Raw genomic sequence first — 72,089 nt, forward strand, 5'->3', positions numbered from 1 at the left:
GTCATTTACATATAAGTCAATAACCGGTCAACTATTTCAACTCAAGCTTCCAACATGAAAATTCATTCTTCCAACCTAACTCCGAAATACCTTAAAACCAAAACCGACAATTCACACAAGTCATAATACCTCGTAGGAAGTTATTCAAGAATTCAAATAGTTGAAAGGAACGTAAATGCTCAAAACGACTAGTCGGGTCGTTACAATCTCTCCCACTTAAACATACGTTCATCCTCGAACGTGCCAAGAGTTGTTCTTAACCTTCAAATTTCTATTCCACCTTACCACGCACATACCCGAGGGTGATCTCATGTCACCCTATTCTATATAGGCCTGACCACACAACATAACTGAAAATTATTAATTTAACATTAGCCCAAAAACCTTGGAGCCAAATTTCTAACATCTAGAATTCTTTTCAAGACCCGAATCTCACATCTACACACTGTATAAGCACGAACAAGCTGTATCAAGCCATAGCCATAACCCCAGATATAATCACATTGCATACTACACAACTCACATGCTCGCAACACCATTTCCGATCACAGTAATTATTCCAAACCAACCAAGTGCAAGTATTAAACCTCATATCAAGCCAAACCTCATTCCAAAACCTTCGTACACTGCTAATAATAAAACAAACATGCAAATATTTCATGACCCCTTATCAGAGCAACAAGTCATGGAGCTCTCTCGCCCCAACCAGAACTATAATCACTTTCTAAGCCGACTTTCAATATTATCCTCCCGATTATACCATAATCAAACCTGATAGTAGCCATTCTAGGTCTAATGACCTTATATAATTAAGCAAAACTATCCCACAGACACGACACATCAATATAACTCAAGCCACAACTGCGCAATCTATGTACCTAAATATGGGAGATGTGTAACGACCCGGCTGGTCATTTTGAGAGTAATAGCCCCGATCCCCTATTTACTGCTTCTCCCATATCTATTTCTGCTATTGTGACTTGCCGGGAGGTTTTGTTTTGGTTTTTGGAGTGTTTTGAGACACTTAGTCCCTAAATGGAGGTTTAAGCCTTAGGATTTGGACCGTAGTCGGGACTGTGTGAAGACGACTCCGGAATGGAATTCCGTCGGTTTAGTTAGGTATTTTGGACTTAGGAGCATGTCTGGATTGTATTTTGGAGGTCCGTAACTTATTTAGGCTTGCAATGACGAAAGTCGAATTTTTGGAGAATTGGACCGATAGTGGAAATTTTGATATCGGGGTCGGATTTCGATTCCGGAAGTTGGAATAGGTCCGTAGTGTTGAATATGACTTGTGTGCCAAATTTGAGGTCAGTCGGACGTGGTTTGGTTGATTTCGGCATCGGTTGTCGAATTTGGAAGTTTCAAGTATCTTTAAGTTTGAATTGGAGGGTGATTCGTGATTTTTGCGTTGTTTGATGTGATTTGAGGGCTCGACTAAGTTCGTATAAGTGTTTTAGGATTGGTTGGTATGCTTGGTTGAGGTCCCAGGGGCATCGGGTGTGTTTCAGATGCTTAACGGATGAATTTTGGACTTAGGGAAGTTGCTCAGTTTTGCTCGTTCTAGTGTTTCGCACATGTGGAGGGGAGACCGCATGTGCGGGTTCGCACATGCGGAAGACCATGCGCAGATGCAGCATTTGAAGGCTTGACCAGGGTTTGCAGGTGCGAGGAATTTCCGCATCTGCGATGCCCGCAGGTGCGCCCAAGGATTCGCAGGCGCGAAGGAAGACTGCAGAAGCGGACAGTGTTCCGCATGCGCGCACGCGCAGGTGCGGCCCCCATTGCCGCAGATGCGGACCCAGCCCTCTTAAGTGATTTCCGCACATGCGGGGGATTTTCCGAAGATGCGGCGTCGCAGGTGCGACCCAAGGCCCGCAGGTGCGAAGATCGCTGGGCAAAAAGGTGTAGAATCGAGGGTTGAGGTTCATATTCACAAATTTGATTTTTGAGCTCGGGAGAAGGCGATTTCTTGAGGGATTTTCAGAGAAAGATTTTGGGTAACGATTCCTAACTTGTTTTTGGTTGTATTTCATTAATCTATTGTTGTTTTCTTCATTTAATTAAGGATTTTGAGTGAGAAAGTTGGGGAAATGGGGGAAAAGTTCCCCCAACCGAATTTCTGAGTTTTGAGTAGGATTTAAACATCAGATTTGGATAATTTTTGTACAAGTGATCTCGTGAGTGAATGGGTGTTCATATTTGGTAACTTTTACCTGATTCCGAGACGTGGGCCCGGGGAGACTTTTTGGGCATTTTTCTAATTTCTTGTTGTAGCTTCTATTTCATTAGCTAGATTAGTTACTTGTAGCTATTACGTTATGTAATTGATTTAATTAGATTTGGGCCACTCGGAGTTGGATACTCGTGGCAAGAGCGTGATTTCAGATTTGATTTGAGCTTGGTTCGAGGTAAGTGGCTTGCCTAACCTTGTGTGGGGGAACTCCCCTTAGGATTTGGTACTGTTTTTGATATCTGAGCGCCGTGTACGTGAGGTGATGAGTGCGTACACGGGTTATTGTTGTAAAACTCCGTTTTCATTTAGTAAAATACATGTCTTCCTTAACTGAGCTACACTAGCATATGTAATTATCATGTTTAGTTTAGAACAACATGTGTACGTGTTTTAATTATTTATGTGTACTCTATGCAGCATGCTTAGTGAATTTCCTGCTTCTTTCTTGACTTGTATTTAGTCTAAATCATAAGAATTCGTGATGTAGTTGTATTTCTATTATTTGTGTTGTATATTTACTTTGGGACTAAACGGTATTCCGGTAGATCCACTTGTCTGGCATATTTACTTTGGGACTATGGAACGATATTCCGGTAGATCCCTCTGTCTTGCATATTTACTTGGGACTATGGAACGGTATTCCGGTAGATCTCCCATGGCTTGCATATTTATTTTGGGATTACGGAATGGTATTCTGGTAGATCCCCCCCTGTCTTGCATATTTACTTTGGTACTATGGAACGGTATTCCGGTAGATCCCCCATGCACATTTACGTTTGGGACTACGGGACGGTATCCTGGGAGATCCCATGTTGTTATCACTATGTTCTGAGCGGTTGTCTTTCATTGATTCTATTCCTGTTAGATTTCCCTATTTATTTTTATTGCGATATTTCATTCTGTCTTATTTCATTATATTTATACTAGTAGGGCCCTGACATGATCTCGTCACTACTCAACCGAGGTTAGGCTCGACACTTACTGGGTATCGTTGTGGTGTACTCACGCCCTTTCCTGCACATATTTTTCGTGTGCAGATCCAGGTTCATCTTACCAGCCTCATCACTAGTTGCAGTCGCTGCTACTTATTGGAGACTTCAAGGTACATCTGCTCGCGCCCGCAGATCCTCGGAGTCCCCCTCTATTCGCCTATGTTCATTTTTCCTTCCTTCTATAGAAATGATGTATATAACAGTTAAGAATTCTCAGTAGCTTGTGACTTGCGGGTTTCTGGGTTTTGGGAAAATGTTTTTCGTACTTTTCAGAGGTGATAATTGTATATGCCGAGTGGCATTCAGTTTCCTATTAGATATTTGTTACTGTTAGTAGTTAATGTTCATGCTTTTGTTTCATTTCTGCAAAGTGTTAGGCTTACCTAGTCGTAGAGACTAGGTGCTGTCACGACAGTTTATGGAGGGAGAAATTGGGTCGTGACAAGATGTCTCAAGGAAGAGAATCATATTGCAAGTTCAACAAGCACCACCACAACTGCAATGTTACACCCAACTCCTCAAATTTCGTGAAGTCGTAGGTGCATGTGCACAATTGTAGAGGAAGGAAATTAATGAATCAGATAAAGTATCATAGAAATAAAATTACCATACACAGCACGGATGACTCACGTGCCAATAATATGAATCACCTGGCATGGTCACAGGCCTCCAGTCCCAGCATGTCATACATGAGTAATTAAACAAGTACACTTGTATATGATAATGAAATAAGATTCACATGCTCCTGGACTGGTATAAATAACACACCATAGTGTAAGCATGTGCAAAGTCTACTATCACACTTCAAATCGGCAATTTAACGCAGAAATAGTAACTACCCCGTTTATTCAAGGAAATTAGCCTCTTTGTAACCTCAAATGTAGCCCAGATAGTTTTCAATAAAGGTATGAACATGAGAAACATTGTAACTTTACGCTTAACAGTCAACTCTAGGCATATCATATCCTAAACATTCTTTCGAGTATGAATACATGCCCTGATGCTCGCACATTGGCTCAAACCTCACATATATGCACATTTATAGCACGTAGCTATCACAAATAATTAACGCAACTAGTGCCTCCACTGAGTTTAAAGAAAATACTCATCTCAAATAGGCTGCAACCCGAAACAATATACTTCTGAGAACTCCCAGTCTCCAAATTCATCAAACACATGAATCACCGTAATTGATCTCAACTCCAGCACTAGAATGACTAACCCATCTTCCATTCACGATCTTCCCATAAGGAATACTTTCATAATTCTTCTGTTCCACATAGAAATAATTTGAATATCAGCAGTCTATCAACCAGGTGAGTACTGCAATACCAATGAACATCCGTAAGGCAAAACACAATGCGCCTTTTGAAATGCGCACCCTTCTCAGGGATTACCGAGCAATTATAACATACATCTAATTATCGGAAACTGACCATTCTGTCCAAAATTCGCGATCTTCCTTTCAAGAATGAACTTCCACCTTGTACATATAAATCTTAATCCCGCGCCACACACCACATCTATCATGTCATCATGTGACAAGAACGAGAATCTCATTATCAACTTTGGGTAACCAGCAAATTACATACCCGGTCATTCAGTAACCTTCATCTTGCTTCCTTCGAGGCGAAAGTCATAATACACAACACGTTCCCTACACCGGTAGAATATATCCGGTTCAACCCATGGTTGAAACCATTAAGAACACTTTGAAATCCATTTGCACATAACCAAGCTATCAAAACTAAATCCCTATAACTCCACCAAGCCACACAAGTTGCCAAATCCGAGAGTATTGCCACAAAACACCCGTAAAATATCACCTCATCATAATAACTAAGAGAACCAAGCATACCATTACCATACTGATCCAGCATGTTACCCATTTATCCTATTTTCTCCGAGTTTCTTCTGCATTATCCTCAAGTTGCCATTTCTCCTTGTCAGAACATCACTACTTTACCCAAAGCTCACTACAAGACATCCTAACATAAAACTACACCGCATTAAGGCCCATAAGCCATTGTATTCTTCTTAAGCACCTCCATAAATACCACAACTGTAACACTCACTCTGAAAATACCTTATGCAAATTTAAAATTGTTCCTCTTTCCTTTCTTATACTGAAATGTAGAATCCATTAAAACCCTCTCGAGAGTCATCCACTCTGCTCAAATGTAATTTACTCCGCCCCAAACGGGCCGAAAGAAATGTGCTCATTTAGCATGATCAACACTCAAAGAAGTAACCCTGCCTCAACACGACTAATCGAGTTCATACTTCGTGCGCACTACATCCTTCAAATTAACAACTTAATCATTCCATAATTTTCATATTTTCATAAAGTTCAATGTAACCCGTATCCAGGAATTTACTTACCCGAGTCATCCTCGATCTCTACCTCTGTAAGTCATAACTAACCCACAAGTATGCCTCAAACCAAAACTAAAATTTAATATATATCCACGAAATTGAATTGTCAATAGCAGACTCCAGCACTTGGCTCAAAGCCATAGAACAAAACACTCGATAACCCATAATACCCATACTTCATTACTGCCATAATACTGCAGTTAGTTCAACGAAAATGATTCTCAAGCTTATGCAATACCCACCATAAAATACCTCAATCATCCACTAAGTTAGTATTTATTCTCGCGACAATCAAGTCAAATTTTCTCAACCCGATTCAAATTCAAATCTCAACACATACGCCCCGTTGGTAGAAAAGAAACTCTCTATACACATCATAAGGAACACACCTACATAGATTACTGTGCAGGAGATAACCCACCTGCTTAGTCTCAAATTGGCATCTTGTTATACCCTTTTGTAGCCACAATTACTATGAAATCACTTAATCTTTATGAGTCCAAACTCATTAACCAGACACGAGAATTTAATTTGTCCCAAAATTTAATAATCGTGAAAGATCATTCAAAACATTCACACTCGAGACTGTACGTCACATCAAAACGAAAATCAAGCACCCAATGGCCTTCTTTTAAATTTCAAGGAAACACTTCTTGTCACATTCAAATCGTCTTAACACATCCCGCAGTTACATCATACTCATCACAAAGCCATTTCACCGCTTATCGAGCCACAAATTCCACTGTAGGGTCATTACCGGACATATGAGTCCAATTGTACAGGTTACAACTGAAGCTACCAAGCTCAAGCTACGGTCTAACCATTGCCTCAAGTCCTCTAGACTGGCCCATCACTAAAACACAGAATACTCATCTCGAACCTCGTTCATAGAATCACAAGCCGGCGATGCATAGCTAATACCGAGCGCTCATGTATGCATACAAATACGTGGAAGGAATTCAAAGAGTTATGTTCCAAGCTGAATCAATCCCGCACGATAAGGAAAGAAAGATAGGAAGTATATATCTTAAATGCCCTGTAGCCTCTCGAAGATAAGTATGAATGTCATCATACCGATCCGCAAGACTCTACTAGACATTTGCTCATGACTTGTAGAACCTATGAACCAAGGGCTCTGATACCACCTTGTCACGACCCAAAATCCAACTAGTCGTGATGGCACCTAACCCAACCCGTTAGGTAAGCCAATTACCAACTATCTAACTTCAATAATAATTATTAAAGCAGTTTAAGTGAATAAAGGTCTTAATCTTGTACAATCCCCAAGAACTAGTAGTACAAATTATGAGCTTCTAAGAATAGAGTATACAAAGCGTAAAATGAAATAAATACGTAGTCTGTTTGAATAATACATAAACAGAGCTTTTATAAATCTAAGGCTACCCTGAACAAGAGGCAGCTACAACAGGAACACAGGTACATCTTCAAATCCCGTGACCATCGAGCACAGGAACAATAACAACCAACATCTGCACGCAATGTGCAGAAGTGTAGTATCAGTACATCCGACCCCATGTACTGATTAAGTAGAAAACCTAGCCTTAGGTTAAAAGTAGTGACGAGCTTCTACCAAGGTCGGGTCCAAAACCACTAGTCCACAACAGTCCATAACAACATAAAGCAAATAATACCAGAAGTAATTCAGAGATAAAATGCTCAGCCAAATCATGATTTCAAAAAATATAGTTCTTCCTATCAAGTACATCAGTGAAAAACCCCAAATCATTTATCGAAATGTCCAAAAATATGAATAAGTTTGAAAGCAATAATTTTCCCAAAATCATTTCAATAATAAATGATATGTTTCATTTTCTTTCCAGATAACCTGTGTAAAACAATTGCATCATTATGCCCATCTATCAACATGTGTGAGAAATCATGAATAATGTGATACCGTACAACATGAGGAAAACACATCTCTATGCATATATGTCATGTGTGCATGTCAATGCAATGTATCTTAGAGATTGTACTCATGTACTCATACTCTAAGAGTACTCAATCTCACTGTCTCGCATTCTCTCTCACTATGCTCAGCACACTCAATCACTCAGCGCTATACAATACTTGTTGCGGCGTGCAGCCCAATCCCTGTTTATAGTCGATTGCGCTCACTAGGGGTGTGTACACACTCATGAGGGGCTCCTACAACCCAAGTGCTATAAGCACGGATAACTCACGTGCTATAATATCATATATGGATCTGCACGGACAACTCACATGCTGCACGGACAACTCACGTGCTATAATAATATCTGGATCTGCACGACCAACTCACGTGATGCACGGCCAACTCACGTGCAATAGTATAATATATGTATCCACACGGCCAACTCACGTGTTGCACGGCCAACTCACGTGCAATAGTATAAAATATATAAATCCAACATGGCCTGCTGCGGGCGGGCAGCCCCGATCCACATAATAATCCTCACTATAAGGCCCTCGACCTCAATCAGTCATCAATCTCTCCAGTCTCTCTCTCATGGGCTCACAATAACAGGGCATTCGGCCCAAAACATTTTTATGCATCAAAATAGAGTCATAAAACTGAGTTATGATATACAATGAAATGAATATGATTGAGTATGAATTTTCAATTTAACACAATAATTCACAGCAATATGACCTCTGTGGGTCCCAATAATACTGGCACATAGCCTCAACATGATTTTTAATGTGCTTTTCAGCTCGATTTCTTTAACACATAAAACCGCATGGAAAATTCCAAGATTATTTAACTATAAAATTCCACGGAAACAATTATGTCACAAATTGTATAGTGCACGCCCACACGTCCGTCACCTAGCATGTGCGTCACCTCCCAACAATTCACATAATACATATATTCAGGGTTCATACCCTCAGCTCCAAGATTAGAAGAGTTACTTACCTCAAAACGTAAAATTCTTTACTCTGCTATGCCTTTGCCTCGCAAATCGGCCTCCGAATGCCTCGAATCTAGTCACAAATAATTCGTTTCAGTCAATAAAAATTATTGGAATTAGTTCCATAAGAAAATACTAATTTTTCATAAAAATCCGAAATTTAGCTCAAAAATCTCCCGTGGGACCCATGTCTCAGAACCCAACAAAAGATACAAAATACGAAAGCCCATTCAACCACGAGTCTAATCATACCAATTTTACCAAAATCCGACCTCAACTCAACCCTCAAATCTACAAATCTTATTTCCAATTTCTAAATTCCAATCTCCGATTTACACCTCAAAATCATGTAATCTAGTCGGATTATTCAATGATAATTCAATATTATAGAGTAGAAATGATCATAAGGGACTTACCTCAAGTTTTCCTTGAAAATCAATCAAAAATCGCCTCTCCTCAAGCTCCAATTTGTCAAAAATGGCGAATGGGACGAAGTCCGTGCTTTATAATTCAGCCCAGACAGCCTCGGTTTTGCCTTGATCTTGACCTTCGATCGAGGTCCTCGATCCTGGGTCTCGATCATGGCCCTCAATCCTGGCCTTTGATCATGTCTTCGACCCTGGTCTTCGACACTGGCCTTCGATCATGTCTTCGACCCTGTTCTTCGACCCTGCCTTCGATCGTGGCCTCGACCCTAGGCTCGATCGTGGCTTCGATCCTGATCCTCGACCCTGCCTTCGATTCTGATCCTCAACCCTGCCTTCGATCGTGATCCTCGACCCTGCCTTCGATCGTGGCCCTCGACCCTTGGCTCGATTCTGGGCTCGATATTCTGGTACAAGAAATTTCTAACAGAAGGAAATTGCAGCAGCTGTTGTAGTTCAATTTTTGATCCGTTAACCATCGAAACTCACCCGAGGCCCTCGGGACCTCAACCAAATATACCAACAAGTCCTAAAACATCAAACTAACTTAGTTGAATCCTCAAATCACCTCAAACAATGCTAAAAACATGAATTATGCCCCAATTCCAGCCTATTGAACTTTGAAACTTTTCATTTCTACAAACAACGCCGAAACCTATCAAATCACGTCCGATTGACCTCAAATTTTGAACACAATGCATAAATGATATAACATACCTATAAAATTTTCAGAATCGGATTTCGACCCCTATATCAAAAAGTCAACCCCCCGGTCAAACTTCCCAAAATTCAACTTTCGGCATTTCAAGCCTAATTCCACTACGGACCTCCAAATAATTTTCTGGACACGCTCCTAAGTCCAAAATCACCATACGGGGTTATTGGAATCATCAGAATTAAATTTCGAGGTTGTTTACATATAAGTCAATAATCGGTAAACTATTTTAACTCAAACTTCCAACATGAAAATTCATTCTTCCAACCTAACTCCGAAATACCTTAAAACCAAAATCGACAATTCACACAAGTCACAATATCTCGTAGGAAGTTATTCAAGAATTAAAATAGTTGAAAGGAACGTAAATGCTCAAAACGACCGGTCAGGTCGTTACAATAATATTCTAAATATTTTGCTTTTTATTTTTATATAAATTGATGTAACATTGAATTGGAAACAATTTATGGCACTTGAACATCTAATGAAAATAATTCAATCAAAGAATTGTTTTGGTAAACTTCGATATATAGAAGACTTGAAATAAATCAATCAAAGAAATTTTTGTTAAACTTCGATATATAGAAGAATTGAATGAATTTGTTTTAGGAAACAATGTAACATATATACATCGATTTTCTTTGAGAAATTTGTAAAAGAATCAATTACTCATACTGAAGTAAAAATAAATAAATTAAAGAGAACAATCTCATTTATATTATTAGAACCACCTTATTATCATGTAAAATAAAATATTCATATAAACTTGCCCCTATATTTTTTTATCATTTAAAAGTAGATGTTATAGTTTAAAAGATTATAATTTAATTATATTTTTATTATTTAATATTTTAAGAATTGACCCAATTTATTATGTAATAACTCCCCATACTTGTCACGACCCAAAATTCATTAAAGGTCATGATGGCGCCTGACACCGCTGTCAGGAAAGCCAACAATACATACTTAACTTAATTACCCATATTAGTATTTTTGAAATCAAAATTTCTCTAATGAAATAATAAAGATAAAACTCATAGAGTAAATGATAAATACTTTTAACAACTAAATTTCTAAACAATTCACAACTATTCCCAAAATCCGGTGTCATAAGTGCATGAGTATTTTACTAGGGAGTTAAAATAAAATACAGCATCTGTCCGGAATACAAATTAGACAGAAATATATAAATATCTAAAAGAGACTCTGTTGGCTGCGGATCGTAATACAGAATGCAGCTCACCTATATCCCCACAATTTTTAACCACACCTCTGCGCCCACAAGGCCGCTAGAAATATATGCACCTGTACAATAAAATGTGCAACAAGTATAGTATGAGTACGTAAACAACGTGCACCCAGTAAGTATCAAGCCTAATCTCGAAGTGGTAGAGACGAGATGGTCGACTTTGACACCCACTAAGGGTCAACAATAATAAATGGAATAAATTATAATTATTCAACTCAACATGATTCACAGAGTTAACAATAATTTTATTCAACTATCAGAAATAATAAAAATCCTTAAAATACAATAATTTCCAATCTATTAATTAAATCCTTCAATTTCAATAAAAATTCCAATTTATCAAATAGCTTTACAAGCTGCAATTCAATTTCAATAAATTTCTAATTTATCAAATAGCTTTACAAGCTGCAATTCAATCTTAATAAATTTCCAATTTATCAAATAGCTATACAAGTTGCAATAAACTGTCCAAGTATCGTGTAATTATTATTATTATTAAGCACGATTTCTGCCGAGGTCGTACGGCCCGATCCAGAGTTTCGTGTACAGTGCCGAGGGACGTGCGGCACGATCCATAAATGCATCTATCCTGCCGAGGCGTTCGGCCCGCTCCACAAGAAAGGAGGATATTTTCTTATGTACCTCCGGAAAGAGAGTATATTCATTACAAGATAAATTCGGGAGAATGAACAATTCCTTTTAACAATTAATTAATTTAAACAGAAAATTCAAGCATATGAGATTTTCATCATTTAATATTTTTATCTAACAATTCACAACATATATATATATATATATATATATATATATATATATATATATATATATATATATATATATATATATATCAAATAATTTAATTAAGTAAAGAGTACCATTTACACAAGTAATTCATGCTTTTGAGTCCTAAACTACCCGGACTTTAGCATTAATAGTAGCTATGCACGGACTCTCATCACCTCGTGCGTACGTAGCCCCCACAATTAGCAATAATTATTTAATTTAATCACCTATGGGGTAATTTTTCCCTCACGAGATTAGACAAGACACTTACCTCGTCTTGCTCCAATTTACTCTACTAGTAAGCCTTTTCCTCGATTATCCAACTTCGATTGGCTCGAATCTAACCAAAAATAATTCGATACAATCACTGAAATTTATAGGAATAAATTCTATAAGAAAATACTACTTTTTCAATACAAATCCCGAAATTAATTAAAAATTTGTCCGTTGGACCCACGTCTCGGAATCCGGCAAAAGTTATAAAATTCGATAACCCATTCAATTATGAGTCCAACCATACTAGTTTCACTCAAATTCGACTCTGAATCGATACTGAAATCTCAAAACTTCGTTTCTATGAGATTTCTAAAATCTCCCTAATTTCAATCTCAAAACACTAATTTATGGTGAAAACAATGATATACTTGTATATGTAGACCAAATCCGAGTTAGAATCACCTACCCCAATGTTTTTCCCTTGAAAATCTGTCAAAAGTCGCTTCTGCTCAAGCTCAAGTTCGTCAAAAATGGCAAATGGGACGAATGCCTTCTTTTATAAACTGCCCAGGCAGCCTTCGGAATTGGGCCTCGATCGTGGCTTCGATCGTGGCCCTCGAGCCTGGGCTTCGGTCCTAGCCTCAATCATGGCCTCGAGCCTGGGACTCGATCATGGCATTGAGCTTGTGCCTTCGATCGTGACCCTCGATCTTGGGTCTTGAACCTGACCCTCGAGCCTTACCTTCGATTATGGCCCTCGAGCTGGACATTCGATCGTGGCTTCGATACACAAGCTCGAGCTTGAGCCTCGTCAACCCTGGGCTCGATACATGGGATCGACTTCTGGGCTCGATATCTGGGGTCGATCACAGCCCAGAATGTCCAACAGAGGAGGAAAAATTGCAGCAGCTTTTTAAGTCCAACTTTTGATCCGTTAACGATCCGAAACTCACCCGAGGCCCTCGGAACCTCAACCAAATATACCAACAAGTCCTATAATATCATACGAACTTATTTAAAATCTCAAACCACATAAAACGACGCTAAAATTACGAATCATGCTCCAATTCAAGCTTAATGAAACTTAGAATTTGCAACTTCTACATTCGATGTCGAAACCTATGAAACCAAGTCCGATTGATCTCAAATTTTGCACACAAGTCATAAATGACATAACGGAGCTATAAAAAATTTCGGAACTGGATTCTGACTCCGATATCAAAAAGTCAACTCCCCGATCAAACTTCCAAACTTAAATTCCTATTTTAGCCATTTCAAGTCTAATTTAACTACGGACTTCCAAAAAAAAATCCGAGAATGCTCCTATGTCCAAAATCACCATACGGAGCTGTTGGAATCATCAAAATTCTATTCCGGGGTCGTTTTCTCAAAATATTGACCAAAGTCAAACTTGGCCTTTTAAAGCCAACTTAAGGAACCAAGTGTTCCGATTTCAACCCAAACACTTCCAAATCCCGAACCAACCATCCCCGCAAATCATAAATAATTAAAAGCACATACGAGGAGTTTTATTTTAGGGAATGGGGATCTAAAAGTCAAAATGACCGGTTGGGTCATTACATTCTCTCCCACTTAATTATACGTTTGTCCTCGAACGTGCTAAGGATTGTTCCGAAATTGTCCAAAATCACTTTTTAACACCTCGTGCACTTACTCTTCCTACCACACCCAGTTGAGCATATTAATTCGAGCCAATCTGAAGATTCTCCCCTTTATTAAGGCAAATAAGCCTTAGAGCCAAATTCTAACATCCAGAATTCTCCACCATGCCTGTTTCAAACCTATGAACACCGTATCAATCACTACACGATGTACCCATACAGGATTGCATACCTTTGTTGAATTTAGACCATGCACCGCATTATTCACATGACCATAATAACATCCTCCGATAACAATAGCCAAAATTCCATGAATCTGATGTTCACAACACACCTCATGATACATATAAGTCATGTTCCAACTCTCGAAATGCTTCCATGATGGAAGAAATGTGTAGAAATTCATAACCAACTGTCGAGTCAACAAATTATTGAGTTTCTCCTTCTGACAAGAACCATTGCCTCATTATGAACTAAATAACAATATTTGCTTTTTATTATACTTCATATAATCCGATCGCACTAATCCCGGATCCAATAGTCTCGTCTCACACAGTATAAGCTGCTCAGGCAATAAGACACCTCAGACACGATCAAAAAGCCTCATATGACGCCACAATGAGATAATAAGCTACGGACTCGATTGTGATACATAAGAAAAACGAACTCTCGAAAGGATTACTCAACCCACGTGACTAATTGAACAACTGAAAAGGTGTCATGAACCTTCCTCAGAAAAAACAAAATGGGACACAAACACACAAAATATAATATAGGGGACTGTACTCAACATCACACTGTTGCGGCGTGCAACCCGATCCACACATGGTACCGTTGCGGTGTGCAACCCGATCCAAACAACATACCCATGGCGGCGTGCCACCCGATCCACACAAAAAGAATCTATAAGGAAATACTTACCGAGCTAGAATGCTCATTACTATAAAATTATCCGAATATCGGACACAAGCACGCTAAGTGCATAATACCATCCTTGGAAGGACCGACAGTGCCATACGCAACAAAACTCAAGCACAAGTAAGGTGCGGTATATGATCTGAATCTCGAGAGCTATCCTGCTCACATAACACCATCGCTACGCGGGACCTCAACACATAAGAAATTTATCAAGCCGTTTCATAATTCACACGGCACCATATAGTATTACATGAAATAACCGATGACGAAACGACATCCAACGTCCGAATACTCCTCCATAGGGAGCTTTTATGCTGAAATGAACACATCCGGCCTGATATAGAGCCCGTATTCATATTTAAATTCATCCACAGACCTCAAGCCGATTTTGATCGCACCGTACTAGGCTAATGGCCTTTCAAGGGTCAATAATAACCCGTTTGCCCTTAACACACAAGAACAACCATCATAACCGGAACAAACTTCCACATTCCACAACCAAATGAACAGAGAGCCCTCCAGGCAAAAATTCTCGAATTAGCGATATTGCCACAATCTTCATACTTGGTTGTTAAATATTTAATCATTCAGGTGACTACTTGCCATACTTATACAATTCTCTCGTGGAATACGCTCCCACGACCTTCCACAACAGATAACAAGTCTGCACATCCATACCACCGGCCATACTAATACTGTAAGGAGAATCAAGGATCTGCAATTCAATACACAAGGCCTCTTACACATAAAGCTGATCTCAGGTGACACTGAGGACAATACCAACTTGCTTTAAACCTCTAACTCCTTTTCTGCTCGTCCGAACTTGTGACATCCTTGTCAACACCGAGCCGAAATCTTAAATCCTCAACTTTCGAATCTCATGCTACTTAATGCACTTAATCACGCAAATACGTAGGAGTAAAAGAATTACATCATAACTCCTGAACCACTAATAGGGTAAACACTTCATCATATAGCAACCTTCTACTTAACTCATTTCAAAGGAACCATTGCAACACGTGACTGAAATTCCCATATCCGTAGAAAATACCGGCCTCAAGTAGTGGTCTAAACCACCATAACTCTTTCGGGATCCCTCTACACATAACATGCCATAATACTTGAATTCCTCCAAATTAAATCAATTAAGGCGGTTGTCAAGCCTCGCACGTACCGCCACAAATCACATGCATAACTCTATGCGCTGAAGGAACTGATCATTGCCACCATCATGCCAATTCAACCATTGTTAGCCGACCCGTCTTTTCTCAATTTATTCTCCATTTGCCTTAGAAATAATAATAGCTCCATTCATTACATTACGAACTCAAATCCGCACTCATCCCGAGTGACCTTATTTCACGAGACCACGCTGTTTCAAAACCCACTAATCATCTCATATCCCTCCTTGTGTGCACTTTTACATCTTCAACTGATACACCCATTCTTATATTTCTTTTATGAATCCGAAATTATTTCCTTCTGTTTCTTCCAATGCTACACCGCAGACCGAAGATAACATAGAACACTCCAAACCCTTTTCAAAATCTGCTGCAAAAGCTCGATGCTTAACCATACTACAAGCTCGAAATCCTTAGGCACCACACTGTAATGTTTTGAATCCACTAGGACCCGTATTGAGAGTCACCCATTCCGACCTGGTCCTGAATAAAATCAACTCCAAGGCTCTGCTAGCAGTTGAACACTCTCTCGAAGAAGCACCCAGCCGAATCACCTTCCTCGTACATCGCATCAACACGAAGCATAGACTCTGATTCTTCCCAAAGCCTGAACATGAATCGATAAGGCCAAATATGGCATACATTCCCCCAAATCCTTTGCTCAAATTACCACTGATGTTTTCTTTCCTTAGTTGTAATGACCCACCAACACACCGATAACCAGAAACCTCACAAATAGACAACCATGCAATCCAATTATAGACGGTGGGGCTCTCCCACTTAGATTTAAGCTACAATTAAAAAATTCTGGAATCCATCGAGACACTTTCTTCATTGTTGACATGATCCTGCACACGCAACTCGCCAAATTTTCTCAAAATCCTTCTATTAACCTTTAATAAACACTCCGAACCACTAGCCACATTTACATATTAAATCTCTTACCGGGTAGCCAGTAAAATTCTTCGCAGAAGCTTCGTCAACACCATGCGACCGCTAACCTGCTCACATGAGATAACCCACATGTGGAAATTACATGCCGACATATTCCAACGTCGTTGCACTGGGTGCAATTACTATGAAATCAGTAGATCATCCTGAGTTCAAGATCATTCACCAGTTGCACCAGTCCGTTCACTCCTCGTGGACGTTAACTAAAGGTGTGACAATATATTCCAATCCAAAGTCATGTTGTATCCTTCTTCATATCAAGCAACTCCCTCCTATTGTATCCAATCTCCCTCGATATAGCAGCTAATATTACAACTTTAAGTCCGTAAACCTAGTCACTGTCCATTTTACATCCCAAATCACTCCAAACTTTCCTCAAGACGTGTAATCATCCTACCACGTAACCCATATGCTACCTTGCCACTCTCCCACTTTGGTCAACCATCTCCTTTAAGCAACTACTCAACTTCTGTTTCTTACACTTGGCCTTCTCGGAACCTAACCACTACAAGAGACCTTCCACATGTCCTTCCTTATCCTTCGCTGCCCAGTTGTTGCCTTAACTAAACATCAGTCTTTGTAGCACTCGAACCAATGGGTTGTTACCAGCTTTAAACCTTTCTGAGGATCATCCTTCTCGAGCTATCAATACTAGGAACACTGCTTCGACCCTGAACCGCTACACACTGCGATCTCTAACAACTGCTTCCCCTATACCAATTCCTAACACCCCACCGTAAAGGCGAGTTAAATAAAACTATAACACCGGCAAACCTTAACGCATTTAACAAGGCGATGACACCACATCAAAATTGAGAACTCTACCACGCTCGAAAATATCAAGCTTCGTTACTCCATCAACCTCAAACCTGAACATTCATAGTCCGATTGCCTTTTCTCTGCTGAAAATAAAACATGGAACCTCTGAATCATGTACTGGGAAAAACATTCTTTCAAGTCGTTTACTGCCCTGGCACATAGACAGGCATTCTACCATTAAATAAACACTGTGTGATAACAATGCATGAATCGTCATAACAATCAATGCCAAATCTCAAAGCCTTAGGTAGTATTGATACTGAACTGAAACGATAGAGCGACCTTCCGTAAGGCGACGACAATAGCCCAATTAATTACACAGAGAGAAGTATCTTGCACTACATCTGTAGTACCATTAAAAATTTCCTCGTTCCCCGATTTATAACAAGCGTTTCACGTCGCATAAGATTGAATAGGAAGGAAATGTAGGCATAAGCCTCAAAGGAAATTGAATCGCATGGTGAGGAATCAAAGAGGGAAGTATTCCTAACAACCCTGTAGCCTCTCGAAGGTAAGTACAGATGTCTCCATACCAATCCGCAAGACTCTACTAGACTTGCTCATGACTCGTGAGACCTAAGTGAACCTAGTGCTCTGATACCATATTGTCACGACCCAAAATCCATTAAAGGTCGTGATGGCGCCGGACACCGCTGTCAGGCAAGCCAACAATACATACTTAGCTTAATTACCCATTTTAGTATTTTTGAAATCAAAATTTCTCCAATGAAATAATAAAGATAAAACTCATAGAGTAAATGATAAATACTTTTAGCAACTAAATTTCTAAATAATTCACAACCATTCCCAAAAACCGGTGTCACAAGTGCATGAGTATTTTACTAGGGAGTTAAAATAAAATATAGCATCTGGCCGGAATACAAATTAGACAGGAAAATTATAATAACTCTGAAAGAGACTGTTGGCTGCGGATCGTAATACAGAATGCAGTTCACCTATGTCCCCACAATTTTTAACCACACCTCTGCGCCCACAAGGCCGCTAGAAATATATGCACCTGCACAATAAAATGTGCAGCAAGTGTAGTACGAGTACGTAAACAACGTGCACCCAGTAAGTATCAAGCCTAATCTCGAAGTGGTAGAGACGAGATGGCCGACTTTGACACCCACTAAGGGTCAACAATAATAAATGGAATAGATTATAATTATTCAACTCAACATGATTCTAACACAAATTTTATTCAACTAGCAGAAATAATAAAAATTCTTAAAATGCAATAATTTCCAATCTATTAATTAAATCCTTCAATTTCAATAAAAATTCTAATTTATCAAATAGCTTTACAAGCTGCAATTCAATTTCAATAAATTTTTAATTTATCAAATAGCTTTACAAGCTGCAATTCAATCTCAATAAATTTTCAATTTATCAAATAGCTTTACAAGTTGCAATTCAATCTTAATAAATTTCTAATTTATCAAATAGCTTTACAAGCTGCAACAAACTGTCCAAGTATCGTGTAATTATTATTATTATTAAGCACGATTTCTGCCGAGGTCGTACGGCCCGATCCAGAGTTTCGTGTACAATGTCGAGGGACGTGCGGCAAGATCCATAGATGCATCTATCCTACCGAGGCATTCGGCCCGCTCCACAAGAAAGGAGGACATTTTCTTATATACCTCCGGAAAGAGAGTATATTCATTACAAGATAAATTCGGGAGAATGAACAATTCCTTTTAATAATTAATTAATTTAAACAGAAAATTCAAGCATATGAGATTTCCATCCTTTAATATTTTTATCTAACAATTCACAACATATATATAAATATATCAAATAATTTAATTAAGTAAAGACTACCATTTATACAAGTAATTCATGCTTTTGAGTCCTAAACTACCCGGACTTTAGCATTAATAGTAGCTACGCACGGACTCTCGTCACCTCGTGCGTACGTAACCCCCACAATTAGCAATAATTATTGATTTAATCACCTATGGGGTAATTTCCCCCTCACGAGATTAGACAAGAGACTTACCTCGTCTTGCTCCAATTTACTCCACTAGTAAGCCTTTTCCTCGATTATCCAACTTCGACTGGCTCGAATCTAACCAAAAATAGTTCGATACAATCATTGAAATTTATAGGAATCAATTCTATAAGAAAATACTACTTTTTCAATACAAATCCCGAAATTAATTAAAATTTTGTCTGTGGGACCCATGTCTCGGAATCCGGCAAAAGTTATAAAATCCGATAACCCATTCAATTACGAGTCCAACCATACCAGTTTTACTCAAATCCGACTCTGAATCGATACTGAAATCTCAAAAATTCATTTCTATGAGATTTCTAAAATTTCTCAAATTTCAATCTCAAAACACTAATTTATGGTCAAAACAATTATATACTTGTATATGTAGACCAAATCCAAGTTAGAATCACCTACCCCAATATTTTTCCCTTGAAAATCTGTCAAAAGTCTCCTCTACTCAAGCTCAAGTTCGTCAAAAATGGCAAATGGGACGAATGTCTTCTTTTATAAACTGCCGAGGCAGCCTTCGGAATTGGGCCTCGATCGTGGCCCTCGAGCCTGGGACTCGGTCATGGCCTCGATCATGGCATCGAGCCTGTGCCTTCGATCGTGACCCTCGATCTTGGGTCTTGAACCTGGCCCTCGATCCTTACCTTCGATCATGGCCCTCGAGCTGGACCTTCGATCGTGGCTTCGATACACAAGCTCGAGCATGAGCCTCGTCAACCCTGGGCTTGATACCTGGGCTTGATTTCTGGGCTCGATATCTGGGCTCAATCACAGCCCAGAATGTCCAACAGAAGAGGAAAAAGTGCAGCAGCTTTTTAAGTCCAACTTTTGATCCGTTAACCATCTGAAACTCACCCGAGGCCCTCGGAACCTCAACCAAATATACCAACAAGTCTTAAAACATCATATGAACTTATTTGAAATCTCAAATCACATAAAACGACTCTAGAATCACGAATCATGCTCCAATTTAAACTTAATGAAACTTAGAATTTTCAACTTATACATTCGATGTCGAAACCTATCAAATCAAGTCCGATTGATCTCAAATTTTGCACACAAGTCATAAATGACATAACGAAGCTATGAAAATTTTCGAAACTGGATTCCGACTCCGATATCAAAAAGTCAACTCCCCGATCAAACTTCCAAACTTAAATTCCTATTTTAGCCATTTCAAGCCTAATTTAACTACGGACTTCCAAAAAAAAAAAAAAAATCCGAGCATGCTCCTAAGTCCAAAATCACCATACGGAGCTGTTGGAATCATCAAAATTCTATTCCGGGGTCGTTTTCTCAAAATGTTGACCAAAGTCAAACTTGGTCTTTTAAAGCCAACTTAAGGAACCAAGTGTTCCGATTTCAACCCAAACACTTCCAAATCTCGAACCAACCATCCCCGCAAGTCATAAATCATTAAAAGCACATACAGGGAGTTTTATTTTAGGGAACGGGGTTCTAAAAGTCAAAATGACCGGTTGGATCTTTACAATACTTAGGAACCCATAATATATCATATAATTTAGTTTTAGCTTTATATGAACTAACAAGAATTAACTTTAAAGGAAAGGAAGAATTTTTCAATTTGTTTAAAATGTTATAGATGTTTTTAGAGCATAATACTATTTTTTTCTTAAAGTATGTGCCTTGTTTGTTATAAAGAATTGTAATTAGGAACAACAACTCTTTTTGATAGAAAATTATGGACGTGCTTCTCTTATTCAAGTAGGATTGACGTTGTAGGATCGGTAATATGTGTAGTTTAAATCGAAAAAGAATTTCATTATTAGATAATTTACTATTAGATCCTTAAATTATACAAATATTTAAGGGCATAAAAGTCTACCAATGTTTCGGGGATATTTTAGTCGTTCAACATTTAGTATAAATTATTAGTGCTTTTATAATAATATAAATAAATAGATAGATAGATATAAATATAAATATAAATATAGATGAATGCAAATAACTAGCTAATTAATATCAATAATTAAGGGTATGCTTGGTAGACCAAATCACTTTTTGCCGATCACAATTCTCTAACTTTGAAGTTTGAATCATGACAAATTTAATATCGTACTAGAGTTTAACCTTATTTAAGTACTTCACACTTATCCAACCACTGCCACTAGTTTTAGGCCTAGATAATAGTTCTGCTTGATCCTTTGACTATTTAGAAAGAGAATTTTCTTTTTCTAAATTAAATAATTATTTTTACGGTGAATTCCTTAACAGCTTATTTGGATGGTTATTACCCATTGTATTATTACTTTAAAGACAATAGTTGTTATGATTGTTACTTAAATTTTATTGTATCGTATCGTTAAATCCGTCGTTACATAAGGGCGAAAAGTGTTGTAACGACCGATTTGGTGTGGTCACGTCGTTACTTTTTTTTTCCTCATCTTGCCTTTTTATATTATTAAATAATTCTATTTTATTCTTTATTATATATTTTTATATAATAATTATACCTTGTACCTCACTTTTTCATTGTAATTTTACAATTTTATTTTTCGTATTATTCGTCCATGATATCATAAAACGATAACAAACAATACATTTTATCCAAACATTATATACATCAAACGATACAGTACAATACAATACGATACGATGCATTATGAAACAATATATAACAACCGTCCAAACAAGCCATAAGATAGCTAGTTCGGTCTCTTTTTCTTTTGAAGTACTTGCTTTTATTTATTTATTATATTTAATATATTTCTTTTTCTCTCTCTAGTTATTCTTTGGTTTTTCTAGAAGACTAATCCGGATTTGCACTTGGAAGTTTTACATTGGAGGAGTAAGGAATAAAAACGCTCTCTAACAAAGGAACTTCATGCCAGGACTCAAAACTAAGACCTATGGATAATGATGAATAAATTTTTATCACGTCACCACAACCCTTGTTAAGATCCTTTTTCTCTGGTCAGTGTTATTGGTTTGTTCATAGTAAATGTCTGATGTACAATTTAATCCCGTATTTAAACTTTAACTTAAAAAGAGAATTTGAAGTTCTGATTTAAGGAGTAGTAATGAATTTCAATCGCAAAACTTTAATTTTTTAAAAAGTAAAATCCAGGTTCAAGGACAAATCCAACTTCCAAATAGCCCTTCAATTACTCTATTTTCTTCAAACTTCAACCAGAACACGATATATTATCGTCTTGCTTGCCTTGGAGATGGTCCTGGCCACCCCCGTACGCAACAAGAAGAGCTAATACATTGCATGTCTACCATCTAAATATGAACTGTGACACCTTCCAAAATAAATCAGTATTTAGTAGGCAATTTGATGAATAAACTCTGAAGGATGGAAACCAAGAAGATCGTACAAGAACATATGCTGACAGGTAAAACTTAACTTTTCATTAAACAATAAGGATGAAACCCAAGAAGAGTAAACGAAAACTTGTTAACTCAGCACTTGAACCTTTCATTAAACAATAGACACTCAATGAAATTTTGAGCACAGAACACTGGACAAGTAACTATATTTTCCACAATTTGAAATCATATATTCTTCACCACCTATAATACATCTTTCAAGCTCTTTCCTCAAAAACTTAAAGTAACAGAAAAATGAAGCGAAAAGACTTCTCAACTTCCCAAATTCCCGCAAAAGAAAAAAGAAAAAAGAAAAAGAAAAAGAAAAAGAAAAAGAAAAGAAAAAGAAAAAGAAAAGAGATAATGTTTTAAATCACTTCTTAATGAATGAATCTTAACTCCAGCTGTAGTCTTGCGTCTCATGCATAAGAATCCAAGAGAGGTGCTCTTGGCTCCTCTTCTGATTTGCTATATCTGAAGTATAGGACCAGTTGTATGACACCAAGAATTGCTCCTATCCCATTTGGTACCTGACCACATTCAGAAGAAAATATTCATTCAGCAGATGAAACATAACATCAACAGTGATGACCATCACCACGAAACTCAAACACCATTTTGGAATTTGTAATGACTAGATAGGTCATTTTGAGTTTTAACATTTATTCCGAGACCTCGATTTGCTCCGTTTAGCGTTCCTCGATGTGGGAGCGCAGTCCGTGTCTCATTCCGGAAAGTCTTTATGTAAAAAATTAAAGAAAATGAGAATTTTTGCCTTTAAAATGATTTGAGTTGACTATGGTCAGCATTTTTGTGTAAGCGGACCCGGATCGGTATTTTGACGGTCCCGGTGTGTCCGTATCGTGATGTGGGACTTGGGCGTATGCCCGGAATTGAATTTGAAAGTCCCTAACTTGATTTAATGTAATTTGTTGAAAACTAGTAATTTGAAGATTTAAAGAATCCCGAAGTTTGACCGTAGGTTGCCTTTATAGCTACCGGGTTCGGATTTCGGTTCCGGGACTTGGTATAGGTTCATTTTGCTATTATTGACATGTCTGCAAAATTTGGTTCAAAACGGAGTTGATTTGACATGATTCGGACGCTCGATTGTAAAATTTGCAAGTTCTTAAGTTTCTTTGAAAATTTCATGCATTTTGATGTCCGATACGTAGTTCTAGGTGTTATTTTGGTATTTTGATCGCGCGAGCGAGTTTGTATGATGTTATTACACTTGTGTGCATGTTTGGTTTGGAGCCCGAGGGGCTCGGGCGAGCTTCGGATAGGCTACGGACCATTTTGGACTTAGGAGATTGATGGTTTTCAGTTGCGATCGCGATCGCGAAGGGGAAGTTGGGTTGGGGGCGGATTTCTTCTACGCGAACGCGTGGATGAGGTCGCGAGCGCGAAGCAGTGGTGGGATTACCCTTCGCGAACGCGACCCAAACTACGCGAACGCGATGGGTTAATGGGTCTGGGAGGGGATCTGTTTGATGTTCTACGCGAACGCGAACCTTGGATCGCGAACGTGAAGGCCAGGTGGAAAGGGCCATCACGAACACGTACGGCGTCTCGCGAACGCAAAGGCCACTGGGCCGCTATGCTTCGCGATCGTGTCAGGTGCCTCTCGAATGCGAATAAGACCTGACGCCAGTGATTTAAAACTTTTAAAAGTCGGGATTTATCTCATTTCTCACCATTTTTAAGTTTGAGCTCGACCTAGAGGCGATTTTGAAGAGGTTTTTCATCCCAACTTCATAGGTTAGTAGATTTTAACTTGTTTCCTTCCATTTCCATAAACATCCATTGATTTTAATCTTTAATCTATACTTTTTCATGGTAGAAATTAGGGGTTTAGGTAGAAATTGGAGATTTTGAGAAACTGAAATTTAGACCTCAAATTGAGGTCAGATTTCGAAACTAATCACATAATCGGGCTCAGGGGTGAATGGGAATCGGGTTTTGGTTCGAATCTCGGGTTTTGACCCAGCGGATCCGGGGTTAACTTTTGTTGACTTTTCCAAAACATTAAAGATTAAATCTTTTTCACTCGTGAGTAGTTTCTAAAGCTTATTTTGAATTGTTTGAACTATATTTGGTTAGATTTGATTGATTTGGAGGCTAATTCTAGAGGCAACGCCCTAGTTGAGCTTTGATTTGATTGCGGAGCAAGGTAAGTGTCGTGGTTAACCTTAACTTGAGGGATTGGGGCTTGTTAGTCTATTTGCTACGTGTATTATGTGTGAGAATAACGTATATGTGAGGTGTCGAGTACTTATACGTTGTTATTGGGTTAAAGCATGTAGGTGAAACTTGTTTCTTGGTATTTTATTGTTTTGTTAATACTGATATCCATGCTTAGGTTAGATTATTACTTCTTTGATTATTCGTTTTATGATTATTGCTTATTTCATTGTTATTGAATATTTTTGAAAGTTGAAGTTTAGTATCATGTCACCATATTTGAAGTTAAATTTATTCTCTGCATTATTTATTACTCGAATTCATTCATTTATTACATGGCGGGGAAGAGAGTAAAAGCACGAAGGGTGATGCCGTGCCATTTCATTTACATTGTCATTTTCACATGGCGAGGAAGAGAGTAAAAGCAGTAAGGGTGATGCCGTGCCATTTCATTCATTATTAATACTACATGGGTGAGGATGAGAGTAAAAGCACGAAGGGCAATGCTGTGCCATTATATTCATATTATTGCATGATGAGAACGAGAGTAAAAGCACGAAGGATGATGCCGTACCATTTTCATATCATTGGTTTGACTGATTTTACCGCTATTGATAATTTACTTGGTTATTTCGTGATTTCATACCTATCGTAGAAGTTATATTTTCCCCTTTTAGCATGTTCCCACCCAGTTTGTACGTTATCATTCTCTGTTATGATTGCTGCTTTATATACACTTGTACATGTTTATTTACGTAGGTGTCCTGTCATAGCCTCGTCACTATCTCGTCGAGGTTAGGCTCGACATTTACAGAGTACATTGGGTCGGTTGTACTCACACTATATTTATGCACTTCTTATGCAGATACTGGTATTAGTCCTAGCGGTGTGTGAGGTGCGTTAGCTCGGACCATTGCATACGGAGACTCGAGGTAGATGTGCTGACGTCCGCAGACCTTGAAGTCCCCTTCCTTTTCCCACTTTTACCGCTCATTTTTTTCGAAACAGTTAGTATTTATTTCATACTTTGTTTGTAGACTTCTAGTTGCTCGTGTACTCGTGACTCCGAATTTCTGGGAGTAATATTATCATGTGATTTATATCGTTACTGTGTTAGACTGGATTTCTATTTCTCGTTGTATTCTACCATTGTGTTTTAACTGTTAAAATCGGTTATTTAATTATTTCACATCGGCTTGCCTAGCAAGTAGATGTTAGGCGTCATCACGATCCCGAGGTTGGGATTCCGGGTCGTGACAGAATTGGTGCAATCTTTCAAGGGGTTTTTCTTGCTTTCTGGCGTTCCTTGTTTTTTGGAGGGTGCATGAAGAGGTGTACGGTCTGAAGCGAACCCTGGCTCCCTTCGTCCAAGTCCCCCGATGTGAAAAGGTAAAATAATAGATAGCAATAATGGCAACTAGCCTTGCACCAGCACCAACCCATTGGCCAAGGTAGTAGGAAGTAAAAGCAGCTGAGCAGAAAGCTAACAGACCATTGAGCATTTTCTAGAATGCATACAACATTAATTTAGCCAATTTTCAGCGTTCGTGGTTTTTCAATTAAAAATAGTTACTAGAATAATTTTTCACCTTTCATGAATAGGTGGTTGGCAAAAACTTTCAAACTCATTGATGTCTGGGTATAATTATATATTTTTAGTGCATTAATTACCTTACATTTTAGTATTCGAATGCTAAATTGTACTATGTTTGTACTTAATTGAGTTTATTTTATGTGTAGGTACTTTGGAGGTGAAATTGGGAGCAAAGTAGAGATTTTATTTGTATTTTATACATTACAAGAATGGATTCATGATTATTTATTTATTGGATATATAATGATTAAAGTTTAATATTACAAAAGAAGACAAAAGAAACAATTGCAAAGAAATGAAAAGTTTAGTAGAAGAATGAGAAACGAAGCAGATTGAAAAGTTAGGCAGCATTGAAAGAACGCCCAAGAAAACGTGAAACTTACTGGATTTAGCGTCGGGGCCAGCGCCTAGCGCTGCCCTGGACGCTCGATGCGGGGACTAGTCCTATTTTATCCGGGACTTGGTTATTTCGGCCCTACACACTCCCAACTCGTATAAAAGGGGTCCTAAACCTATTTTGGAGGGGAGGATGTTTTTGAGAGGAAAACACAAGCACAGAGCCGTCGTGGAGGCCGGGAATTCATCAAGTTCCATCTTTCTCCCACCAAACTTAGTAATTTTTATGTTTCTTTGTATGATTTGTCACTTGGCTACCATGTCTATGTGGAGCTAAACTTCACGTTCTAGGGTTGTGGTTTTTTCATGACTATTGTTATTCGGATATTGATTTTGCCTTCTTGATTTGTCATATTAGTTTATTTATTCAATCTTACGCTTAATTATTTAATTGCTTGATCACCAATTGAATACTATCTGCGAATCTAGAATTGAACTCGAAAGTGAAAATTCTAGATTGCATATAGGATTGAGTAGAGCAAGTTCTTGAACTCGGACATCGGGGAACAAATTCGTGGTTAGGATAGACATATACCTAATTGCCTTGCTTGATTGATTTACAGGAATTATAAATGCGTTCTTGTTGATTCTAACTCCATAGACATATAGGCGTTAGGTTAGCTTGAATAGGCGAGTAAGAACTCGACAGATTCTTATGAGCAATATTAACTCTGTCAACCAATAAGCTAGATAAATTAGTCGGTCAATTCAATTGAAGAATACAATAGGATTGTTAGATAGCCCATAACCCTAGATCGTTTTCATTACATTGATATCATAAAAATCTGCTCTTTCTCTGTTCAAAGTTCATTATTTATATTTTTTTATTTAATTAGTTTAGAATCAAATATTTTTAGGTTTAATTCTTGTTTAGATAATTAGGATAGTCTAATTTAGTTAATAGTTAATCACAAGTCCTCGTGGATTCGACATCCGACTTTTAGTCACTTTATTACTTGACGACCGCGTATACTTGTGTGTGCGTTTGGCCGCAACACTTATACTTCCTCTAATTTATCTCCAGAAACAACAAGAATAATTTCAAAGTGATAAAATTTTAACGATGCTGTCATCTTTGAATCAAAGCCATGCTACATATTAGTTGACATAAATAGGACTGGAAAGGAAGTTAAAGAGATGGAAATCCGCCTGAAGAACGGACGGTTTACTTACAGAGATGAATGGATCATTCTTGAACATTCCATAGGCAAAGAAAGAGAGGCTCATGAGAAAAGTTGCAAGCGATAGATAAAACGGCATGTACTCCACGCTCTTTGTCTTGATCACCAAATTCTGCCCAAAAAATTGTTTCTTAAACCAATCAGTCCGAGGAATGGCGTCTTTACCGTCTTAGGTTATAGTACTTTCTTCATGAAAACTTACAATAATGAATAGTGGAGAAGCAAACATGGAAATGAGAGAAATGACTGATAAATATCCAACAAAAGTTTGCCGACTGGGAGGCTCAAACATATATATGCTGATGGCTACAATAGCAGCAAATACAGCAAAAACGCCAAGCAACAACCCCAACATTTTCAACTGCATTGAACATGAAACGATTATAAGCAAAAGATCCGTTTAAATTAGAAACTTTAGCAGACTTCAATATGTAAGAACCAAGAATGACCTTCTTTGACCGCTCTGCATGTATGATGAAGATGGTGATATATACTAGCTGGAACACTGCTCCAATTGAATTGACAGTGAAAACCAATATAATACCAGGAGATACAATTGGTGTTCCATACCAGAGGCATATTAAGCAATTAATGAGTGCATAGATATAAGGTAATCCAGAAAACTGTTCTGTAGACTTGCTTCTGATGATTCTTCTGAATGTTGGTCTGAAAATTAAAGGAGGGATACCATCAACATCAATGCAACATATTAATCGCTTGTAATACATTGTCACAGTTCAAAGATTCAAGATGCTTACATTGGTGACACGAATAAGACAAACGCGAAGAGGTTACCTGCATTACACATAAACCAAATATTTGGTTAGAAAGTGTAAACTTTTTCCAATTTAGCTGATGCTTTAGGGGAAATTCTAGTGATATGATTGTCAGATTGACTAAAATCTTCATTGTCGGAAAGATTTAGTCGATCGGATAAAAAGATAAGGAATGAGAAGGACAAGAGAGGAAATGATTAGTAAGGAGAGAGTAAGCTGATCTATTCTTCTTTCCTTTCCTTTCTGTCCCTTTTCTATCAGTTACAAGATCTTTCTTCTGACCAATCAACCTGAGCAGGGCTTCAAAAGGTAAATATTACTTAGAAGATAAAGATTTTGGTCCCTTCTCAGAGCCACTTTTGGGAACTTTTGAAGTCATGCTTCTAAAACTAATAAAGCCTTTAGGAGAAATTAGTCTGACTTTTAGTAACTAATCGGATATTCATTAATATGATGCCACTCCAATTTAGTTATTGGTATAGATGCTATCCTCAAATGACAAAACAGATGGACTTAAATGATATCTTTGAATCTAATAGTAAGATTTTCCTAGCATTTATTCATCTTTAGAGTCCATATCCAGAAATTGATGGCAAATTTTTACATTCAAAAAGAGAAAAGAACAAAAAACAACCTTTCCACCCAATTAATACAACCTCCCTCTCCCCTAAAAGAAACAACCAAAAAAAGAAAGGAATAAAGAAAAGGAACCAACTTTCTAAACAAACAATCCTCATTATACACAAAAAGATAAATTAAGTTTAAACAGATATTCTCAAATGATGTGCCAAAAACTTGTCAAACTAGAAGAAAAAGATGGAACCTTTACAAGTGAATAATGACCAAAAAGAAAGAAGAAGAAAGTTCAAGATTCTGGAGAGCTTTAGTAATGAGATCCAATTCTTCTTGTCCACAAAAGTTTCTTCTCTTTAAATAAAGAAAAAGGGTTGTAAAGAACACTAAAGCAGCAGATCAGTAACGGGAACAAGAAAAGTAAATGGTTGGAATTGGGGTGAGGAAGAAGATTACCTGCAATCCCAGCTGCAAAACTGCAGATTGAATAAGCTGAGTACAATTCACCTACTAGTAACATTCTCTCTTTGTTCAATCAGCTCAAAAAAGATTTTTCTTTTTTAATATATGACAGAAGAAAATCTCAATTTATGTTTCTCTTCCTAGTTGGAAAAAAAGAAAAGAATAGTACGGAGAGATTAGGATATATACTACTACTGTAGTTCTGTGATACTACTAGCTTTTGTCAAGTTGGAAATGGTTATGAATGTAATGCCAAATAAGATATATATAGTATACTCCTAGCTGTCTTCCAATGGTGGGACCAGCAGCAGAATAGGAGTATAATTTTTGCACATGCCTATGTTTTATTTCCCCCACTGCGCCAGAAAAAGAAAATAAGAGAACTCTTTTTAATTATAACAAAAATGTTGTTTGATGCTAAAAAGAAACAAAATGTTGATGATTTACAACAAAAAATAGTATAATGTACCCTTGCGGGTGGCCGAGTTGGTTGAGCAGTAACTTCCCAAATGGGAGGTTTGAAACCCACTTGCATATTTTTTCGATCGAGTCCGTCACACAAACTTGTTTATTACAATTTATTTTATACATGAGCGAGGTTTACCTTATGTATACTCAAAGAAGAGCGGTTGTGGGGTCTTTAGTAACAAAAAAAAAAATATTATACTATGTGGCCTGCACCCATTATTGGACTTCACCAATAATATGCTGATATTTTTTAGTGAATACTAATTAGGTGTGGCCGAGACTCTGTCTACATCTTCAAATTTGCACATGAATCATTTAGTGAAAAAGAAGAAACATGAATGGGTCCTGTTTTGCTATAGTACACATATATAAATCATGCCTATCTCACTGGCCCATTATCAATTCAATTAGATTTTGTTCTTATTCTGTCAAATGGTCTATGATTAAAAAAAAAATGGCAGTAAAAAGAAACATTTTTTAACTATTTTAGGGTTCAACCTTAATTTGAAAGATGTTGTGGTCGAATCTCACTGGACTTGGTAACACAAAATTGTAAATAAGTCAAAAATACTACTGTTAGAAACTAAAAATGTAAAAAACCTATCCAATTTTGTGAAAAGCTATTCAAATTAGTTAGCAATAGAGGAAAAGGAGTCAACTGTCAACGGGTTTGTAACCAAATAACATCCTCTTTAAGTAAAGATAAGATTAAACAAAAGGGAAATGAAGAAGGAACAATTTATCATGTTTTACTTAAAATATACTTCACATATTCAAGCTTAGGATATTCCATATCCCTTTCGCGGGTGCTATTTGGACCAGCAACTTTTGTCCAAATTAAAATGTATTGTTCGTTTGTTACGACAGATAAGGAATAATTAATCCCGAAACTAAATTTAAGAAAAATTTATCCCATATTTGATTGGTAAAAAACTACGATATAATTAATCCCGAGATTAGTTATCTCGAGATTGTATTATTTTTTTATCCCAATGAAAAGTTGAAATAACTAATTGCGAGATAACCAATCCCCGAATAATTATTTTTGCTATAATTTTTTTCCAACCAAGAACCCTAAAAAGTTGAGCACGTGGTTGCTACGGCTAACATTTCTATAATTTCCATGAAATCATTATTATATTATTTACTTGGAGTACTGCTTAAAGTGCTTTAAACATGAGTTATCCCTAGTGTCAATGTCAGTATCACACGTTTTTTTCTTTCTTTTGGAGTGGAAGGGGGAGAGGTAGAATTTTGGGAGAATATTCTTTTGATTTAATATGAAATATCAAATGACAGGAAAAAAATGATCAAACTTTTTATGGCCGGCTTACTTGGACTAAATACGGGACTAACATTTAGAAAAGTCATTAGCCTTTCCCGGTAGTATGTAGCAATTTTGTGGTGGAAAAAAATATGCTCAGCTGCTTCAATGCTAGTTTCACATATATGTCACTAATTACTATTGATGATACGACATTTATTAAGTAAATCGAATGTTTTTATTTTATCAAGGTGTTGAGCTAGCACGTTGACATCGACGTCATTGATGTGCTCATTGTGAGCATTACGCCAGTGATTTTATGGTGTTTTTCGCACAACTGACACTAGCTCCGTGAAATATTTTTTTATATTATACATTTGCAGATCCATATCTTACACATTTGGGTTCACAAAAATCTGGGACCACAAAGTTAGTTGTGCTAGACAAAAAATATGCCTAGTGTGAGGCGCAAAGTAAAAATTCTCTCTCTAGAATTTTGCTCTCAAAATTTTGCCGTCACTATAGCAGTGAATAGTGTGCGAACAGCCGCTATAGTGCAAAACAGTACGGTGAACAGTGCCAAACAATGGCGCGAACAGTGATTTCGCTACTGTTTCGCTGCTGCAGTGTAGTGAATAGTAGCATCGCTTCACTGTTCATCCAATGAAACAGTGATTCAATACTGTTTATCATGGAAAGCTGTGAGTTTGAGCTTCAATGGCCGCGATGGCCGGCGACCAGCCATCTTTTCCGTCTGGTGTGCCCTCCTCCAACATCGCCCAACCACAAACAACACCAATTATCAATCCACAAACTCTAGATTACTCAAAGATTTTGACACCCAACTCAACCAATCCTCCTGCGATGACTGCTGCCCAAGCTTCAGTGCAGTCCATCGCCCAATCATCTATGACAACAAACAACAATCCACAATCCATGGATTATTCAAAACTTTTAAAACCTACTGCCATTAATGCCCCTATACAAACCTTCGCTACTCTACCATTAAAACCAGTTGAGTTCCTTCACGGAAAACCAGTTGTGAAGTGGAAGAAACAAGAAGTGAAGCAATCTATCGTACAACAAGGACTTCAACTTGCAGTTCTTGGGAAATTTTCATATGGGAAGCCTGTTATTAGTGAATTACGTAAAGTGATTCCAATTCAATGTGAGATTAAGGCCATTATTCAGTTGGTTTAATTGAAGATAATCATGTATTGATTAGGTTGTCTTTATTGGAGGACTATGTTCATCTTCTTTCAAAGCCAGCTTTTTATTTAAAAGCTCAGTCAGACATGTGGCAGATGCATTGTACAAAATGGAATCCATGGTAGACACCTGATGAAGAGACTCACATTGCCACAGCTTGGAAGCTTTTTAGAACTGCCTCCTAATTTCTTTGGGAAGGAATGTGTATTTTTCTTAGCTCGTGTAGTTGGTAATCCACTACATGTAGACCTAGCCACTCAAAATAGGACTAGACCTAGTTGTGCTAAGGTGAAGGTGGAAGTTAACTTGTTAAGTAAGTTCCATCATCGTATTAAGATTGTGGAAGAAGCTGATGAATCTGGACCAAAAGAGTTCAAGTAGATCAGGATTAAGTATGACTATATGCCAAAATATTGCAAGCCTTGCAAAAAACAGGGGCATAGTGAGGTAGAATGCTGGGTAATTCATTCTGAATTACACAAGAGATTTGAAAAAGGTGTTGAGGAACAAAGCAAGGAGAAGACAGTTGTGGTGAGCTCTGATGCAATTGGGACTGCTGCAAATTCAACAAAGGTCCTAACTAGTGGAAAGGTGGTTGGTAAGCCTACTACTAATTATGCCAAGCAGGAATGGATGCAAGCAAGGGAGAACAAATACCAACGAGATAATAGGGGTCACATTGTTGACAACAAACAAGGAAAGGAAGCTGACAAGGGTAGAGGGAAGGCCAAAGTTGAGGAAGTTGCAACCAAGAACAAGTTTAATGCACTAGAGGTTGAGAAGTTCATCAGCATACTCTACAAATTACTGAAGGCAAAGGTGAGGATCATAGCAATGGTAAGAAGAAGGAACATGGGGAAAAGCAAGCTAAGAAGGGCCAGGAGAAGGAAAAGGAAGTCAATACTCAACATGTACATAAGCGTGTGAATAAGGAAACAGTCGAGAAGGTGGTGGAAAATGAGCATAATGGTAACTCTATTCCTTTTGGGATCCAGTCTTCAGTCCCTAAAGATGATCAAGAATTAGCTAAGGCTAATTCTAGTGTTCCTAGTGATCAACGTACTGATGAAAGGGCTAATAAGGAATCCACAATCGACTGGGTTCATAGAAGGTTTGGGTCTAGCAATGAGGAGCTAAAACAACTCAATGTGACCACAAACCAATCTTGTCATGAGATTCCATCTCAAATATTTAAATATTCTAGGCAGATTGAGGATCTTGATGAGGTAAACTCTACAAAGGTCTTATGGAGTGAAGCAGTTGAGGTTAAGGAAGATCAGTTGGGCACAACAAAGACAATAGAAGACAAGGTGAAGAAGGACAACAAGCCTAGTTCACATGGCGATAGGCTGGCGACGCCAGGCCTAAAGCCAGGCCCCCAAGGCGTTAGGCTGGTGACGCCAGGCTCACCAGGCGTTAGGCTGGCGACGCCAGGCCTAAAGCTAGGTTCACCTGATAAGGCAGCTATAGTAAACCCCAAACTGTAGTGCAACTAGAGAGATTTTGGCCTATGTAGATAGTGTTCCGGTATATGCATCGGAGAACAAACTTCATGGAGATGTTAATGTGAAGATTAGGGATGATATAATGGGTTCAGACCAAATTTCAGGCAATGGGAAGGGTGGTGATCTCACTAGAACAATGTATTTAGAGCAGACTGCTACAGTAACTCCTGGGCTAGGTAGTGTCTATGAGCTACAATTCAAGTTTCAGGGAATATGAATGGGCTGATGAGCGGGCAATTATTCCAAGAGCATCTGAGGAAATAAAGGAAGTGCCTATGGAATCTGGCACTGATCAAATTATGCAGCTACATCTTAGTGTTCCACTTAAGACTCCTCTACAACATTTACATAATTTAGTTACACACAATGTGATACTAATTGATGAAGACTTATTGAGAAAAAATCCAATGGTGGATGAAGGAGATGATGAATCAACTGCACAAAACGTCAAACAAGTGGCTAGGGAAGGGGATTTATCACCCACAACTAGTGCTAAAGGAGGTAATAAAACTAAGAAGAATCAGAGTAAAGATCCACCACAACCTTCAAGAATAATGTCCAGAAGGGCAGCTTCTCTATCTAAATAATGATGATCAAAACATTAATATGGAACATAAGGTCTGTGAATACACAACATGCCTTTCCTAGGGTGATCAACATGAATAGGGAGCATAATTTTTGTGTAGTTACATTGATGGAGCCTTTTCAAAAGAAGGGATTCATTGATAGATATAGAAGAAGGTTGAATATGGAGACTATTTATGCATATTAATGGGCAAATATGGTTATTCTTCGATGCAGTGATGGAATGGGAATTAGTGGATGATACTGAGCAATAGGTGACTGTGAGAGTGTTTCACCATGACCTAGGACAGCACATGATGATGACATTTGTTTATGCAAAATATTCAGCAATAGAGAGGTTGGAATTGTGGGATCACTTGTATTACTTAGCAAGTGATATGGAATTACCATGGTTGGTAGGAGGGGATTTCAATGTGGTATTGCATGAAGATGAGAAAAATAGGGTGACTTCCAGTACACCCTCCTGAATATGAGGATTTTGCACTTTGTATAAACTCTTGTGGTTTGCTTGAGCAAGGGTACAAAGGAAGTCCATTTACATGGTGGAATGGGAGCTCCAATGCTGAGTGTATATTCAAGAAATTGGATAGGATTTTTGTGAATTTTCCATTTCAGAACATGTTGCCAACTATTGAAGTTGAGCATCTAATCAAAACTGGATCAGATCATGCACCATTTCTAATGACATGTGGGGTGCAGACAACCAATTTTGTCAAGCCTTTCAGGTTCTTGAACTTTTGGACAAAGCATGCTACATTTATGGATGTGGTGAGGCAGAATTGGGAAGCTGATTTCATAGGGGATCTGTTTTTTATGTTCAAGCAGAATATCAAGAGGGTAAAGGCAGCACTTTCAAAATGGAGTAGGGAAACATTTGGTGATATTTTCAAGCAATTGGCTATTTTGGAGGACATTGTTAAGATAAAAGAGATGTTGTTTGAAGAAGAGCCTACAACTGAGAATATGATTGTTCTTCAAAAGGCTCAATCTGAATTGAAGAAATACTTGAGTATTGAGGAGCAGTATTGGAAGCAAAAAGCTGGGATGACTTGGTTTGCTGAAAGAGATAGGAATACAAGTTTCTTTCACAATCATGTCAATGGAAAAAGAAAGAAATTGCAACTGGAGAGGATCAAAAGTGGCAGTGGGGTATGGATTGAAGACCAGGAGCAATTGGCTACAACTGCAGTGGACTTCTATCAAAAACAGTTCACAAATGAAGGTGATGCTTCTGAATTTTCCTTGCTCAATAATGTGCCTTCGATGGTCACTATGGATCAGAATTTGGAACTTAGCAGATTGCCAACAATTTAAGAAGTAAGGGCAACAGTTTTTTAGCTCAGTGGGGAGAGTGCTAGTGGTCCTGATGGATTCACTGGCCTGTTTTATCAAACATGCTGGGATGTTGTTAGTGTTGATATACACATCATGGTGCTACACTTCTATGGAGGAGCTGCATTGCCTAAATCCATCACTCACACCAATCTAGTGTTGCTACCCAAGAAACCTAGAGTTGAGACCTTCTCTGACTTAAAACCTATTAGTTTAAGCAACTTCATTAACAAGGTCTTGTCTAGGGTGTTACATGACATATTGGAGAGTTTTCTGCCATCTCTAATATCCCCTAATCAATCCGGATTTGTAAAGGGTAGGAGTATATTTGAGAACATTTTATTGACTCAGGAAATTGTCACTGACATAAGGTTAAGGGGAAAGCCAGCTAATGTGGTGATCAAGCTTGATATGGCTAAGGCCTATGATAGGGTTTCATGAAAGTACTTATTGCATGTGCTAAGGAAGATGGGGTTTTTTAGCACTTCATCAACATGGTATGGAACTTGATATCAAATAACTGGTATTCAGTATTGGTAAATGGGCAGTCCTCAGGGTTCTTTAAGTATATAAGGGATGTGAAACAAGGGGATCCCCTATCTCCAGCATTGTTCATTCTGTCAGCTGAGGTACTTTCCAGGTCTTTGAATAAGCTCTTTGAAGACAAGTCATTTGTGGGATTTGGAATACATAAGTGGTCTGATCCTTTAAACCACTTGGCATATGCTGATGATACGATAATCTTTGCATCTGCTCATCCTCCCTCCTTGAGAAAGATTATGGCAGCGTTGGGGAACTATGAGAAGATATCAGGTCAGATGATCAACAAAGATAAGAGTTCATACTACATGCATTCAAAGGTTGCTAATGGATTGTTTCAGGCAATTGAAGCTATTATAGGATTTGCAAGAGGTAAATTCCCCTTCACATATATAGGGTGTCCTATTTTTTACACTAGAAAGAGGAAGGACTCTTATGAGGATCTTATCAAGAAGGTGAAGGCTAAATTGCATTCATGGAAAGGAAAGCTGCTGTCATTTGGAGGAAAGGCAACACTCATCTCTAGTATGTTGCAAAGTATGCCAGCTCACATGTTATCAGTCCTTGATCCACCAAACAACATCCTTGGGCATCTATATAAGACTTTTGCTAGGTTCTTTTGGAGCACAAAGGAAGAAGGGAGAAGCAGACACTGGGCTTCATGGCAAAATCTTTGCCTTCCTAAAGAGGAATGGGGCCTAGGTTTTAGGTCCTTGCATGATGTCTCAAGGGCATTGTTTGCTAAACTATGGTGGAGGTTTAGGACCACGAAATCTTTGTGGTCTAGTTTCATGTGGAATAAGTATTGCAAGAAGGAGCTACCAACAATGGTGCATTTTAGGGGAGGGTCTCATGTTTGGAGACAAATAGTGAATGCTAGGGAAGAAGTAGAACATGAGATCGTATGGGAATTGAAGAGTGGAACCACTAATATTTGGCATGAAAATTGGACTGGATTGAGTGTACTTTATCATGTATTACCTGAAGACTTTCCAATCAATAAAGATCTTCAGAAGGTGGCAGAACTGCGGCAAGGGGAAGCATGGGATGATCAACTGCTAGATCAAGCTTTCAATGAGGAAATTGCAGAACATATAAGGCTAAATGTGCATTATGAAGGCAGTGAGAGATATTGGGATAGGCCATACTGGATGCCAACTCCTTCAGGCAAGTTCAGTGTTAGCAGTGCTTGGCAAATATTAAGACATAGGGCTGATCCTAAACATGAATTCAAGTTAATGTGGATTAAAGGTTTGCCATTTAAGATATCCTTATTTTTGTGGAGATTGTGGAGGCAGAAAATAGTCACTGATGACATGTGGAAGAGGCAAGGGAAAATGGTGATGTCTAGGTGTTGGTGTTGTCAGCAGTCCCAAGAGGAATCCATTGAGCATATGTTTGTCACAAGTCCTACTGCCTCTAAGGTATGGAACTTGTTTATGGGGGCTGCTGGAATTATTGTACAATTAATTCAATTGAAGTAGATTATAAAGCATTGGTGGTATGCTCAGTATTGTCTAAAATTAAAGCCACTATTTCAAGCAGTACCAACTATCATCACTTGGGAGCTTTGGAAGAGAAGAAATGCAGGTAAACATGGGGGGTTAGTGTCCACAAATAGGGTGATTCATGAGACAAATAGGACATTGCATCAACTGGCAAGGGTGAGGTATGCTTGGATGCCTAATATTCCATTGTTATGGCCAGACGTGATTCAATACTTTGAAGGATATAAACCTATATTGATCACTACAAGAGTAACGTGACATCTTCCTTGTCATGGTTGGTACAAATGTAATAATGATGGAGCCTCAAAGGGCAATCCTGGACCTAGCTCCCTAGGCTTTTGTGTGAGGGATGATGAATGTGATGTGGTGTATGCTAGGGCAGTGGACCTGAGAGTGACAACTAATGTGGTAGCTGAAGCTAAGGCTATTCTTCAAGGGTTGGAATACTGTGTGGAGCATGATCTTCACCCTTTCATATTGGAGGCTGATTCATTGGTGATAGAATGGGAATGGGATCCTCCTTGGGTAATTACACAGGATGTGAAGAAAATTATAGAGATGAAGGACAACTTCAATGTGATCTTTCAACATGTGTTCAGAGAAGGCAACTCAGTGGCAGATTTTATAGCTAACATTGTGTTTTCTTTTGCAGGTACATCTGAGTTTCATTCATTATCTGAACTGCCTAGTGCAGAGAGGAGGTTGATCAATCTAGAAATATCTCAATCACCTAACCTTAGGGTTAGGATAGCAAAGAGAAGAACCCTAGACTAATGGCTTCACAGGATTGGACTATGCACAAACCTGCATGTTTCTTTGTCTCATTCGGTATGCTATTAAGGTGCTTCCCAATGGTATTAGCATGGTCTCATGCTCATTCTGTGGTGCTTTGATAGTGTACAGAAAAATGCGATAAGCAGGTGTGGGATGGTACAATTTATCCTACTTCTGATATGTCCAAATACTAAGAAAAACGATGAATCCATCATATGGTATTTCTGGAGATTGTTGAATCATTTCTCAGTGGTATTAGCATGCTTTCATGCTCAATCTGAGGATGGTTTAGCAATATTTAGAATGATGTCTATATTAAAGGTTCTAGTAGGGAAGGATCTGAGCTTACAAGATCACAAAAAGGCATAGTTTTAAAGCCTGCTTAAAGCCAACTCATTTCTGGCTATTGCCTTGCAAAGCCAGCCTAAAGCCAGCTCATGCCGGGCTTCTGCCTTACAAAATCTGCTAAAGCCAGCTCAAGCCTGGCCTTTGCCTTGCAAAACCTGTTAAAGCCAACCCAAGCCTGGCTTTTACCTTGCAAAGCTTGCTTAAAGCTAACTCATTTCTGGCTATTGCTGTGCAAAGCCGGCCTAAAGCCAGCTCATGCCTGGTTTTTGCCTTGCAAAGCCTGCCTAAAGCCAGCTCAAGCCTAGCTTTTGCCTTGCAAAGCCTGCTTAAAGCCAGTCCAAGCCTGGCTTTTGCCTTGCAAAGCCTGCCCAAAGCTAGGCTCCTCTTTTACACATTAATCTTGATGAGTGAGCACATGATTAATACTTGGACAAAATCAGTTCACTGCATATGGAGATCATATAGTAGCTACAATTGGAAGACTATGCTGGCTTCAACTCTGTGGTGGAGATGTTTGGAATTCATTTTAGCCTATGGACAATATACCCTGGTGCCTAGTGAGAGCTTGATAGGTGCTGCTTGGTATTTGCCAATGGCAATTGGATTCACATACACTCACAGGAGAAGGAAGCATTCAGCTTATTATGTTGTAATAGCTAGTTCATTAGATTTTAGCTTATCTATCTTTTTAATAGCTAGTAGCTTCATGCAACTTCTATTTTGGTTTGGACATCTTGTAAGCTTTGGACCAATTTTGGAATTTTATTTATATATTTTGCCTAGTGGTATAGTTGCTTTTAAAAAAAAGAAAGTAAAAAGGGATTTTTATACAAATAGCCGGCCATATTCATTGTTTACTTTTTTTAGCCATATACATAAATTATACATTGATTATACACAACTATACATATATAATACATAAATTATACATATATTATACCTCCACCGGCTATTTTTAGTTTAAGTGGTTGGATGAATGGCTATTTAGGTTAATTCTTCAAGTAAAAACTTCCGCATTCACGGGATAGTACTTTAGTTGAAAGGTAGAATTGATCATGAATAAAATATACTCCATCAGGTCCGTTTTAATTGATTTTTAGCCTTTTTCACACATATTAAGGAATAAATATTTTATCATTAATTAATAGTAAAATTAATCATATTAACCTTAGTTTGTTCATTGAAAATACAACAAATACTTTTAGGCTCTTTGGGGCAACTTTGGAAAAAAAAAAAAAAATTCTTCATGATATCTGAAAAAATCAAATATCGTGGACCACAGAAAAAGTCCGAAAAATCAATTAAAGTGGATCTCAAGGAGTAAATTTTAAGCGTTCGAACATTAAAATTATTTCAAAGTTAGAAAGTTTTTGGAGAAAAAAGTTGTTTGATTGAAATTTTTCTCGTGATGCCTTTTGAATGAAGTGTCTTAAAGGCACCTTTTTAGCAACAAGGTCTTCTCATACTCACAAAACAATCCAAAGTTTAAAGAAGTTTTTGCAAGAAGAGATTTTCCTGAATTGTCCAAAAGTGAAAGTATCTTCCAATTTTGGCATTAATGATTATTGTGAATATACTTTAGTTGAAAGAAAAGTGAAAACATTGTTACGTGTTCAATTCCCGACTTTCCATATATATTCCCGAAATTGAAAAATCACCTTCCCCTCCTTAAGAGTGGAAAATCCTTGACCCGAAGAAGGAGGAAAAGAAAAATAGCAGAAAAAAAAGAGAGAAAACTGAAAAGTACTATTTTCCAATTAGATACCACAAAAACTGCAAAATTCCATAGACGCCCCAATTACTGCACTCTCAAAAAACACTTCCCGCCATTCCTCTTTCTCCCTCGTTTCTAAATTCCACCCCTATCTATCAAATGGGTGCTCAGAAATTAGGGCTAACAGCAATTCCAGCTCAAACCCATTTCTCAAAATTGCAAATATTCTTTAATTGAGTACGCCAACAGAATAATGGGTATACAAGGGCTTTTGCCCCTCTTGAAATCAATAATGTTACCCATAAACATTAAAGAATTGAAGGGTTGCAGTGTAGCTGCTGATACATATTCTTGGCTTCACAAGGGTGCTTTCTCTTGCAGCAAAGAGCTCTGCAAAGGCATCCCCACTACCAAGTATTCATCTTTCTTTCTCCTTAATATTTCATTTCCCGCTGATCTTTTTTTATTTTTGTGTTATTTTTATTTTTCGGTCAAAGAATTTTTTTTCTTTTTTCTTTTTCTTTTGTTCTTGATTTGTCTTGTAATTTGTGCTACTAAATATTCAATGGGGGAGGGATTATGTGTTTTTTTTTTTTTGGTACGTTTTTGTTTCTGTTATTTCATTCTTCTGAAGTTTTGTGATTTGATGTTCATGATGGGGTCCTTGGTATGTCTTTTTTCGTGGTATGTGTTTTGTATTTTTCTCTTTCTCTTGATCTTTCTCTTGCAATTATGTGAAATGTGGAAAAAGTAAATGAATTTTTTAACTAAATTTTGATTTAGCTGATGATTAATGCAAAGGGACTATAAATCTCAATCCATGTGTATATACCAATTCTTGAACAGGACATATTTGCTTTGCTTTCTGTATTCACGATAGCAATGAGATTTAACAGGATAGTTGCTATGGATTTTATAATACCTTCATTTCTTGGTTTGACCGTTTTAGTTTGCTAACTAGTATTCATATAGAACAATGGCCCGACAAGCTTTATGTGCTTTTAGAAGGAAACAACATTGTGCTTGTCTATTTTGGGCAGATTAATTGTTAAGATCACATTAGTAAAATACTCTACTCCCAATATATTATACATTTCACATTAAGATTAGAATTAGTTGAGATCAGAAGTGTGAACTACCTTTGGAGAAGTAAACAAAGTTTCATCTCTCACTAATACAGTCAACATTGCGTTGGAAGTCTTAGAAAGTTCTTTCTTCGAAGATGAAACTCTAATGAATGGCTGAAAAGACTGAAGTGTAAATAGTTCAGTTTAGCCTAATGCAAACTCTGACAATGTTTCCGCTGTATTTTCTTTTAGGCATATTGATTATTGCATGCACAGAGTAAATCTATTACGCCATTATGGTGTCAAACCTATTCTTGTGTTTGATGGAGGTCCCTTACCAATGAAGAATGACCAGGAGAACAAGCGGGCAAGGTACTTATAACCTCCTAACTTTTACGTCTACGTTGTAAGTTCCTTTTAATTTTTTAAATGAACTAATTAGAATTTTTGATATATTGCATCTAGTTTATCCATGAAAATTGCAAAAAGGAAAAGGATAATTAGCTCATATCAACTCCAACCATGCCCTTAAAGCTAAATGTCTATTTAATCTTTTTACTTGGCTCAATCAGGCTTTGCGATCATTTTCTGGACCGTGGCTGCTCCTTAGTTTTAACATAGGTTTTTTGTTGATGTTCATGAGCAGTCACACTCTATTTACTTGTACTCTCTTTTGTTTTGCATCTTCTAGATGCCTTTAATGAAAGTGTCTTACTTCATTAAAAAAAACGTACCAATGAGTTATTTCCATGCTTTGCATTTACTACTTTTTACTCCGTTAGCATCAGATTCGTTATTGTATCCCAAAGCACTTCCTTTGTTGGCTTTGTATAGCTGTAGATTTCTTACCCCATACCTCCGCAGTACTTCGGTTTCATTGCAACATCCCATATAATAATGGAACTTGGGTTGATCACCATTCCCTTCCTCCTAACTTTGTCCAGTTGTTTGACTACTTTACCTGTAATTGGGAATAGTTACCCTATTGAAGGTTACTGCTCCTTCCATGTTGCCAACATCTAATCAAATCTTTCAATCACCTTTACCGCACCTCTCTTGCCTTGATGTCCAGCCCTTAAAGGTAGTAAGGAATACCTTAATTTGCATTCCTCAATCATGGCAAGCTCTTTAGTGTTGCTAACTTCATCCCCATATTTTCCTGCAGGTCTAGGAAAGAAAACCTTTCTCGTGCGATAGAGCATGAAGCTAATGGAAACATGACTGCTGCTTATGAGTGCTATCAAAAGGCGGTTGATATATCACCTTCAGTGGCTCACGATCTCATACAGGTACTAAAATCCATCATGATTTCACTACGGTTAACAAGTCAACCTTTTGTTTCTCATAATCTAATATATGCATTTGAAGGTCCTAAAGCGAGAAAATGTATGTTACATAGTGGCTCCTTATGAAGCAGATGCTCAAATGACCTTTCTGGCCATCAACAAACAGGTTGATGCAGTTATAACCGAGGATTCGGATTTAATAGCATTTGGTTGTCCTAGGGTAAGCTTTTGGCTGTTTTAATGGCGAACTTTTGTTAAAAAAAGTTTTCCTTTTATTTGTTACAATTTTTTTGTACTTCATCGTGGAAGTCCTGCTAATTTCTTGTTGAATCCAGATCATTTACAAAATGGATAAGTTTGGGCAAGGTCTTGAGTTTCGGTGCTCTAAGCTGGATCAGAATAAGGAACTAAATTTAACAGGTTTCACAAAGCAGATGCTTCTAGAGATGTGTATCTTGAGCGGTTGTGACTATTTGCAGTCCTTGCCTGGAATGGGCCTAAAAAAAGCTCATGCACTTATAAAAAAGTTCAAGAGCTATGACAAGGTGAATATTATTGGAGCATTAAAAATGTTGACTTCCCTAGAAAAAATTGTACTTAGTAATTTGCCAAAGTCTGATCCTGCTTCCTCAGTTTGCGTATCTTATCTATTGGCTTGCATTTGGTATTGAGCATTTACGTAAGCATGATAATTGGATACTAATTTGCTTATTTACAGGTCATTAAGCACTTGAGGTACAATACTGCTGCAGTTTCTCCTCTGTATGAAGAGTCTTTCAAGAAAGCAATTATGACCTTCCTGCATCAACGAGTTTATGATCCCATTACTGAAGATCTGGTTCATTTGTCTGAGCTCTCTGTCTGTGGTAGTCAAGATCTAGATTTCCTAGGCCCATATCCTTCCAAATTTAGTCATGATGCAACTTAGATGCATGTAACAATCTATTTCCTTTTTTTTATGAGTCATTCCTTAACTAGGAGAACGCTGATACAAACAGAAGTTGCTCAAGGAATAGCAAAAGGCAATGTTGATCCTTTCACTATGATGCCATTTCAGGTATTTAGTCCTATTTCATTTATTAAAATTTCTTGCTTTCAATTCTCATGATTTAGAAGACCAATAACTTTTGGTTGCCATACCTACAGTCCCCTTCAGATTTACGCACTACTGCATTTATGCTCTAGCTTCAGTGATATTCATGTTTCTATTAAACTGAAGTTTGAAGGGAACTCTAGGCAGCCTATGGTTTACCATCTTGGTAAAATACTACTTCTGCCCTACTTTCATTGACCTATTTTATTTTTTTGTCCCTTCCAAAAAATTGACCTCTTTCTAATATGACACTTTCTTCTCCAACTAATCTTGCCTAATAAATGGATACTACGTTGTATCATTTAAAGCTGTTGCAACAACCTTCCAACCAATTCTCTACCCTATTGTATTTTGGAGTGTACTTTTAAGCCCTTCTCCACCAAACTCAGTATAAGATTCGCTTGAAAATTACTCTTGAACTCTGTGAAAGTCGATGCAGGTCAATTAAAATGGGACAGAGGGAGTAATTGAACATAGGGCCATAATCTGAGGGATATATGGACGTTATCTCTTGTTCTTGTGACGATATGCATGACGGCATGAAACTTATTGGTTTTTCTTCATATATGGCATCTTTCCTCTGCTGCGCTTCTTGTTGTGTGTCTTCCTCTTTTATGATTATCTCCATTTAAATGCAAATGAAAAAAAATTCTTTTTAATTTTATGAAAATTGGATGAAGATAGTGTGCTGCTCTGTAACTTCCGACAACTGTTTCTTTCCTTTTCTTCTCCCTAAGTATATTTCATATCAAGTTTATAATACTTCTAAGTTGTGGAATTTCAATTCACCAGAAAGAATGCAATGCTGCTGAACTGGTGCATAGCAGGACTTATGAACTGAATGACTTCAAAGTGGAAGGTGAAAGGAGGAAGCTTGATTTGCCTGCACAAAAAAATCTCCTAACCAACTACTTCTGTATCCTATTGTACAAGTACTTAGCTTTACACTGTTACTGTCATTGGAAGCTCAAAGCATCATTAAGGGTGATTTTTTCTTTTTCTTTATGTTTACGACAAAGCAGTTATTTAGCAACGTACCTTGTATATTTAGGAGGAAAGCAGCCTAAAGGTAGCTGAACATACATCATTTATCTTCCTCCTGTTTATGATGTAAAATGGCATTTCGTAAATATATCCCTTTTTTTCTTTTTCCTGAATACATTAGGACTATATATCAGGTCTGACTGGTTGGCGACGTGTATGTCAGTGTAGGGATAAGTACGAGACTTAGATAACCTCTGATTTTAGAATATTACTTCCCAATATTAGAATCAAAAAGGCCAGTATAGAGCTGGTTGAGTATAGAGGGTTCATATAGTTGAATCCAACTAGTTTAGGATTGAGGTATAGTAATTTTAGTTTGATTTCTCCCAGCTATTGCTGAGAACTTACATCCAGACATTTGAATCTGGCATTGGAGGCTTAGATTTTTGTAGGATTCAATGCTTTGCAGATTCTAGATTTGTATGATACCCCTGAAACTTTAAGTTTAGCGCAGCTGTAAAACTTTTGAAGCATTGCGGTGTCCTAGATATTCTTTGAAAGTCAAAGAATTTCATTCATACGACCAATGTGGTATGAATATTAAAAGGTGCTGTATTACATGTATGCCTCTGGCCTCCCAAGAATCTAGCTAATTGTATATACAAAGAGGAATTCCTCTTTACACCAGCATAACAAATAAAATAAAATAGAAGGGAGCTCTTAACATCCTTATAAAAAAATAACAATGAATCCTCTCATCCACTAAAAATCATTCTATTCTCTCTACACTAGTCAACACACAAAAAGGTGATCTTCCCATAGTTCTTCCTTCATATTGTTTTGGGACCCCGAAGGACAATAGCACATGATTCAAAACTTGGTGGATGATGGGCCCACCCCTTTACCAACTTACGAATTCCTTTCACCTAGCATCTTCACTCTCCAGGTTGTCATAGCATCTGCCACTGTTTTAGGAACTACCTAGTGAAACTTGAATATAGAGCATATTATGCCATATAAATCCTAAGCAAAAAGAACAAACAAAAGAATGTTGCTGTAAACACTTTCTTTAGGTGGATGATGATATTCTTTTGAGAGCTTCTAAATAATGACCTTCGAACACAAATGTCAGCAATGCACTATATTGAGGAGCAAAGATGCCCAAGGTAGTTGAACATAGATCATTTCTCTTCCTCCTGTTTATGGCGTAAATCTGCATTTTGTAAAATCTTTTCCCGATACTTTGTTTGATAGGTCCCTGTGCTCCTTAACTATTTATAGGCACTGCTTCTCTTGAAGCAAAGCAGAAATTTAGGGCACCGAGAACTAGCCCTGTTCATCCAAATTCAGAGATTGGAGTGTCAAACCCTTGGGCAGACAGTAAGAAAGCTGATTCTCCTAAATTCGTGAGCTTGCCAATGTCCTCGCCTGATCTTCTGGGTGTATCTTCTGCTCCGGTGAGGAAAGACAGTTTTGCAGTTAATACTCTGAGAATAACATTGTTGTATCATATTGGAATTCTGATTGCATCTGTCTGAATAGTAGAATTTTCTTCTCTTTAGGTAGATGATATTCTCTTGAAAGCTTCCAGGTGTTTGGAGTCAAAAAGTCAAGGTAAATATACAGATTTTTTTTAGAACATCAATAACAATAAGTGCAGTTAAACACTCTTTCCGTATATCCTCTGAGCAGGACGACTGGAAGAGGAAGAAAATGCAAATTATATAGGACTACAACCTGTTCCGCTACAGCATCCAATATGTAAACCCTGCATGACATCGAGTAAGGAGCGTGCTTTAGATTTGAGCGAGAGCACAATAGAAGCTGAAAAAGGAAAAGTGATAGTGAGGAGCTCCTATTTTATGAAGAATAAGAAAAAGGAAGATAATCAGGATGATAAGAGTGAGATAAATGGGGCTGCCAATGATAGATCTCATAGAAGTATTCAGGAGAATGATTGTGATTCTATGTCAGATGCAAGGGATGAAACAGTAGCAGCAGTAGTTAAAAATACCATTGTGCGGAGTTCTTATTTTCAGCATAAGCCATCAGCAGGAAATGGTTGGTACATTAATAGTTTTAATCTTTTTATTAAGGATGATGCTCCTGATGACACAATAAATTCATTTTTGGTTCCTTTAGGTGATACTGAACAGAGCAAAGAGAACAAAAGAGTAATAGTAAGGAGTTCTTATTTTCAGCACAAGCGATCAGCAGGAACAAAAGAGAATGAAAATTGTCAGGACAACTCGCATGTTCCTGCTGAGCTGCAACATACCAGTCCCAAGGCTTCTTCAGGAAATGACTGCTGTGAAGTGAGATTAAAGAAAAGAAAGGTTACCTTCATTGACACTGCTCAAACCGTAAGTTCCTTTTCCAGTGATGTGTCTCTTCCTTTCATCTTCACTTTGTTTTGATGCAAAATTTAGTCAAACTTGCAGCTTGTTACACCAAATATGTCTTTCTTTAATAGGAAAGTGAGAGCGCTGAATATTTAGAGGCTGAAATATCTGCCGATCAAGGTATGTACAAGGCGAAAGGCAATATTTTGAACTCACTGGAGATGTGAAAATTATTTTCCTCGAATAATTGTTTCTCTCCTCAATTTGATACTCCTAATTTTTGTTGATACTGCTGGAGCTGTGCACTTACTTTTTCGTAACAGCTAATGTATCTGGGGATGCTAACCAAATACTACTGTATATAATTGAAAAGCGGAAATAAAAGATCAATTAACAAGTTAGCGGTAAGAGTTTATTTTCTTCTATGTACAGTGTTGTAGATATGAAGGTTGTGGTTAACTATACTGCAATTCATCAATACTAGGGAAGGTTGGAACTTTGCAATTGAAAAAAGCAGAATCACACATGTCATTTGGTATTAGAACATGTGTTTTAGTGATGGTTACTGATATAAGTTTTATATATGGCACTAGTGCAATTCCCCTATTAGAAATATCAAAGGTTTTGTTCCTCTTTTTGGCACTTAGAAAGCTGGATTCTGTCTTGCTCATGGCTGAAAAGAGGAAAAACTCATTTGATGTTGTTGGCAAATACTGGTGATCAGAGTTCCATGAATTAAAGAATAGGAAAAAAGATGGTTTTGCTTGCTGATAGACAGTTAGTGAAAGAGGCTAAGTCGAAAAAAATTAGACTATGAGGAATTCCACCTAAAAGGAAGGAATGATCTGGGGGAGGAGGTTTCAGTCCGTACAGGCAAGCAATGTGGTGCTTAATTGAGAGGCTTGACAGGAATAAGGTCTTTTTCTTACTTACTACAAATTGGTAGAGTTTGTGGTAAGATTATAGTACTGAATTTGTCTTAGGAGAGATTGAGGAGGTTAAAGGAATTCAGACGTTCAAGTATTTTTGTTTAGTTGCAAGCAACATTAGATGAGATCTGTCCTCCAAAGTTCATCTTTATCCAATTTACCAATATCTGTGTCCTTCGGATGTTAGGAAATGACTAGGGATCTCAAGGGCATGTCAAAGGACTCTCATTGTAAAAAGGTTCTCTTTATTTTCTTGTCGTAAACTTTTAGGTTGAAGTCCCATCTTTCATATTCATGTCTTTGTCTCTTCACTCTTGTCAAATTGTCTACAGTTTTAACCCTTTTACAGTCAGGGTGAAAGTTTTTGTTTAACTTTGTTATGCTGTGCTTCTTAAACCTTTTGAATTCCTTTCAGATCCTTCAGAAAACTATTACTCCTTATCTTTCTTAGTCTGAGTAGTCACAGATCCTAAGCTTTAGCTTTGGCTTCTTTGTTTTGGAATAAAAAGGGGTTCTCAGCAACCAAAGCAGCAAAAACTGGAATGCGATACTCTTTTCTTACCAAAAAGAATGACGTCTTTCACTTTACAAGGTCAAATTGATCAAATTTTCCATCCTTTTTCTGACATCGATTAACTTGTCATTTAGAAATATAAGTTTAATGTTTCAGAGTATGATAAAAAAAGAACAATAACCACAACTTTTACAAATAAAATAGGTAATAAAAATAAAAATAGAAATAGGAGGAGACCTTTTCTCCTTCCTGATGTACTCTTTTTTTTTTTTTTGGTAACTAAAGATTTCATTAATTACCAGAGTAATTACAATGAAGAGCCATATCCAGACTACATCTCAGTCTGCTACCTAAGTATGGACTATTACAGAACCAAACAAAATAACTATAAAGCTACCAGAACTAATCTAAATGGTAAGCTGCTGGACCTGAGCTTTAATTCTAGTAGAAGCCCTGATGTTACATATGTATGCTATCTCCCTAACTAGCTGAATGTGACCCTTTGCTATTTACTCAAATCTCCTCTGATTCCTCTCAATCCACATGGTATGCACCCATTCAGTATAAGCCAGTTTGAAGATCTGAGCTCTTTTTGATTTGCCTTTTGCTTCTTTGATGATCCACTTCTCCAATTGCTCCCATCGCGAGGTCCTGAAATTATGGACTTGCAACCATTTTAACACATCGCAAGGTCCTGATGTACTCTTTCTGTACCAACTTGGTACTATTTAATAATAATCCTTTACTTTTTCATCTCAATTTTTTTCAGTAAACTGTTGTTTAAGAAACATTTCATTTTTGACGTTGTAGCTTGGTTAAACCGAAATTGTAAGAGTCTAGGAGTACATGTTGGACACCTTATCAAAAAAAAAGGAGTACATGTTGGACTTAACCCTAATGACATGCAACAATCTGGAAGTTGTTACAGAATTCTATATCCTCATGATTTGTTGCCTGGAATTGCCATAAGAATGCAAATGTATTTCTTTGGCAGTAATTAAAGATCCTTCTTTTTTTTGTTCTCGCCAATGAACTTTTCGCCGGTAAACATTTGATTTGTGCTTGCAATTAGGACAGTATAGTTGAGATGTGCTATATTGGACATATTTCTTGAGGACGGTGCTTCAATTTTCCATGACTTGACTCTTCAAGTCATTTGGATGATCCGATGATTTTCTTAGCTTCTCAAGCGATTGTAGTTCTGTTCCATGCGATAATTTGAACACTTAATATATTTTCTTATCTTTTCTTATTCTTTACCATTTCTTACAATGAAAAGGTTTTGTCATACAATTATGAAGAATCTCCTTCATCCACATGCTTTTGTTGGTTACCTTTACTGAGATCTCTTTACAGGAGAGACATCATAACATCTTTGTATTTCAGGCAACTTCATCTCCGACCTGGATGATTCCACTAACGAAACAAAGGACGGAGAAGGGAAATTTGGTTCCAACATCTCTCATTTAGGACGTTATTCTCAAATAGCAGAGAAATCAATAGAAAGTTTTGTTTCAGTCATATCATCGTTTAGATTCACCTCAAATGGTTCTCGAGCCAGTGGACTCCGAGCCCCTTTAAAAGATATTAAGAATACAAGCACCAACAGGTAAGCAATATTTTAGACATCTGAGTTTAGGTTTAGCTTAAAAAATTGTCTGCTTTTTGTTGCCATCTCTGAATTTACTTTTTGACTGAAGGTCCGCTAGTAACCTGGATCTAAGCAAGTTCGTATACAAGCCAACAAATCAGAAGCGATCATTAGCACGTCGTAAAGTTTAAAACTTGCAACTATACTGCCTGCATTTGCATATACTGAATTCAGCAGCTCTCAGATTGATAAATATAAATTTCAGTCAGCACCAGCTCCTGCTAAATTTCCATTTTTATTGGTGAGTGGACATTCTTGGCTAAATTCACAGTTTCTTTTTGCCTCTTAAGTTTTCTAGATAACTAATACTCTGTCAGTTTCTTTGATTCAGGGTCAGCTCTGATTGGGAACTATTGTGGAGAAGCCATTGTTTTTGCTTTTTTGGCTGCCCAAAATCTGAAGGTTCTCATCACATTCCTTGTAATTTTACTGAGAAATATTGTAGAGAAGCTATACTTTAATTCATTCCATGAGGGTTCATATTTGCTTTTCTTGTTATATCTGAATTGCAACATATTTGTGTCTTGTAATTGACTTCAACCTTCACAGAATGAATAATGTAGGATTAGATGATTTAAGAGTGCGAGATTTGATTGATCTTCAAAATAATCATGTTTGGGAAATCTAATGTACACCTGATTATAATTTCACCATACCTCCGAATAAGGTTATAGTATGTTTTACTGATACAGGTTACGTATTTTAGAACGAGTATTGGTGTAGTGGCAATGAATGCCTTTGTTTTATGAGCAATCTTTTGAAACCATGCAAAAGAGAATTTTCTAACTGAAACTTATTTGCTCAAGTTTTTCTCCAGATATCTTTGTAAGGGCTTTCTCAAACTTTGCTTTTGAAGAGATAGTTTTAGGGTGTATTTATTTTTCTTTAAAAAAGAAACACTTTCAAAACACTGCAAATCCTTAAAAATAAAACTATAACTATTCAAAGACGTTTTCTTTCTGTAAACTAATTTTGCTCCAAAGTTATTCAAACAGTTTCGTATGGGTTGGGTACAGTGAATGGTTCCACTGTGAAGTCCAATCAAGGATGTCTTAAGAGACAACTTTTCTTCCAACATTTATCAATAGACCCCATGAACTAATCATACACTAATATTCTTAGTATAAACAACAAATTTCTTTCATCGTAGGTCCTATGTTTGGTCCAATTCTTTGCTATTTTTAAAGAAATATTCCTTTCATGTGGATAACTTTCACCTGTCAAGTGTTTTCCCATCACCACTGCTTCGAAAATGATATTCCAAGAGGTTCACTCATGTTTATGTATGTATTATAATATAAAATGCTAGAGGAGAATCTAAAATTTAAAATTTATGAGTTCTCGTAACGATTTCAAGTTAATATACTGTAATATTAAATTTACAATCAAATATTTAGTGAATAATACATATATATATAATTTGGATAATATTATTGGGTTCACGTGAACTCATAGCTTACTAAATAATAATGGTATATGCCACGACACAAGTTAGGTATAAGTTGATTAACATTTCTTAATTTAGTGAATGGAACCTTGATTGTGCCTTAGTTATTTTCAGCTATAAAGATGTCATTCTCATCTTCCTAACCTAAAGTGAATCATAATACTTCCTCTTATAAACTCACAATTGTATGGAATAGCACAAACAACGCACAGCCCTTAACCATACGCAATTCTCTTTTTTTCTTACCTTCTACTGTTTCATGTCACTATCAAAATTAACAAACACTTAAATTAAGACTTATCTTCAAGGTTTTAAGAAGTAGAAGGAAATTTCTACCTGAAAGATTCTGCATCGCTTTTTTGGGAAACAGAAAAAAAGATTAATTAAATAAGAGAAAAGGAAGATGGCTAACTGTGAAGTATATTTATTGAAATGAAATCTGAAAAATTATTGCTCTTCTTCTAATAGTAAAAGCTTAGAATCTCTCTCTTTGAATTTTCTTTTCCGAATTTCTAGTGGCCAAAAAGTAAAATAAACAAAGAGAAAATGCGGACATTTTGCACATTTTATCTAACTTCCTACCTATATATGAACTATTCATGAAATTAGTTCGGCAATATTACTTGGTTTAGTTAGTTCTTTTTTGAACTTCATCTTCAGACCTCAAGGCTTCAAGTAGCAAACTAACCTCGCATAGTCACGTGTTTTCTATTTGCTTAGGTAATTCCTGTAAATATTCTGTCCACATTGGACAATCTATTTTTGATATCATTTATCAATAGTTTAGTTTCCGAAACTGCAGCGGATTAGATCGATTCATTTTTTGTCATGACAAAAGAAATATTTCATTTGAAATTTTAGAAAGTAAAATAAGATATCATTTTGAAATCATCAATAGCAGATCTATGTGGGAGCAAGGAATTCAACAGAATCCCCTTTGCTGAAAAATGTATTGTGTCTTTTTTTTTTTTAACATTATAAACCATGTTCTAAAAATATTTAAATTGAACCACCTTAAATTAGTTGGTGAAGAAGTATAGCATACTGGTAGAGAGGGTTCAAATTACTACCAAGAATTATGGTTGGTTGGATAAGATTTTTTTCACCTTTAACAAGAGTTATGAGTTCAAACTCTTAAAATGAAAAAAATGGAGCTGCTCCCCTTTTAAACGGCCTTACTCGGTTCGAATCCAGATTAATAGGGATGGAAAACCGAAAAAAGAAGAAGAAAAGGTTTCAAACTATACTTGAGGACATGTATGCAAGTCAACTGGACAATCTTCATTCTTATACTTTATTAAAAAAAGAAAAAAAAAGAAAAGAAAGACACAAGTCTCTCAAATTAAATGAAAATAAAACCCTATTTTCTGCCTGACCTTTTAAAGCATAAATAATTATATAGCTAGAATGGTATTAAATCGACTTGTTTTGAGGCTGCCTTCGGCAATTGCTGATGTTTTATTGCCTTTGCTTTTCACGAACCTATCTTTGCCTTAAATTTTGAATTCGCTCTCCAGAATATGTAAGACATAAAAAAAATAAGTTGCTCTCAAACTACAATAAATTAAACTGTGGAATATTACATGTCAAACGAACTGAAATCTATAAAGAATTGAGTTATCCATAGAAAGATGCCAAGTAGCAGAACATGCATTTTCTTCCTAACAACCACTCAATTTTAAGTCTAAACTTCTTGCGGATGAATTCTTATCTTTAATTAGATTTGATTGTGTCATCACAACTATTATAAAATTTCTTTTAAAATGTATTACAATATTCTTTTGAAAGGAAAATCTGGACACTTGTCAAATTTTATTTTATTAAAATGATAACAATTCTTTTTCTTCTTCAATTGGAAGTTTCGAGCACAGAAAATTCCAATAAGGGAACCAACTGTCTCCGAGCAATACTTATAATGGAAATGGAACTCTCCTTATATTAATTGTGCTACTAGGTCTATATATATATATATATATATATATATATATATATATATATATATTTAAGTATAATTCACAAAAAAACATTTTAAATTAAATGAGAACATAAAAAACAAGAAAAATAAGTGATGACCTAAGGAGAATATCTGGCTGTGATTTAGACCACGTCATAGCGTATGTGAAATAGACGTGTCTGTATTTTTCAGGCAAAGTTAGCTCATCATTGTGCATGTGGCAAAATAAGTTCCCTGTCAATTTCTGTTTTTACTGCCATTTATTTTTGGTTTGATGAATCATCAATCAGAATTATTTTTCCTTTTAAATTCTTACAATTATTAAAATTTACAGGATATATACTACACTAATCTATTGTCATTAGGAGACAGATTAGTGATAAGGATTAAGGATTACAACTCCAACAGTTACGTAAGGGATTTGGATTTAACAATTTCCTAGTTTAACCCAATCAGGTTTTCTTCGTCAAACCTTTTAGGATTACTTCTTTCATAATAACTCCAGGCATAAAAACGAAAAAGAGAAAAACAAATTGTTCCATAGTCCCTTTAACTGCAATAATTGATTGTCATTTTTAAGTAATATGTTGTAAAATAAAATAAGATAAATTTCAGAAACTTCTGTTGATGTCTGATGTGTGGCTATAATTCCATAGTTTCGTACATTATGTGCATTGCATTTTACATATTTTATGATAAATTATACTTTATTTGCGTATAATGGAGTCTATTTTATGTGTAGGTGAATTGGAGATGAAAGTAGAGCAAAATGGATACTTAAACGTTGAAAGTGTGCTCGAGAACAGTGAAAAGGAGAGACTTGGTGAGGCTAGCCAAAGGCCAGGCTGAACCAGGCTTTAGCCTGGCGAGGCCAGCCAAAGGCTAGGCTGAACCAGGCTTTAGCCTGGCGAGGCCAACCAAATTCCAGGCGTTAGGCCGGCGACGCCAGGCCCGAGGCCAAGTCCAATCCGAGTTTTGAAGACTTAATTCGTTCCGGGTTTGACTAGGACTCGGCTCACACGTTTAGGGTTTCTTCTACACATATAAATAGACCTGAAAACACCACTTGGAGGACTTTGGGCAGGTAGAGGCAAGAAGAGCTGGTAGAATCACCCCTTGGGAGTGAGAATCATCAATTTCTACATCTTTTCATCTTTACTCTATATTTTAATTATGCAAAATATTTGGGATATTGTTACTATGATTATGAATAGCTAATTTGTTATCTAGGGTTTTGATGAAACCTATTGGAAGATGATTTTCTTGTTACGTTAATATAGATTTGCCGTAGTATTTTCTCTATTTGTTCAACTATATTATTCTTATGGTTGATTGAAGGGCCCTCAATTAGCTGTGCCTATTTAGTATGTATTACTCGGGAAAGAGTGCATATTTAGGTAGTTGTTGAACAACATCACTCCTAAACGTATATGAGGGATCAATACGGAGGTTTAAAGGTGGGATTAGGGATAACGAAATCTTGGTGCGATCTGAGTGAGCTGTACTTAATCCCAACTAGCTTAATTCAGGAGAATATGTCTAGTAAATTATGATAATTACTCGGGAGAGAGTTACGATATTTAGAGTGCTCATGATCGGTAGAGAAGACTTAGGCAAATTTATAGGAAACGTAGCGGAAAGGATTCCGACAATTGGGGAAATCATAACTCTAGACTTCCTTAGTCTTGTCTATAATTTCATCCATGTTAGTTGATAATTTTACTGCTTTATAATATTTTCTAGTTAATTAGTAGAAATAAAAATCAAATCTTTATAACTAGAAAATTATTTGAACTTCTGTTTCTTTACAATATTGAACAGGTGTAGCTAAGCCTTAGTTCTCTATGGGATTCGACTCCGGACTTATAAACCGGATTATATTTTCAAAGACTGCTTAGTCCTTTTTATAAGGCATAGTTGGGCGTGATTAAATTTTGGCGCCGTTGCCGGGGAACTAACGGTTTAGTTGTAGGTGTTTATATTAAAAAGAAATACATTGCTAGGTTGATAAAGAAACACTTATAGCTGTAGGTGTATATATTGCTAGGTTGCAAGTTTGAACTTTTATTTTTGCTTTCTTGTATTTGATTTTTTTTAATTTTTGTTTTACTTGTTAATATTAAAAATATGGCATCTTGGAATTATGTGAGTTTTGATGTTGGTAATTCTACTTTTGATCCTTCTTATGCATATAGTGGAGGAAATCACCCTGGGCAAAATTGTCAAAATATTTCTGAGAGCGAGTTATGTGCACCAACTCAATCTTATGTGTGTGATATGTGTGGTGGTCAAAATGGTCAGTTTTATGGTTGTGCTTATATTTTTTATGTTCCCCCAACCCCTTACTTTGATGGTTCTTCTTTTTCTTGTGAAGTTAACAGGAACAAAGAACCCAGGGATGATGACTTGAAAGAGATCAAGAATATACAAAAGTGCCTTGTGGAACAATATGATATGTTAAAGTGCCTTGTGGAACAAAATAGTAAAAGACAACTGCAGATAGAAAGGCAAGAGGAAACTATTCACAACTTGAAAGTTCAAGTGAATCAACTGGTTGAAGATCTTAATGCTCAACAAGCCAATATTGTGAATAGTATCCAAGAAGAGCGTGAATTAGATGTAAAAATTGAGGTACTAGTGGAAAAGGCCAGAGTGAACACCAACAATCAATCGAACTAGATTTTGAGGATGCCGATGTTGTAGAAGATATACTAGAGTCAACCAAGGACATTGATGATACATATTTAGTTGACTCTAGTGTCATTAGTGTTGAGGATGTTGACAATCCCAATGTTTATGTAGTTGAACGCATTGGTCCACACTCCAAGCATTTTTCCACATTGTGTTTGGATGATGATATAGAAATAGAGTCATCCGAGCCACTTGAGGAGTCAGGGAATGAGGATCAAAGCGCCTACATTCTGAAATGCTTCTTGCGAGAAAGTCGCGAATACACATCCCATATAAAGGCCAAGAAGCGCGGAATACTACATTGTTTTATTGGGCCAGTCAGATTCGTTCCACCTCCCGGCCAGGAGCATGATCATAGAGCAGAATCAAAACTTGGGGTCCAATTCATAAGTTCAAAGTGGAGGCGAAAAGTGGTGCCGCGACGTTAAATCAAGTGCTTGTTGGGAGGAAACTCAACTTTACTGCTTTATTTATTTTTATTTTTTATTATTTTTGTAGTGTCGATTTTTGCTTTTCTAGGAGCATGGAAAGCAAAACTATTGGAAGGATGCAACAGCAAACCAGATGGTTGGAACTAAGTGTGAGGTGCCCGCATGAAGGACCAAGCCTGTGAGAAGTCTGAGTACCCCATGAGTTGCTAGTGCTTCGGCCTTTGGCCTACCAGGGAGTTTCTTTTACCCTCTTATTAGTTATGGTGTGCATTGGGGACAATGCGCAATTTTAAGTGTGGGGTGAGGAGTTTAAATATGGGGTGAGGAGATTGTCTGGTTGACTTTCTATGCTACTTTGTGTTAGTTTAATTGAATAATTTTTATATAAAAAAAAAGATTGGACTTTTTCCGATGATGGATCTATTAGACAATTTTCTTGAGGGATTTAAGTCGAAAGGAAAAAGACAAAAAGATTTTCTTTGTAGGTAGTGTAGTAATTCCCCCTTGGTTTTTCTTTACTCTAGACCTCCTTAGTCTTGTATAGAATTTCATCCATGTTAGTTGATAATTTTACTGCTTTATAATATTTGCTAGTTAATTAGTAGAAATAAAAATCAAATATTTATAACTAGAAAATTATTTGAACTTGTATTTCTTTACAATATTGAACAACTGTAGCTAAGCCTTAGTTCTCTGTGGGATTCGATTCCGGACTTGTAAACCGGATTATATTTGTAATGACCGCTTAGTTCTTTTTATAAGGCATAGTTGGGCGTGATCAATGTCAAAGGGATAGGCGAATCCCTTTGACAACCATTCAATATATTCAATTACTATTACGTAGTTTAACACGAATTTGAATCAGTTAAATTAGTGAAATTTCAATGTTGAAAAAAAATTGTTTGGAACTTTTTACCATAACAACGTCCAACGGGAATTATTTTAGCTTCAAAAGTATATTATGCGACTAACACCCAAACAGAAAAATAATGTATAGCAAATCGGAAAAGAGCAAGAGGATATCAGATTTAGATATTTGTGCTGAAATTTAGGATTGACACCTAATGCAGCTAGAGAATGACAATAGAACAATCCCAAAATTCAGCATCTTTTCAAAGACCAATCAGATTTTGTGATCCAAATCATATTGCTTTTGACTTCTATTTAATAAGTAATTTAGTAAATACAAATTGTGACTATTAATTATCTTGTCTTGTTTTGCAAGAAACTACACTAATTAAAAAGTTCTATATTATGCTACTTGATCAATAACTAATTAGTAGTGGTGCAAACTAGATATCTATCTGGCAAAACACCTCCATTCCTTTTCTTTACCCTTAGGCCTTAACCTGGCTATGTATTACATATTTTATGTCAGGCTGTCACATGTAGAAATTAATATTCTTCCTATGAACCTAATTATCTACTACTGTACTGTTGCTTAACACTTGGATAAACTTTTTATGACTTTGTTCATGAAAACATGTTGGCCTTCTGCTATCCTGACATGGATCAAGTCAAGATTATTAAAAGGAAAACGTACGCCTTCAAGATTAAGAAATACTAGTAGTAATTGAAAACATGTCGAATTCGATTTTCTGTGTCCAAAGCAATTTATTGGGTAACGGATTACAGTCACTAACATGAAAATGTGATCATCTGAGTAATTTCTCCGACTGAAATGGGTTACGGTATTTATGTGGAGTTTCTCCATTTCAAACAATAGAACCCAACACTTATAGCATTACTGTCGTAATTAGTATAAGTTTTTTTCCTTTACAACATTAGTGTGTATATAAGGTAAAATATTTTATAAGGAATTCGTATTAAAGTTCCTCCCCCCTCTTTCATAACGGTGTTACACAAGCTTTTTAGTTGGACTTTTATTAAAAGAAAAACAATATTTAAATTTTACACCATGTACAAATTAAACAACTCAGAACCAATCAAACAAAGCAAACTTCTTGATAGTATGTAATATCGTTTAGTTTTCTTTATATATCTTCAAGCTACTAATACAACCTCACACTAAAATTATTTAAAATACATGTATGTACTATTGAGAATCTATTCGATATTATTAATTGTTCTAAAAGAAACAAAAGTTCTGTCACAATTTAAGACCAGCTGTTTGTGCTGGGCTTTGTCTGAGGTTCAAACAAAAAACTCAAAGGAAACATAAACAGTGTGCAATCACTGGCATAACATAATTTCCAACAACAGTATCTTAACAGAAACCTACTCACAACTAACAACCTGGATTTACACAATTCATCATACATCAATTATTTTCCACACCAAACACAATTCCGTTCGAAGTAAATTGAATTAATCAAAATTTGAACTTTCATTTCCTTTCTTTCTTTGAGGAAATGATGAATTCTTTTCGAATTTCATACAATATTTGTTTGTCTAATATTACAATGATGAGAAATGGAATTGGAATTCCACAAATGGGAAGTACAAAAGAAAAAAAAGAAGGAAAAATATCTTTTTTCTCTTTTTATTTTTTTTGTTGACTTTTAATTTCCTGTGCTTCTAATGTGAAAAGACTCAACTCTAAAGTTACGTTTCCAGAAAACCAGTCATCCTAAGAATTGAATTCCTTACTTGACTCAAATCTCTTCCCTTAAGAGTCCTTCCATATCCAGTACAAACGGAAAATGACGTCATTTTTCCGGCTATTCTCCGACCAGTTATCACGTGAGGCGGCACCATTTCTTCGTCATCTCTGTACTCATCTTCAAAAAAATCCGACTTTTTCTCCAAATACTTGAACCATGATTTTCCGTCGGGAATGTTAACAGGGACGGAATTGGAATTCCGCTTCAGTTTCTTTATTCTAGATACCTTATTATTACGACGAACTTGGAAGTCATACTCTTCTTCATCATCAGCTAATTCTCGAACCTCTTCACGTCCTGCATTTTCCTGAAAAATCACTTCATATTCTTGAAATTCTTCAGCCATTGAGATAAATGGAAATGGAAATGGATTTGTATTTTGGGGGAAAAGGAATTAGGAAAAATGGAAGGAGAAGAAGAGGAATTTATAGGGAATTGGGGAGAAGTGATTGAATGATTGATCTGAAACGTAGTGAGTACACTTTTGATTGGGTTTTCGTCATATGGCGTCATTGAGTGTGGTCCCAGCTTTCTCTCTCTAAAAGCTGAAACAATGGCAGCGCTTTCTTTCTCTCTCTATATCTGTTACTTGCAACTCACGGCTTTGTTTGTGTGTATCTATAGGTTTGTGTATGTGTATGTGTATGTGTATGTGCATGGATTTAATAGATCTGAATTTACTCTTAATTTGAGGTTTAATGAATCTTGTCAGTACTAGATTTTCACAATTTATATTGTTTTAATTTGGACAGTTTAAACATTTTTTCTCGTAGGAATAGTTCATAATGTATTCTTACACTACGTGAACGAGTCAAATTCATGATTGTATCCTATTTCAGCACACAGATTATAAATGCGTCCATAGAAAATTAATTACGGTGATCTTCTCCATTTTAAGTTAGTTGAATCACTGAATAGTGAATACAGCTCCTCGTTCAAAATGTTATCTAAAATTAATTTGTTTTTAATATATTTGATCTTTTAGAAAAATATGAAATCATTTATTATTAATTTCAAATCTATTCCTTGTTCTAATTAGGTGAGTGTTGACTAAACTTGAACTAAAAGGATATATGATGGTTTAGAATATTATTTTGATCAAGTTATTAAATGTCTTTAATTTCTTAAAGAGTGTGTAAAACTTTTAAGAGATGCTCCCTCGTGTCCTTTTATTTATCGTTTAAGATTTTGACATACTCTTTAAAAAAAATTATTCACTTGCATTAATAATAAGAGATATTTAACTAAATTATTCGTATCTCCTTTTTGAAAATTTAAGAGTGGAATTGAAAGAAGATAGTAATTAATGCCTTTTTTATTTTTTGTTAAAGTGACAACAATTGGGACCATTTGTTTTTTATTGAAATGACAGATAAAAATAATTGGAGAAAAATTGGAGCCAGAGGTTGTACTTCTTTCCTAGGTCAAAATAAAATTCGTTCTTTGCTGTAGGATAGAAAATTTATTGCCGCACATTATTGAATTGCTAACAGGACATTAGTATATACTCCATAGTTAATGTTGAGATGCTAAGACCAATAATCTTATCGAACTATGGATTTGTGTACAATGGTGCCTTATTTTTGCTATTGTTTGATATGGAGTGCAGGTTCGAGTAATTGATATGGTCATTGATGTAAATGTACTTTTATTATTTCGAAAATCATCTCATTAAATCGATATTGGTTAATTAAGTGGGGGCATTTGATAACAAAAATGAAAAGAAAACTAAAGAAACAAGAAAAGATTGATTTTTATTCATAAGGAACTAATTATGGATTCAATTCCTCAAATATACGTTAGTTATGTTTCTAAATAATGTTTAAATTGATTTAAAAGGTTTTGTCGTTTCGACGAATTAAAGGCAGTTTATTTAATATTCGAAACTTCAAGAGTGAAATTTCAAGGATATAATGGAAGTAACATTTTATACGTAGAAAAAAAAAGAACATTTTATACTCTCAAAAAATATTTAGCAACCAGATGACTTTCGGCTAATAATAATTCAACAAATAACAAGGTCTGTTGTTAATGCAAAAATCCTTTGGGATATATCTTACACGTACATGTCAATTACCAGTATGACATGGATAAATTGGTAGGACCTCTCCTCTCACGGCTAAGCTGTGAATGTAGGTAAGAGGATAAGTTTGGGAAATATTTAAAAATAAATGGTTAGAGAATTTATTAGGCAGAGGTTAGATGAAAATCCATGACTTGAATTTTTTTGGTAGGAGCTTAGCTCATGCACGTGTGTTTACGGTACTTTTCCTTTTATATCATTTTATTATTATATTTTATTTAATGTGAATTATCCCTTCCATTCATTATGTTAACCTGTTTAAAAGACAAATTTAGTTTTCCTGAAAATGGAACTTTTAGATTATTACTACAATTAATTGCAGGTTTATAATTCCAAAAGTTTGGTTTAGGTAAATTTTGAATTCTTCTCTTGAAAATTTATAGGGTAATTAATTATATAACCGATCAGATTCACTGCTTATTTTTTCTAACTGGTATATATATATCGGCAGCCTATTTTTAGACGGCTATTTGTGTTAATTTTTGAGAATTGACACTGACTTTAATTTAAACAAACCAGTCAAGATATATGTAGTTGACTAGGGGCGGCCCTACCCTAAAGCAGGTAAAACAATCGCTTTTGGCCCATTTTTTATTACACCTATTATATTATATATTCTCTACGTTTCAATTTAGATGATGTTGTTTGACTCGTCACGTAGTTTAAAAAAAAAGACTTTTAAAACTTGTGTCATAAAAGTTTAAGGGGTAAAAGGATTTACAACTAGTATGATTTCTGCCAAGAAAATTGCATCTGAAATAAAAATCAAACCCGAACTTTGTACGTAACGTGTGATAAATAGAAAAAAATAATTTGACGTGAATATTGATATTGAAATCTCTTGAAGAGTCTTTCAGAGTTAATTACTATTTATACATAGTAGACAAGACTATTTTTTCACTTTAAAATAGATTTGAACAATTCGAAGCATATAAAAATATTTTTTGTTTTCTATTTAGCGTAAAAACTGAGATCACTAGATAATGAAAATTTAAAAAAAATACTGCCTTAATCTTGAGTGTTCCTTAAAGCATAATAATCGATCCGATATTGATACTTTAGATTTATTTTTTGAATTAAAAGTGTTAAGAAAAATAGTACAATTAGAAAATAATAGTTTTGAAGGGGAGCCTTGTCGTAACTGGTAAAGTTGATGCCATGTGACTAGGAGGTCACGGGTTCGAGCCGTGAAAACAGCCTCTTGCAAAAATGCGGGTTAAGGTTGCATACAATAGATCCTTGTGGTCCGGCCCTTCCCCGGACCCCACGCATAGCTGGAGCTTAGTGCACTCGGCTGCCCTTTTAGTAAATAATAGATTAATTGATATACTCAATCAAATAAAAAGATTTGATTCTTTTCCAAATGCCTATATTGCTTATAGAATAATGTTAATAACTCCTGTTACTGTTGCTTCAGCAGAAATAAGTTTTTAGAAATTAAAATTGATAAAATCTTAACTAAGCTCAATAATATTTGAAGAGAGGTTAAATAAATTAACTATATTGTCAATTGAGAAAGAATTATTAGAAAAAAATTGATTATAAAAAAAATTATTAATAACTTCGCATCTAAAAAAAAAAACTAAAAAAATGGACATCAAATTAAAAAATAATAATTTAAAAAAAAGTTAATTCCCCTCATAAAATTTGGCTTTAGGCCACAAAATCCGTCGGGCCGCCCCTGAGTTGACCTTCTCGTGTACCTCCACGGAGACAACCAAGTGGCCAATGAAACGCCGTTTAATTAAAGAAAATTTTACCTCTTATAGCAAAGGTTTACACCCTATTTATTATAACTCAAAATGCTTTTAAAATATTATTTTCTATAACTATCTTTTATTTTTTATAGCAAAATAGGTATTTATAGTATAAACTACCATTAATGCATTAAATACGATATGTACCATTTATTTCTTTCATTTATTCTCTCCCAAAGTCACAACAAAATATTTCTTCTCTTTCTCTCTCCACGATCTCTCTCTCTCTCTCATAGTCACAACAAGATTGTATTCGCGATTTTTGAAGCACGATTCTCTCTCTCACTTTCAACATTTTTGCTCCAAAAATTCGTGGTAAGTGTTAAAGTTTTGAGATTTTTGGTCCGTTCAAGCTTCTTCTTTTTCTCTTCACTTTTTTTTTTAAAATCTTCACCATTGTTAGATTTTCAGCAGAAAACTTCAAAATTCCTCTTTAATGGCTTATTCAACAACTTTGAAACAAGAGGGCCACTGCAACTTTCTTTTACGCCAGATGGATTCCTCTACACGGATACTGCAAATATTTTTTACGCCGGAGAAGATTCGAGGGTCAAGGTTTTTGTTCGTATCCATTTTTAGTTTTAATACAATATATACAATATTTTGCTTGGCCAGAAAACGCCATCTCCGACGAACTTTCTTCTCTTCTTTGCTATATAGTCACATACAATGATACAAATACATTATTTTATGTATAAATTCACTCAAATACATTATATTTTTGAATAAATATATTTTTTTGCTTGTATTTATGTATTTTGAAGGTTTGTATTTTTTCAATACAGCTGAATACATCTGTATTCATGCATGAATACATGATATAAATATTGAAATATACAGAATACAAATAATAAAATAGAACAAAATATAAACAGTGAATACATTTAATTTTAAAATACAGTGAAATACAGTAAAATACATTGAATACAAATAGAAATACAGTGAATACAACCAATGAAATATACTGAATACATCAATAATAACATGTATTAGGAATAACTAAAATATTGTTCATACAAATATATTTGAATACACTGTATATAAATTAGTGAATATAATAAATACAAATATTGAATCTAATGAATGCAACGGTAAAAAAAAAAATTAAAACACACTAAATACAAAAGTTATATACAATTGAAATATCATTCTAATTAATTGGGTTGATAATGAGGTATGTTAGAATTGATTTTGTTGAGTTATATTAGGAGTGTATCACGTTAATTGATATTATTTTCGTTATTAGACAGCTGAACATACCTATTTTTAAGGTGATTGTCGTTACTGTATTCATGAATACATGTGAATGCATGCCCGTACAGCTGGACTGTCATGATTTTAGGCCATTTTTGCTATTGTATTCATGAATACAACATCGCGAATACATGTGAGTACATGCGCGTATAGCTGGATTGCCCTGATTTTAGGTGCTTTTTGCTGCTGTATTCATGAATACATGGCACGAATACATACGAATACATGCGCGTACAACTGGACTGTCTTGATTTTTAGGCGCTTTTTGCTGCTGTATACACTACCGTAACAACTTAATAGTAGCTATGAGAAGTAATGATATATATGATAGTTATAAGAACTTAATAGCCACTAAACAATAGTGGTTTCTCCAAATTACGCCTAATTAAAATAAACTGTGAATATTTTAATTTAATAGCCTGGTGAGGCTTTTGGCGCAGCTGTCGGACAAATAAGATGAGAACCGCCAGCAAATTGTTTAAACAATATTAATATTACTCACTTAAAGTAAGCCTTGGAACTAACAAGTATATAGTGCACTTTTGGATTCAAAAATAAATTCAAGAACTAAAATTTTGAGATTCGTAGGACCAAAGCGGTATAATATTTTGAATGTGCGAATCAAACTATTACAACAATAACTCGTTACGTACGTTTCTAATATTTCTTGTGTAATTCCGTACAAAAAAAAGCATATTTTTTCCTACACATAAACACAAAGTCACAGACATCATAATTTTCTGATAATTCAATTTCAGATTACGTGTTGGGTAAAGTGAAATCCCATTTGGTAGCTAGGTTCTAAGAATCTTGATCCAAGTCTTAATTTTGAATTTTCTTTATCCAACGCTCTAAATATTACATTTAATTCTACTGTACATATTACATTTATCCAACGCTCTCAGCCCCCTTCCCATATTATTTCGTCCACGAATTAACTTTTATATATTTCCACTAAATAGTGCTAATTGCTTTTGATATGGCAAGTTTATTCCTAGTTATGGAGAGTTTAGAAGTGTCTAATTGTATTGGTAATGTATATTACTTATCTTAAATCTTTTAAAATGTAAATATATATATATATCAATTTGTATAGCGAGGTATTTCACTCTCCTCACTCATACTGCATTTCAGGCAAAAATAAAAGAAAAGAAAAAAGGTTTATACGTTGCAAATAATTCCAAAAGAAGCCGTGTGAAAGTAAGAGATTGATAGTTTGATACCACAGACAAAAGTTGTGTCCCTTTGAAAATGTCCGTTAAAAAAAAGGCAAAAAAAAAAAAAGACAAAACTTTATTAAACACTTGAAGAAGAGCGGAATCTAAAATTTAAAATAGAAAAAAGATGCGCAAATCAATAGATGTGATCCGTCGATTTGAGGCTACCAAGAAGCTCGGCGCATCCAACGGCTCAGGCTCCGCCTGGAAGAGGTCGACTTATCGAAGGCCCTCTTTGCGGTTTGTTTGGATAGTTGTTACCTATTAATCTATTATCGAAGGCCCACTTTATGACTTATCAATATCGTTACTTTTCAAATATAATATTATTTTAATTATTACTTAAATTTTATTATATGCGTATCATTAAATGTATCGTTATTATAACGAAAAATGATATTTTATATAACGACTGATTTGGTGTGACCGTATCATCACGACATTACCTTTTTTTTCCTCTTATCTTGTCCTTCCTGATTATTAAATAATTTTATTTTATCATTTAGCCTACCTTTTTATATAATAATTCTGCCACACCTTTTTTTTGTAGTATTGCAAGTTTATTCTTTATATTCTTGGTGCTAACATCATGAAATAATGGTAAACAATACAATCTATCCAAATATTGTATTAATTAAAAAAATACTGTACAACATAATGCAATACAAAATATTTTGAAATGAAACAATATGTAACAACCCTCCAAACAAGCCGTTAAGTAGGCATTTGGACAATCTTAATTTGCTTGACGTCCAAAGAAAAGTATTTAAAGTAGGGAAAACCGCTAACTTTTTCCTTATTAAATGATAAATGAGAAAGATTGCAGGAGCTCATACTTGAAAGAGGAAGACCAGAAAGAGTAAAAGAATTTGAGACGAATTGAAACAGGAACAATAGAAGATAAGCAAGAAGAATCGAACATCGATGGTATCTATGTAAAGCATTTTTTATTTGAAGGTGTTGCAACACACGGGTCCCTAAGAAATGATACAGAATTACTAAATTACCCATAAAGCAATATATATATATATATATATATATATTTACGATAATGCCCTTCATCGTACCAAAGGACTTATTATATATTCGAAATGGGGAGATTTTATTGTTCGTTTCTTATTTAGTTCAAAAGTATCCCTGCCATAGTCGAGTTGTTCAAAAATGCATTCCGAATTAACGATTACTCCCCTTCGAATATATTCAACTAAAACAAAAAAAGAGTAAATTTTGTCCCTGAATTGTTCGATACAGGGACAAATCTATCCTCCATTTCGTCTTAGCGCGTTTATTGTTCATGACTATTTGAAATATTAGAGTTCAGTATTTGGAATTTTATATTTAAATGGAATAAATTTATCGCCACACAGTAATAATAATCCAAACACGACAAGCCAATATAATATGAGGACAGGTGTTAGACTCATGTGCATTTGCACGTAACAGGCACAAAGGAATCTCCCGACTTATTCTGACACGTTGTTACTTGCTACTTAGGTTGCTTTCGTGCGTAAATTACTTGCCTCATCGGTGTGTATTTCGGATAATATTTGCCACCAAGTATCTACTAGGCTACGAGCTGTGCCCACACCATTATTCCTCACGCCCAAAGGAAAAGAAAAATGAAACACACACACACACACACACACGAAGCTAATTAAAATAGGTACTTAACGTACATATACAAAAGAAAACGACCTGAGGTACGAGACTTATAAGATGTAGCGGTTCATACATTTGCATTGTACTGCATGCTTCTGTTTTTCTTATCTGTAACTCTAGCCAAAAATTTCTTATACTTGTATACGGGTGAAACCATGTCCATGGGACGCCTCGATTTCCGATGAAGTGAATGGAGCAAGGAACATAAAGGCAAGGGACCGAAATCGAGGCAAGAAGCCCCTTGGTCCGGGCAGAACACCCGCCCTCGAAAGTATCGGGCCATGACCCCCGGTCCGGTTCGAACCCCAAAAGCCTCGGAGAGCATTACCAGACAATCGAGCACGACCAACAAAAGACTGTGATATCCGCGACCGGCCGAATATCACGGCGTGGATCTCGGCACATATCGGCAAAGAACCAGTGATTAGTTAAATGAAAGATTTTTACCTTTTATACAATTGTACTTAGGGTAAAACTCCCTTACTATATAGGGGGGGGGGAGGGAGGTATGATTATTCATTAAGGACATTGTAACACACATATCAAGGCATTTGTAACGACCCGGCCGGTCGTTTCGAGAGTTATAGCCCCGTTTTTCCCATTTCTACTTCTTTTGTGTTATTCAGCTGTATTATGTTATATCGGGTAAGTTGGTTCGGGACCGGAGTGGTTTCAGAGTGAATTGAGACACTTAGTCTCTTAAGTAGAAACTTAAGTTGGAAAAGTCAACCGGATGTTGACCTATGTGTAAACGATCTCAGATTTGAATTCTGATAGTTCCGTTAGCTCCGTTAGGTGATTTTGGACCTTAGGAGTGCGCCCGGAATGTGATTTGGAGGTCCGTGGTAGAATTAGGCTTGAATTGGCGAAATTGAAAATTTGACGATTTTAGTCGGCAGTGAAAAATTTGATATCGGGGTCGGAATGAAATTTCGGAAGTTGGAGTAGGTTCGTAATGTCATTTGTGACGTGTGTGCAAAATTTGAGGTTATTCGGACATGGTTTGATTGGTTTCGGCATCGGTTGCCGAATTTAGAAATTTAGAAGTTCTTAGGCTTGAATCCGAGGGTAATTTGGTATTTGGATGTTGTTTTGAGTTATTCGAAGGTTCGACTAAGTTGGTATGTTGATATATGACTTGTTGGTATTTTTGGTTGAGGTCCCAGGGCCCTCGAGGTGATTCCGGGTGGTTAACGGATTTGTTGAAGTTGGAAATTGCAGCTGGAGCTGCTGCTTCTGCTATTTCCGCACCTGCGGAAGAAAGGGTCGCAGGTGCGAGGCCGCTGGTGCGCGTGGGGAGTGCGCATGTGCGGGAGACACTGGGCCAAGGCTGGGAATGCAGGTGCGAAAAATTGGCCGCATCTGCGAGCCCGCAGGTGCGAAGCCTTGAGCGCAGATGCGGAGAGGAGGAGTTTGGACTGGTTTCGCAGATGCGCACCTAGGACCGCAGATGCGAGGAAGGGGTCCGTAGATGCGGAAGCTGGGTGATTAAGTGAGTTGCGCAAGTGCGGCTTCTTGGACCGCAGGTGCGGTCGTGCGTGTGCGAGAAAATGGCCGTAAGTGCGAAAAACCTGGGCAGAAACCATAAATAGAACCCTTCACGATTTTGGTGTATTCTTCACCATTTCTATTCGGTTTTTGGAGCTTTTGGGAGAGATTTGAAGAGGGAATCAAGGGGGCTTCGTTGAGGTAAGTTACTTGAGCCCTAATTCTTGTATATATGGTGATTTTTCATTGTTTAATCATGGTAATTAGTGAAAATGAGGGGTTAGAGCTTGGAATTTTTAGAGAGTAATTTAAGGAGTTGAAGGACCAAACGAAGTCGGATTTTGATGAATTTGGTATGGTTAGACTCGTGAGTGAATGAGCTTTTTAGTTTTGTAAAATTTGTCAGATTTCGAGATGTGGGCCCGGGGGCTAGGTTTGAGCCGATTTCGGGTTTTGGTATAAATTTGAAGCTTTTCTTATGGAATTCATTCCATTAGTGTATATTGATGGTATTATACTGATTGTGAATAGATTTGGAGCATTTGGAGGCCGAGTCCAGAGGCAAGAGCATTGCGGGGTAGAGATTTGACCGGTTTGAGGTAAGTAACGATTGTAAATCTAGTCCTGAGGGTATGAAACCCCGGATTTCGTATCATTCTATTATTTTGAAGTGACACACATGCTAGGTGACGGGCGTGTGGGCGTGCACTGTTGGAGATTTGTGACTTGGTCCGTCCCGTAGCAACTGTAAAGTTGCATACTTTGTTGAAACCATTGATACTTATATGTTTTAGAAAGATTTTCTGTAAATTGGGCTGAATGCCATGTTTGGGCCTTGCGCCAATGCTGTTTGGATCCTTAGGGGCTGTTTCTTACCATCCTCTCAGTGTTTTTGGATTGAAAATTTTATACTCAGTCATGGTTATACTTGTTTACCGCATAACTCAGTTTCATGACTCTATTTTGATGCATATAAATGTTTTGGGCCGAATGCCTTGTTTTACTAAAATGCCCGAGTTACTTGATTTGTGAGGATGAGTTTGGATCGGGGCTGCCCGCCTGCATTATACTTTATGACTGAGTGAGGCCGAGGGCCTGATTTGTGAGGATGAGTGTGGATCGGGGATGCCCGCCTGCAACATACTTTATTATTATCGCAGGTGAGTTGTCCGTGCAAATTATAGTGCTTGGGCTGAAGGAGCCCCTCCGGAGTCTGTACACACCCCCAGTGAGCGCAGGTACCTACTGAGTGCGAGTGCCGAGTGCTGAGTGACTGGGAGGCATGAGTGATTGTGAGGTATGCCCGAGTGGCAAGAGTGATTGTGAGGTATGCCCGAGTGGCAAGAGTGATTGTGAGGTATGCCCGAGTGGCACGAGTGACTGTGAGGTTTGCCCGAGGGGCTGTATATGAGTGATATTTTGCCCGAGGGGCTGTTTATGATTTCATCATTTTTCTCACTTTTGCATTGAGCCTTCGTTTGAAAAAACTGTTAGAAAAATATCTTTAAATAATTTTTACTAGAACTGGGTTTAAACGAGATGTTTGATTCAAATCCTGATTTTAAAAGCATGTAGTATTTTACTGAGATTTCCTGATATGAACGTTATATGCTTTATTGCTCGTCACTACTGCTCAGTCTTTATTTATTATTTTTACTTACCGAGTTGGCGTACTCACATTACTCCCTGCCCCTTGTATGCAGATTCAGGTATAGCTGGACACGGTAGCGGTTATTGAGTGTTCTGGTTGCAGATTTTCTTGGAGATAGTAAGGTAGCTGTTTGGCGATCGCAGCCCCTGCTCTTCTCCCTCTTATCTTCCTCTAGTTGTATTTATCTATTTTCCAGGCTGAGTTAACCTTGATATTGTTTGACAGATTGTAGCAAATGCTCATGACTAGTGACACCCCGATGTCGGGCTTTTCTTTTCCGCACTTCTGTTTTTCTTTGATTTGAACTCTTTTAATGGAGGGTTTATATCAAATAACCTTGAAATTATCTTTAAAAATAAAATATCAATTGTTTTGGAAATGAGTCGGCTTGCCTAGTTCCACGATAGGCGCCATCACGACAGGGGTTAGTTTTGGGTCGTGACAACATTATACTCTTATTTTCTCTTTTATTCAAAGTTCTTACTCTTGTTCAACAGTGCTTCGTTATTGTGAGTCCGGGATCGAGGGCAAGCATCTCATTAAGGCTATTATTGAATCCAGAATCACCCCCTTAAGTGGTTTGACAATCCATTATGTCCTTTATCTGTTTAATCTAACATAATTTATCGTTTGTATTGAATTAATCCATGTATCCTTAAAACCACATACAAATTTAATTGTTATCCATTTTTTTTAGGGTAAATAGTTTGGCGCCCACCGTCGAGCTAAGGATAATACTGGCAATTTGATACAAATTTCTATAACATACTCTATTTTACACTTGTTCTTTGAGCTTTTAATTTCATGTTAGACTAAAA

The 72,089-nt window shown here is 36.6% G+C and overlaps 3 protein-coding genes across 4 annotated transcripts; 1 reads left to right on the forward strand and 2 right to left on the reverse strand.

The window, feature by feature from the left end:
- Positions 1-22,824: 22,824 nt before the first annotated feature.
- On the reverse strand, positions 22,825-30,339 carry LOC107766424 (bidirectional sugar transporter SWEET2a-like). The gene is made up of 6 exons (XM_016585205.2): positions 29,897-30,339; positions 28,850-28,886; positions 28,541-28,757; positions 28,294-28,452; positions 28,084-28,203; positions 22,825-23,266 (listed from the first exon to the last, which is right to left on the reverse strand). Exons 1-6 carry the CDS (start codon positions 29,958-29,960, stop codon positions 23,156-23,158), a joined length of 708 nt encoding a protein of 235 aa, XP_016440691.1. The 5' UTR covers positions 29,961-30,339; the 3' UTR covers positions 22,825-23,155.
- Positions 30,340-41,198: 10,859 nt separating this feature from the next.
- LOC107766423 (exonuclease 1-like) lies at positions 41,199-51,588 on the forward strand. 2 transcript variants are annotated; one of them, XM_075235031.1, is made up of 16 exons: positions 41,199-41,563; positions 42,469-42,588; positions 43,382-43,505; positions 43,585-43,722; positions 43,838-44,047; positions 44,221-44,395; positions 44,486-44,559; positions 45,388-45,511; positions 46,861-47,036; positions 47,142-47,193; positions 47,272-47,640; positions 47,722-47,942; positions 48,053-48,101; positions 50,751-50,973; positions 51,065-51,256; positions 51,347-51,588. In XM_075235031.1, the coding sequence occupies exons 1-15, from the start codon at positions 41,403-41,405 to the stop codon at positions 51,144-51,146; spliced, it is 2,298 nt and encodes a 765-aa protein (XP_075091132.1). In that variant the 5' UTR covers positions 41,199-41,402; the 3' UTR covers positions 51,147-51,256; positions 51,347-51,588. The 2 variants fall into 2 exon arrangements, with proteins under 2 accessions (XP_075091132.1, XP_075091133.1); XM_075235032.1 differs by having other exon boundaries at positions 51,333-51,462.
- Positions 51,589-60,103: 8,515 nt separating this feature from the next.
- LOC107766427 (protein S40-1-like) lies at positions 60,104-60,508 on the reverse strand. The gene has a single exon (XM_016585207.2). The coding sequence runs from the start codon at positions 60,506-60,508 to the stop codon at positions 60,104-60,106; it is 405 nt and encodes a 134-aa protein (XP_016440693.1).
- Positions 60,509-72,089: the final 11,581 nt, after the last annotated feature.

The sequence above is a fragment of the Nicotiana tabacum genome, chromosome 17 (genome assembly GCF_000715075.1).
Source record: "Nicotiana tabacum cultivar K326 chromosome 17, ASM71507v2, whole genome shotgun sequence".
NCBI classification, from domain to species: Eukaryota; Viridiplantae; Streptophyta; class Magnoliopsida; order Solanales; family Solanaceae; genus Nicotiana; species Nicotiana tabacum.

Excerpts from the sequence above, each read along its gene's own strand:
- LOC107766423 (XM_075235031.1), top strand. The coding sequence starts at position 41,403 with ATGGGTATACAAGGGCTTTTGCCCCTCTTGAAATCAATAATGTTACCC. Across the intron at positions 44,396-44,485 it reads AGATCTAGATTTCCTAGGCC|CGCTGATACAAACAGAAGTT; the intron begins CATATCCTTCCA and ends TAACTAGGAGAA. Across the intron at positions 50,974-51,064 it reads AAGAATACAAGCACCAACAG|GTCCGCTAGTAACCTGGATC; the intron begins GTAAGCAATATT and ends TTTTGACTGAAG.
- LOC107766424 (XM_016585205.2), bottom strand. The coding sequence starts at position 29,960 with ATGTTACTAGTAGGTGAATTGTACTCAGCTTATTCAATCTGCAGTTTT. Across the intron at positions 28,204-28,293 it reads CTTCTCCACTATTCATTATT|AATTTGGTGATCAAGACAAA; the intron begins GTAAGTTTTCAT and ends TTTTTTGGGCAG. Across the intron at positions 23,267-28,083 it reads AGAATGATCCATTCATCTCT|GTACCAAATGGGATAGGAGC; the intron begins GTAAGTAAACCG and ends GAATGTGGTCAG.
- LOC107766427 (XM_016585207.2), bottom strand. The coding sequence starts at position 60,508 with ATGGCTGAAGAATTTCAAGAATATGAAGTGATTTTTCAGGAAAATGCA.